Here is a 72,089-nt window from a genome sequence, read left to right on the forward strand (position 1 = left end):
AAAATGCAGCACCTTGCGTTTGTCTGGATTAAATTCCATCTGCCATTTCCCTTCCAAAATCTGCAATCTATCCATATCCTCCTGTATCCATTGACAATCCACCTCACTACCTGCAACTTCATCAATTTTGGTGTCATTCACAAACTTACAGGCTATCTACATTTTCCTCCAGATCATTTAAATATATTACACACAACAAAGCTCCCAGCAATGATTGCTGTGGAACACCATTAGTTACTGATCTCCATTCTGAAAAGCATCCTTCCGCCACTTCTCTCTCTTCTATGAACAAGCAAGCTCTATATCTATCTGGCCAGCACACCCTAGATCCCATGAGACTCTACATTTTATTGCAGCCTGCTATGAGGTACCTTATCAAATGCCTTATTAAAGTCCTTGCAGGCAACACCCACTGCCCTTCTCTCATCAATAATTCTTGTTACCTCCTCAAAAAACTCAATCAATTCAATGAGACATGACCTTCCCTGCACAAACCCATGCTGTCAATCACTAACAAGTCCACTCACTTTCAAATGTGAATAAATCTTGTCCCTCGGTATCTTCTCCAACAACTTCCCAACCATTGACATTAAGCTTACTGGCATGTAGTTACCTGGGCTATCTCTGTTTCCCTTCTTAAACAAAGAAACAACATAGGCTATTCTTCATTCGGCTGAAACCTTGCTTGAGGTCAAACAGGATGAAAAGGTATCTGCTAAGGTCCCAACTATTTCCTCCCTTGCATCCCACAATATCCTGGATGACATCTTGCCCTGGGAACTTGTCTCTCTTAATGTATTTCAAGGTATCCAACACTTCCTCCCTCATTGTATTATCTGGCCGAAAGTATTCACAAACCTCTCCCTAACCTTACCATCCCTGACGTCCTTCTCTTTGGTGACTATGAACGTAAAGTACTCATTAAGGGTCTCACCCATTTCCTCTGGCTCCACACACAATCTCCCTTGAGTGAGTCTATTCTTTCACCAGTTACCCCCTTGCTCCTAATATATGTATAAAATGCCTTGGAATTCTCCTTAACGCTACTGGAAAAACGCATTTCATGGCCCCTTTTAGTCTTTCTAACTCCCCATTAGAGCTCCTTCCTATTTCCTCTGTATTCTTCAAGGACTTCTTCCATTTTTAGTTGCCTAGACCTTGGGTATGTTTCCTTTATTTTTAGACTAAGCCTATAATTTCTACAGTCATCCAAAATTCCTGAATCCTGTCATTCCTGTCCTTCATTAATGTGATGTCTGAGCAGCTTGAAGGCTTTGTCACCTCAGTACCACAATGAGTTTCTCAACAGTGTGATGTAGTTGACAAACTGGCCTCACAACGCAACATAGTTAATGACAGTAATAACAAATTGGCTCCAGGGGACTGATATGGGCGGTCTCTGGAAGATAGGGGTAGTAGATAAGACCAGGGGCTACAGATATCCTGCAAACTAGGAATCTACAGTTGAAGTACTTTGATTAACACAAGCCTCAAAAGGTCATGTTGGATTTAATCTTTTTGAGGCAGAGATCTCCCATGATGTTGGCAAATGATTGTAACATGTACCTGATGCTCCTGAAATTAATTTGTACAATAATCTACTGCAGCAGCAGAAATCTTAATCTGTGTTGTAAATTCAAGTAGATAGGACTGGAAATAGCCCTGAGCTTTTCTTAGAATTCAGTGAGAAAGTCAGTGAGTAGATTTATGTATGTGTGCTTCGAGGGGAGGCGGATAGATTCATATCTGAGAGAGAATGTACAGAAGTTTTTTGAAAAGAAATGAATATGATCTCATCATTCGAATAAGAAATTAAAGAATGAAGATAAGAATAATACTTAATTGACGTTGAGAATCTGTAAAGGATATGGTTAGGAAAAAGGATTACATTTTCCTTTTACTGGTTATGATGAACTTTCCAAAAGCTTTGCATTGTTCTCTTTCCTTTTGTGTAATGGGCTTGCATTCTTTCCTCACAAGTCCATTAGCAGCCTCATGTGAATATGTTAATTGACTAACCATCATAATAACCAAATTGCAAAAATTTAAAAAAACTCATGGTCTTTGAAGGCGGGTTTGACTCTGGTCTTTGACTTGTCCAGTATTACCATTTGCTGGAATCATAACATATATTTGGAAATAATAAGCAGTTTATAGTGTCTATTCCCATTGAAGCTATTGGAACCCCTCCAAAATCAGAAATTGTTTGACACGTGTTGCTAACACATAATATTTCAAAAAGCTGAAACTCATGTAACTGTATGTGTTAAGACTCAATCATAAGAGTTTTACAAGTAAGGCTTTAGTGAATAAATAAATGCCATGTAACATTTGAACATATTTTCTTTTTCAGTTGTTTTGTCGAAGTCTTGTGGCTGGTGGTCACCTTGTTTCAGTACACTGCAAGGAAAATAATGACTTTGTCCTAAATTTAATATGAAATGCAAATATCACATTTCATAAGGTTTGGCTTGGTAGCTCCAATTTCTACAAAGTAAACAAAATTCATTCTTACTAAAATTTAAAATTACTTTAACAATTTCCAATTTTTAACTAATAATTTTAGGATCATTTCTTTGAACAAAATTTATTTTTCTCCCCTGCATTATCACAGAATGGTAGAGAGTTGTGGATGGATGGATCCCAATGGGATTATCATAACAGGCTTTTAAGAAAACCTGTAAATGGCTCACGCTGCCAAGCAATGAAGACGCATGAGGGTAAGATGTTTGCCATTAATGTCTAGATTGGTGACTTTCTGGTTCACGTTATGCATAGTTCCAACACCGGTATACAAATGGAATATTCAAATCTGTCCCTTTGATTACTCTCTGCATGTATGACAATTTGTTGCCAATTGGTATGGATAAATTCAGGGGGGCTAGAATTTCCATGAGGCTTCCCCAAATTCCCGTCTTAACTTTGGTCGAAGTACACAGGAACTTACGGAAAAGATTAACAGCCATTTACTCTGCTTCCAACAGGAAAAAAGGCTCAGTGAAATTATTGGCTCGTTTTTAACTGCTTACTCATTTTTACTGTTCTCTTTCAGAGGATACTGATTAATGCTGACATGTTACTGCATGAATATTTTTCATCTTTGTCCAAGTCTCAAACATCAATCCAGAAATGCCCTATACAGGCTCTGACATCTTCCCCAGACCTAGCAGAGTCGGGAAATTTGGGGCCCTACCTGGTGGGCAGGGACCTGAAGGCCCTGTTGGACAGCTGGTACACAAACCATAAGGTGTAGGTGCGTAAGTAGGCCATTCGGCCCAACATTCTGTCATTCAATGAGATCACGGCTATTCTGTTAATCCTCACCTTCACTTTCCTCCCTTTACCCCATAATCTTTGATTCTCTTACTGATCTACCTATCTCAGCTTTGAACATATTTAATGATTCAGCTTTAACATCCCATTGTATTGCTGAATTCCACCGACTGAACTATGGAAGAAATTCCTCCTCTTTTCTTTTATAACTGGGTGACCCTTTAGTCTGAGATGATGCCGTCTGGTTCTCGACTCTGCTACAAAGAAACAATCTATCTGCATCTTCCCTGTGAAACTCCCTTAGGATCTTAGATGTTTCAATATGGTGACCGTTCATTCTTCTAAACTTCAATGAATACAAGCCCACAATACTCAATATCTCCTCATAAGAAAATCTTTTTATAATTGATCAACCTGGTGAACATTCTCTGCACTGCCCCCAATGACAATGTATCTTTCCTTAGATAGGGGAACTCACTCATACTAGTCATAGTATTCCAATTGTGATCAAAATAGTGCCTTGGATAGTTTTAGCAGGACTTCTCTATTTTTATACTCCATTCCTTTCGAAGTAAAAGCCAACATTCCAGCTACCTTCCCTATTACGTGCTGAACTTGGTGCAAGCTATTTGTGAATTCTGTACAATATTCATCTCCTCCGTACAGTGCAGGTCTGAAAAGTTTCCAGTACCTTGGGGCTTGAACATAGTTTAAGGATCAGTACAAAAAAAATGAAGAAAATCATTACCAACTAAAAATCTCTCAAAAATTGATTTAGCTAAGTTATAGACTTAAGCTATGTCTTATTCATATAAATGCTAGAACCTTACATGAGCCACACTTTGTAAGGGTTACTGCTATATAAATGAAAAAAAAGGCTTTCCCTCTAAATTTTCCTGATCACCCCAACTCTAAGCCCATCACTTTGCCATTGAGAAAATTCTGTTCTGTACTTCTAACAATGAGACAAAGACAGTAACTATTGCAGACAAGTCAGCTAAAATTAAGATCAGATGGTACATGGAACATTCTTAACTCTAGTGACAGTAATGTTTTCTGACCAGCCGTATATGGAGTAAGAATGAGAAAGACCTTTAGTTTTATAGTTGTATGTAAACTCTCCCTGTAGTTTTAGCTTCCATTGTGAAGACATCTGAAGGAATTTAAATATATAGATCAATGACACAATTCCATTTCCAATGGGCTAAATGCATGCGACTAAAATTAAAGTAAATATATAGACGAAGCACAGGAAGATTACAATGAATATTCTCAATGTTTTAATTATTTATTTTTCGTTTTATATTACAGATCCTGGATTTTGGACTGATGACATTTGTGGCACTAACCAATATCCATTCGTCTGCATGTACCTCATTGAAAATGATTGGAAGTAACATGCATCAGCCCGGTTAAACATGCTGATCCTGATACTTCCAAAACGTAGTCAAAACCTCAGCAGAAAACATTTCTCATTTACTACTAGCTTATAAATCATCTTCTTTTGAAAAAAGCATGGGATAATTAATATTTTTGACCCATCCAATCCACTTCTCCCAATGTTCGCAGTTGGTTATATGTCACAATCCCTTCATTGCTCCCTCATTTCCTTGCTGTGTTTTCTTTTAAGTCACAATTCAAACTATTTAATCAGACCATAGTGTTTGGTCCAGTAGTTGATATGTTTAAGCAGTGAATAATGAAATTCAGAACTTCATTAGATCAAGATTATAGGATTAAAGAAAAGATGATTATAAGAATGAGTCAACTGGTAAGTGTTGGCCTCACATATTTGATCAATGCTCATTATCTACAAATGGACAGGAATGTGTAAGTAAAAACTTAAGTTCCCATCCTGTTCACCCATTGAGGGAAGTGATTATCCAAGAACATTGCTTTCTGGACACAAATCTGCAGTCTGGTAGGTCTCATTATTTACAGATGGAAGCTAAAAGAAAAAGCTTAAATTTACCTTGCCCTGTGTTTAAGTTTAAAAACAAAAGCAGTTTTTTTTTCCTGTAAAGATACTGAAAATGTTTGATGTTTATGTTCAAAAAAGTGTTAATAAATCACTGTTGAACCAGAAGACAATGATCTGAGGGCCAATTACTCAATGTCAATTTTAACATCAACCTATTCTATGAATGATGACATGGTTGAGGTACTGCATTTTCAAATAAATAGCATATACCCCTGAAAAATAGCAATTTCTTTAGACATAATCTTCAATGAATAATTTACATTGGTCTTCTCATTGGTAAAAAAAACATCATAGGTGTAGATCTTAGGGTGGAGGACTGTGTAAAATTAAAACAAATTAACATGAAGCGAGAGGGAGGTGGTACTGGCAGGTTTAGCAGCCTTAAAAGTGAATAAATATGCAGGACTCGATGAGCTTTGGAGAGAAGCAAGGGAGGAGACATCAAGGCCTCTGACAGTAATTTTAAAGTCCTCTCTGACCACATGTGAGGTGCTGAAGTGCTGCAAATATTGTTCCATTATTTAAAAAAAGCAAGGGAGGGATAGACCAAGGAATAACTGATCAATCACTGTAATCTCAATGGTAGGGAAGATATTAGGAGGAATTCTGAGAGATACACAGTATATCTGCACTTGGAGATACATAGATTGATCAGGATAATCAGCATGGATTTGTTAAGAATGGTTGCGTTTGACAAACTTAATCAATGATTTTAGGAGGTATTAAGAGGTAATTTGCATTTAATGTAGTTTACAGGACTTCAACAAGGCTGTTGGTTAAATCATTTGTGGCAAACTGCACAAAAATGTACCAGTCCATAAGATCCAAGGCAAAGTGATTTGTCAGACCTAAAATTGACTGAGAGGCAGGAAGCAAAGCGTGATGGCAGACAACTGTTTCTAATGACAAGATGTTTGTTTCTTTGGGGCTCAAGTCTTCCAGCAAGGGTTTGATACAAGTTTAGAAAACTTCCTTATTCTTCAAAATGGCATTCTTGCATTTGCCCTGATGAAAGAAAAATGAAACGCTTCAGCAACATATGTCTTTTTTAGAAATAATCAGAAGAGAATTATGTCCTTGCTATCTAGCATCAAACATAGTTACTGGCCACTCAAACCAGGTGCTTAATAAAACATTGAGTGGTACTGATGAGACTGTGCTAACAGCTATGTTTAAAAGCTAAATTTATACAACAGTTTTATTCGAAATGAATAGTTTTATTTCATCTTATTCCAGTAGGTGTCACTATGGTATCAGTTTGCTGACGGCTCTACAGTGCTGCCATTGGTTACTTGTGTAAACCTTTCCCAAAATCACTGTTCAGAAATTAGTGTTCAAAACCTTTTTGCAAGTTAAAAATTAATTTGCAACTTCAGTGGGAGGCACCTGCAATCAGTTATAATATAAATGCTGCAAGAATCTGCAGTTGTTAAACGCTCTCCATTTTAGGCCCATTTGAAACGTCTACCTTATTTTACATATGGTAGAGACTTTTCAGGGATATTTTTAATATTAAGTCATGGGATTGTTGGCAATGCCATAATTTATTACCTACTCCAATTGCCATTGGGAAGACAGTAGTGAGCCACCTTTGCAAATTGTTGATGTTCACATAACATAGGGGAATCCAAAGTCAGATGTTGAGGGATTTTCAGGAATTTGACCAACACAGTGAAGGAACTGCAATAGGATTGCAAACTGGAATGGGTATGTGACTTGGAGGGAACGTGCAGATAGTGGCATTCCCTAGTGTTCAACCAGTGGAGAGTTTTTCTCCCAGATTCTTACATACTGCAGCTTTGCTAGGGTGGCTCAATGCTCCACTCTGGCAAATGCTACTTTTATGTCAAGGATATTGACTTGCACCTCACTTTTACAATTCAATTTGTTTGCCATGTTTGGGCCAAGGCTGTAACAAGGACTGTGGTTAAGTGGCCCTGGCTCACCTTAAACTGAGCATCAGTGAGCGGGTTATTTCTGAGTGTTGCATGTAAGCACTGTTAATAACACTTTCCATTAAAAGATCAGAAATTGATGGAGAAACTCCTTAGTAGCATCTGTGCAGAGAAAGCAAAGATTATATTTTGTATCGAGTGTCCCTTCTTCAGCGCTTTCCATTAAATTTGCTGATGATTGACCACAGGCTGAAAGGGTGACAAATGGCCAGTTAGGATTTTTTGCCCTGCTTATTTTTTAAATAAACAGGATACAAGTGGGCTATATAGCACATTGTCAGGTAGACACCTGAACATCTTAAATAAGGGCCTGGCAATTTCAGGATTCATTTAAATTAACACATTAAACATAGCGCAGGCCATGCCAATCTCTGTGAGTGAATTCATTTCTTCTACTGTTGTTGTTGTAGTAATTTTGATCCACTTGAAAATAAGTGAATAGCAACAGCAGAGATTTCAAGACACTTTTGAATGGGTAAAGGATAGTTTATGCACATGGTGTCACAGTAAAGATTTGTAAACTGAACAATTAAGTATCAAATAAATAATATCACAGTACCTGTTTTGCCCGAGGTCTATACACTCCAAACTGCCTGTTTCTAATTTAAATCAGCAATGATATGCCTGCTTTGCAAATAAACCTTATCACACAAATAAAGGACAAGCCACAGAACAGCTATACAGTCACGGATGCCTGATAAACCAAAGAATGAGGTAATATTGAAATAAAACCTTCTTAATGTCACTGAAGTTTTCTTCCATGACTTTGTCACCTTCAAAGTCAACTTTTTCAATGCATTCTTCATCTCTTAAACTCAGTTTAAACAAATGACAACTCATGCATGATCTTTGCCGGGTAGATTTTCTCCTTTATCACATTCCACTCCATAAGTGCTCAATGACCGCCACTCATATCCTCCACCCTGCATAATCTTTACAAAATTCTTACCTACATTTACTATTCTGTTGAAATGAATTAAAAACTAACCTTAATATTTATCTAAATATGCATGCAATTTATGACTGATTTACAAACACATTAAACAGTTATAACAAACATGACTGTTCTATCACGCCACTGTACATAGCAGTAATCTTCCAGAAAGTTCTTCAGAACTCAACATCAGTTGCACAATCAATACTGCCTGATGGACTGGAATGTTAACTATTATATGTTAAAGTATCGCAGAGAGAAAGTGTCTCTAATGAAGAAGACATCTGCATACAAGAATAATAGGTTACACTTATTCTGTAAGATATGTTAATAGCTGCTCCTGAGAGATGTAGCTGTTGTTCTGGGGTTGAGAATTTGGCTTGCTGAAGTTTCGTGAGTACTGCTAATGCCTTCTCTTTATTTACCCATGGGTCATCAACATCGATGATGAGCAATTATTGTCCATCTCTAGTTAATTGCAGTGATCTCCCCTCTTGAACTGCTGCAGTCCATGTGCTGCAGAGAGACTCACAAAGCTATTAGGAAAGTTACTCCAGCATTTTGATCCAACAACACTGAAGAAATAGTGATGTATTTCCAAATCAGGATAGTGAGAGGCTTGGCACTCACTAGCCTGCATAGAAGAAGCAAGGGAATTAATTCGGAATATGGAGAAGAGCCTGTGCAGAACAAGGCTGTGTTAGCGATGGCGTTAATTGCAGACGAATGCAGCACAATGGAGATAGCTGGGTTGGCTGATGATTGACTCTCTAATGCCATATGAACATTCCTGTTCATCCCCAGCCAGCTGAGCTGTCTTCTGATCAAAGCAGCGAGGAGCCTGATCTCAGGTGCACCCTCCATTTGGCGTAGTTGCTGGTCAGCTTTTCTTGAAATGAACGAGTGGGAAGGATTGAATGTGATGGAAGAGAAGGCAGGAGCAGTTAGTATTTCATAAAAAAGAGGGGTTGGTGAGGTGTGTGCAGTGAGTAAATAGGAAGTGTAGAGCATGGCAATAGTTAGTAGTTATAGCTGGCCTTTAAATTTGGCACTAGCGTCTAGAAACCCAAGAACCACAGAAATGATGAAAACTTACCGCTGATTCACTGAGTGACCCGCACATTGTCTCACTGTGTAAATAACCAGCTGAGATGCAGGTGACCATACAAGGTAAATCAACCCTATCATAACAAATACAATGCCATACAACTCACTTGCTGTCATTATTTAACTTCAGTGGGAAAATCCTGTCATGAGCCTTCCTCCCTTATATCTTGAAATTCTTCCCTTACTACATGTTTCCCATCCAAATCTCTTAAATCTTTTATCCACAGCAGTTCAACTTCAGCCCTTACTGTGAAATATCTTGAGATGTTTAGTATCCTATAAAATTTGTTATTATAATGTTGATAGTTTTGGAAATGATGGCAAGAAATGGTTACCATTAAACTATTAATGAAAGCAAAATCAAATTACGTTTTGATATTAACTATTGATAATGTATCTATAAATCATGAAAATTAGCATGAAATCTACTCAAAATTCAGGGTGATTTATTGTGAACCTTATAACTGGAAATAATGGTGGAATTACAATTGGCTTCATAAAATATTCTGTTTACGATCATTGATTTATGACTTTCAGCATGATCTAGATTCATTTATTGGTATTCTTGCCTCTGAAGTAGAACCTTGTGGCTTAGGCTTTCACTCAAGTTTGATCTTCAGGTGTCAAAAGTGCACGCATATGCTTAAAACTGAAACTGAGATAAAACATCATGCTTTATCAGTGATGACATTCTGAAACTGAAATACTGCAAGCCAGAACAGGAAATAATGGGAAGATATTTGAATAAGTGAGAACTTGTCAATATCCTGCCATATGTTTACTTAACCACCACCACCTGAATGGATCACCTGGCTATTCATCTAATTTTGGCAAATTGGAGTCCCTTGTCATGTAGAGAATAGTTCACTCAAACCCAATTCGAAGGACAATGTTTGAATCATAAAACATAAAGAAATCTTTTCTTAAAACTGTAACAGAACCTTAGGTGACCAGAAATGGAATTTATTATTTAATAATCTCAACATCAAGTTTCATTCCTTCAATATCAGGAAATGAATTTATGTCCAAATTTAGGAAACATGCATCAGGTTGCGCTGAATAGAACTACTTTTCACTAAGGTAGCCCTCAAAACAACAGATTTTATTAATATCAATTCTGCTCATTGGCCCTTGTTAGCTGAAATGTTATGCAAGTAACACATGGTGGGGCAAGAAATATGTCATCTCTAAACATGCCTGAAAGCTAACGTTTAAAAATAATAGAATGATGGCAATATTCAGACACATCATTACTCCATTGTGAAATGCAACTCTTTAATTAGACACATTTTATTCAGTCACCTTAAATTCTAACTTTTTGAAATTGAACAGCTGGTGACAGCATGATGATTTCTTGTAAGAGCAAGGAGACCACATTGTGAATTGGGTGTGGCATAACAGATTATTTACTGAAATCTCAATGTTAATGAAAGCTAACTTCAATCTACTGAGATAACAAGGTGTAGAGCTGGATGAACACAGCAGGCGAAACAGCATCGGAGAAGCAGGAAGGCTGACCCTTTCAGGCCTAGATCCTTCTTCAGAAAATTCTGAAATTCAATCTACTAACTGCCTTGGTGGATAAATGTATTTTACAGTACACTCCCAAGATGTAAAAGAAATGAACTACACTATTCAGTACAGAGTTAATTCAGCTGGTTTTGGAATTGAGATGTCTCAATCTAAGATCAGCAGAAAGAGAAAGAAAACCCATTTGCCATTAATAGCTTTAAGTGGACAGTGTGATTATATGACCTGTGGAATTCCTTTGTCTCTCTAAAATGATCCTCTCCTTTAAATCACATGATATAACCTACATCTTTGACCACATATTTGGTCGACTCTTGTGAGTTCTTTTTAAAATGGCTCAGTGTCCTTTTTTTCTAAGAATGTTTCTTTAACATTATGCCTTGAGATATTTTATAGTGCTAAATAAATACATTTTATTGTTGTTGTGCAAATCCACACCTGAAGAGTCTGGGGAACATTCCACCATAAGGCAGGCTGTATGTCATCTAGAATACATTAATAAAATTGTATGGCCAAAGACTATCTCAAGACGAAGGAGGCTGGCCAATTTATCGTTCAGGATGGGGGGGGCGGGGTGGCGGTGGTGGGGTTGGTTTATTTATTTTGGGGTAAGTGGGGATGACAATTGTGAAATGGGATCTACTGTACCTGCAAGGGTGTTCAAATATGGTACAATGTGGATGGGAAGGGTGTGATGTGGGAGGGGAGTTCATCCACAGTCAGGAGTACCTTGTCTTCAAGGGAGTGCAGGGGACAGTGGCCACACCAGGCCTAGAAACATTGCAATAAAGAACAGGAATAGGCCATTCAACCAAACAAATCTTCTCTTCCAATAAACATGATCATGGCTGATCCTCTATCTCAATGCAATATTCCCATTTTCTATCCAAACCTCTTGATGCCTTTAAAATTTAAAACCTTACCTATCTCCTGCTGAAATACGATAACAAAGTGTGGAGTTGGATGAACACAGCAGGCCAAGCAGCATCTCAGGAGCACAAAAGCTGATGTTTTGGGCCTAGACCCTCCATCAGAGAGGGGGATGGGGGAAGGTTCTGGAATAAATAGGGAGAGAGGGGGAGGCGGACCGAAAATGGAGAGAACAGAAGATAGGGGGAGAGGAGAGTATAGGTGGGGAGGTAGGGAGGGGATAGGTCAGTCCAGGGAAGATGGACAGGTCAAGGAGGCGGGGTGAGGTAGTAGGTTCTCGCCTCCTTGACCTGTCCGTCTTCCCTGACTGACCTATCCTCTCCCTACCTCCCCACCTATACTCTCCTCTCCATTTTCGGTCCGCCTCCCCCTCTCTCCCTATTTATTCCAGTTCCCTCTCCCCATCCCCCTCTCTGATGATGGGTCTAGGCCCGAAACGTCAGCTTTTGTGCTCCTGAGTTGCTGCTTGATCTGCTGTGTTCATCCAGCTTCACACTTTGTTATCTTGGATTCTCCAGCATCTGCAGTTCCCATTATCACTGATATCACCTACTGAATATATTTTGTCATAATTAGCCTCCTTGGCCTTTATTGGTACTATTAATCACTATCTGAGTGAGGAAATCTTTCCATTTCTCAGACAGACCTCAAAGGGGTTCTAGGCCATTTCACTATGGCAGTGCCTGAGATGTTCGACCTGCAGGAATAAGACAGAAGTGGGTATCATGGTCAATAGTTCATAGCAGTGTGCAATGAATGAATCTAATGACAGAGTTACTGTGAGAGTTGTAGCGGAATTCAGAGTGGTACTTACTTGGTGAATGGGATATGGATATTTTTCAGCATTCCCTCAGGAATGGTCCTGGTCATTCTCCAAAGGGGACAGGTTCCTTTCCTTTTTTGAGATAAGGAGTCTAACGTCAGGCACTCCTCTACCTGCACAGTTCTGTCTGCTCCACTATGGCCTGTCTCATCATGGAAACAGAGAAAGGTAAAAATTGAGTGAAGTGAAAGTGGTTGACATGGCTGTTAGTGTTGATGCAGGTGGCCAAAAAGCAGTGAATTGTTCTGAGCGATTAAGTGAGGAATGAATGGTTACTGGTGTTGGAGATTGTGGGTTGAGGGTTGTGGCAGGCGAGGGAATATGTTGCCAATAGTAATGAGGTCAGCAGTGCATGAGGTATTTGTGAGATGTATGTAGAGCAGCAGTGATTGAGCCAGTGTTAGGCAACAGAGAGAAGATTGTGGCACTTAACCTGGCACAAAGCCATTGTGCCGTAGAAAGGCATTGATGGGTGGCAATACTGGCCACACCTCTGAACTGCGGAGGTTACACTGACCTGGGAGATGGCTTCTGTTCTTTTTGAGGATTGCGTCTTGCTTGGTATGATTTTTCTCACTGGTACTGAGGATTCCTCCTGGGAAGATAAGGAAATGAAATTGTCCGTTTAAACTGCTGCAATCTGAATCACCGTAGCATCTGACACAAACTCGAAAATTTCAAGTCTATTTGCTCACCAAGCTGTGTTGCACTCAACATTCCTTCTGATTCTTCTTTTCTGCCACTTGAAAATGTTGGAAGCACTCTGAATGATTTCAGTTAAAGGTTCATCATTGAGCTCAACTTAGCTATACTGCTCATTGTTGATCTGTTTGCTTCCATTTTCTTGAAATCCTTAATAATTCTTGCAATCTGAGCTCTCTTCAGCGTTAATAGTAGTGGAATATATTTCTGCCAATTCAGCATAGTTGCAGGTTTCCACCTTGCGTTAAAGATGACAAAAGGTCTGCGGCAACATAACTAATCTCAATGGATTTTGTCTTCTGTTTGTTTTCTACTGTAAGTCTTGACCATCCGATGAAGTCTTTGACAATTTTGTTCTTTGACCAGTTGCTCTGGGTCAGTTGTTTCTTGACTTTAACTAGTTTGACTCTTTCAATCATTCGAAGAAAATTAAGGGCAGGATATTCATTCATATTCTAGATTGTGAAGTATATATAAGTTTGCTACTACCTGATGCCACTTGTGCTGGTGAGTTGCTTGTTGCTTATGTTTAAATTTACTTGCTATACTTCCTTGATGCTGGTAGTTGCTCAGCTGTCAGTTGTAAACAGTGTTTAACCAACTTTGGTACAGATACTCATGTTTGTATATAATTTGAAATTAGTGAACTGTCCAGTGACATTAATATGCTTTTTTCAAAAAGCCAGGTCTGGATCAGCCAATTTATCCAAAGAGTAACCCTTTATTCTGTTGCAACCAGTTAAACCTCAATAACTTTTCTGTGTGAGTATCTGTTTGATGTCTTGCTGCTCTGTGACTGTTTTGTACTTTGACAGATGGTGGAGTTTGAATTCAATAAAATCTGAAATGTCTAATGCTAATTATTAAACCACTACAGTTTATCATTAAAAATGCATCTGATTTACCAATATTGTTAAGGAAAGAAATCTGCCATCCTTACCAAATCTGGCCAACATGTGACCCACAGATACACAGCAATGTAATTGCTCTGAAAGCCATTCAGTGGTATTAAAGCAGCTAAAATACCTCAAAAAGAGAATGAAATCTGACAACTCAGCTCCCAGGCATCTTTGCAGAAGTTCCTCAGGATATCTTCAGTTGCTTCATCGATGACTTTCCCTCCATTGTCAGGTCAGAAGTGGAAGTGTTTAATGATGACTGTACAATGTTCAGCACCGTTCACAACTCCTTGGATATTGTAGCAATCCATATCCAGATGCAGAAAGACCTGGACATCATCCAGGATTAGGTTGACAAGTAGCAAGCAACTTATGTGCCACACATGTCCAGTCAATGACCATCTCCAACAGAGAGAACCTAACCATTGTGCTTTGACATGCGAAGGTATTACCATTATTGAATTTTCCACAAGCAATGTTCTAGGTGGAGGTTACCATTGACTAAAAACTGAACTGGACTAGCCATATAAATACTGTGGCTACAAAAGCAGGTCATAGGCTAAGAATCCTACAGTGCTTAGCCCATATCCTTCTGCAGTAGCTCAAGATGACAGGTAAATACCACTTTCTCAAAGGCAGATAGAGATGGGCACTAAATGTTAACCAACTCAGTGATGCCCACATCCTATGAATCAAAAATTCATGGCTCTAATAAACAATTCCCATTTCCATAATGGCTTTCCTGAATGAATCCTGCTACCTGTGAATTAAATAAACAATTGTTGCTCCAGTCACATTTTCATTTAATTATTCTCATTATTCATATTTTTATAAAATTAACCTTGTTCTTTTATCTATTTTCCGAGATGATTTCTCCTGTCTGTGATTTGAATAACTGTTTTCTCCTTTACTGCAGCTTTGTAAATGATCTCCCATCTTTCCTGTGGCCTCAATAGTCTGTTTTCTGTAAGACGTTGTCTATGCAGACGTTTAAAATGCCATTTTCTCACTTTAATTCTAGCTTTGCAATATTCCTGGGTCTATGATTTAGCAGTAAATTGCTTTTGTGGCCCTTCATTTCACTTACAGTCGTCAACAATTGTTGTGCCCACTCGCTAGGTGGCAACGCTTATACATGTACATATGTACCAACCTACAAATAAGGAGCTGTGATAGGCCGCTTGGCCATTCAAGTCTGATCTGTCACTCAGTAGGTCATGGCTGATCTGTGTATTCCGCATTCCCACCAGTCTGCAATTTTTGCACCTCCTTATTTATCAAGAATCTATTTACTTCTGTTTTAAAAGTATCCAAAGAGTCAGTCCCACTGTCTTTTGAAGAAGACTTCAAAGGCTCACAATGTTCACAATGTTTCCAATAAGTGACTCCTTGTTTTGAAAGCATGACCGCTAATTGTAAACTCTCAATAAGAGTTATCACCTTTTCCACATGCAGGATGTTAAGACCTCTCAGGATGTTTCAATCAAATCACCCCTTACTCTTCTAAACTCCAGCAGATAAAACCATGGACTGTCCAACCTTTCCTCAGTCTTATTATTCCAGAAAGGCAGTGTACTTTTCAGAGAGTAATATGACTTTGTGACATGTGACATTCCAGTATAAAAGTCCTTGACTCACCTTCAGTTTTCACATTGAAATGGACTCAGGACAGCTTGTAATCATTGCAGGCAGCCATGTCAGACACAATAACATAACATGATCATAACATTAATTAGCATATAACCCAGACAATGTTTAAGTCTCATTCTCATAACAGTAAGTAGTTATATTGGTAAATGACAAGACATCTGTCTGAACAAGAACTGCATATATATTCTATGATGAACATGTAAGGAAGTTCTCAGAGCATCTCACAATGAACACAAAAACTCAGCAGGTCTGGCAGTATCTGTGAAGGAGAAAACAGAGTTAACGTTTTGGGTCCAGTGACTCTTCCTCAGAACTGTCCTCACTGTCTGTTGTGTTTGACCCAGAAGAAAAGCACATTGCAACTCATGAATTCCCAACGAAAGGGCCCTTGTGTCAATCTTGCAGTGATTGCCATTACTTAGGAACAGCTGAGCTAATGCTATTTCTGTAGCCTTCCTAATTACTGCCAAAACTGTGAAATGTGCGCCACAGTTTGGGAAAAGTTGATGAAAAATATTTTACATCTTTGCCATGCCATCATACCACCTTCTTATGGGCTCTTCTATCCTGTCTTCCACCATTTTTTTTCTTGTTGCTAAAATACATCAAAAATAATCAGTGCTTATTCCATGTTAAATTTTCTAATAAATTTATTTAAAAATTTCTTTTGATCTTAGAACATATTTTATTGTATCTCTACTAGGCTTTACACATTCCTTATCCTATGTTGTTAAATAGATTTGTCCTAACATGTTAACAGTACCAACTAACAATTATTAGTTATAATTTACTAATCTATGTAGCTTTGTACATTTGTGCACCCTATTTTTACCTTATCAGAATATATAATATATATATTATGTATACATTGCTCACTGCCTTTTAAACGCTAATTAAAGTCAATCCACTTCCATATTATTAATACTTTTTCAAACCAGCATCATTAACATTAACTCTAGCAGATGTGTTGGCTGTCATCTTGCAAAATTCTGTGGTTTCTGAAATAGTCCTGGCAAACTAGAGGGCGGCCAATGTAACCCAAATATTTGGGAGGGAGGGTGAAAACATGAAGTTCCAGGCCAATTAGCCTAATATCAGTAATAGGCAGAATGTTGGAGTCTGTTATAAAGAATGTGTTAACTGTGCATTTAACGAATACTAACTATGAATACAGTATTGGACAAATTTAACAACACTTTACAAAAGGCATAGCATGTTTGATAATTTTACTCAGTTTCTTTTGAAGGAGCAACAAGTAGAATCGTCAAGGTAGACCAGTAGATGTAAGGTATTTGGATTTTCAGGAAATTTTCAATAAAGTTCCACATTAAGTACAGAGTACAAAATTAAAGTGCGCAAAATTGGAGATAATAGACTGTCACAATTGAGATTGTTAGCAGATAGGCAGCAGAGTAGGAATAAATGAATCTTTTTCAGAGGGTAAGATGGTGACTTGTGGGCCATTATATGGATTAGTGCTTAGACCCCAGCTATTCAAAACATATGTTAATGATTTGGATAAACAAATTCAATACAATATTTCCCAGTCTGCTGATGACAATTAAAAAAAACTGAATGGAATTGTGAGTGGTGAGGAAGGTGTAAAGGGACTTCAAGGTGATTTAGATAAGTTGAACAGCTGAGTGAAAATATTACAGATGCAGCATAACATGGCTATGTGTGAAGGTGTCCACTTTACTAGGAAAAACTGAATTACAAGGTATTACTTCAGTTGTGACAGATTGGGAAATGTTGAGGTGCAAAGGGAGTATGGTGTTAAGATACAGGCTTAGCCATGATTGTATTGAATGGTGGAGCAGGACCAATAGACTAAATGGCTTGCTTTGCTCTTATTTTCTAAGTTGTCAGGTTTAAGACACAACTATGATGCATCAGAAAAGGAAAGCAACCTATCCCCCAACATCAATAAAAGTAATTGGTAGACATATACCACCCTGCCTCTTCACTCATTGGAAGATTATAAAATAGCCAATCAGCCATCTCCTTGGTCTCAGATAAAATTGATTAATGTTGTAATACATAGCTTGCTTTGCTGTATTTTCTCCAGTTTCTGTTGCTGTTGCAAATTTTAATTTGACATTTGTTTAAATTTGCAGTAAGATACTTATTTTGTTGTTTTCTTCCTGTTTCGTGCTTTCTACAAACACAGATTTTACACATTCTCTATATGACACAGTGTTGCATAGTTACGTGCAGTGAAGTGAAATGCCCTCTGCTAAGTAGTCATCTATTTTTATGGGAATTATAAATGTATTCAAAATTTCCAGCAAAGAGAATCTTCCCACTGCATTTAAACTGGCAGCATTATAGTTAACAGAGGAAATATCTTCAGCAAATTCAAATGGAATTCATTTCACATGAATTCCACATCAAGATTAATACCAGGTCACAATTAATGCAATGATTCATGATACTTTTTATCTTGAACTACTTAATCTGTATCCATTCCGAGAAAACCACAGAGCAATATTCAGAACATTCCATAATTTCCTTTTATGAGTAAATAATATAATTATCTGAACAGAAAAACTGCCAAGGAGGATGGTGAAAAGACAGTAAATTTTATCAGAGATACAACTAACTGTAGGCTTCCATAAAGTATTTCATGTTTGAATAATACTTTTCATCATAGAAATAGCTAAATTAAAATAGGTCATGTTTAGTTCGTATTATTAGGATCTACCATAAAATGGAAACTATTTGTAATCAAGGAACACTATTATGTAAAAAGGAGTGGAGTGAGAACACAATGTTCTGATTTGGATGAGCTTCAGTGATCTGGGAGAGAGGACAATATAGTTTTGCATATTGCTCATTTCCACAAATATCCCCTTTGTCTTTGTTATACAGTCTATGGATTGTTAATTCTCACACACATCATTTTCTTGCTAATACCTGAATGGAGGTGGTCAAGGAATAATTTGTGTAACGTGCTGATCGAAAACAGTTAAACATGTGGATGTTACGCTATCAATGTAATTGATACAGGAACGAAGGACAAAACTGTTCTCTACTGAAAATATGAACATTGGCAAGTTGAAGTAGCAGGCGATTTGTGACTTGTACACCCAGACCCCTTACAGTTTAGAGTAGGAAAAGAGTGATGACGAATAACAGTGAGTCAGGATTATGGAAATAATTGAAGTGCATCCACACTAAGGATATGAAGCAAGAAGAAAAAGATGTAGATGGGGCTGAAAACAACAAATGCTGGAGATCACAGCGGGTCAGACAGCATCCATGGAGAGAGAGCCATGCACTTGTTGTTTTCAGTACAAATTCCAGCATCTACAGTAATTGGCTCTGTCAATGAGGCTGTTAGGTTTGACTTAATCCTCATGACTTTGAAACAGCTTGGGTTTGTGATACCCATGAATGTGACAGGATTTGAAGTGGCACCTAAGTTATGACACTTGGTGTATTATGTGCCCTTGATCTATGTCTTAGCCAATTTGATTTAATCCTTTGGATAACAGTAAACAGTTGAATGTACTGAATACAGCAAAGGTTATGGGAAAACATTCTGGCAATACTCCAGAAAACAATATTGGTATCTACCCATCAATGTAGAAAAGGGTCCAAGTATGCCTTGTATACAAAAAGCAGGACACTTCTAATCTGGTCAGTTACTGTCCCATCAGTAAAGTTATGGAAGGTGTCATCAAAAGTGCTATCAAATAACAACTGTCAGAAGTAACCTGCTCATTAAAACTCAGCTTAACTTCTGCTGGGTCCACTGATTTGCTGATCTCATTACAGCCTTAATTCACACCAGGACAAAAAGACCTGAAATCCTGCAGTGAGAGGACAGTGACAGTCCTTGACATCAAGAATGTGTTTGACTGAATGTGGCATCAAGGAACCCTGCCAAAATTAGTTGGGAGTCCGGGAAATGACTGTATGCTGATTACAGTTACACCTAGCACAAAGAAAGATAATTATGGTGGTTGGAGGTCAGTCATCTCAGCTCCAGGAATTCATCAAACTAGTGTCCTAGGCCCAACCAGGTTCATTTAATTTGAATTGATATGATTTATTCTTGTCACATGTACTGAGATACAGTGAAAAATATTGTTTTGTGACTTCTAAAGGCAGATTGTACCATACAAGGTGCATCAGGTAGCAGACAGAGTGCAAAATAGTGTTACAACCTTAGAGAAGGTGCAGAGAAAGAGATCAACATTGGCATTTGAGAGGTCAGTTCAAAAGTCTGATAACAGCAGGGAAGAAGCTGTTCTTGAATCTGTTTGTACCTGTATTTAAACTTTTATGTATTCGGCCCGATGGAAGAGGGTGGAAGAGGTGGTTGAGTAGGAGTCGTCCTTTGTTATGTTGTTTGCTTTCCTGAAGCACTGGGGAATGTGGATGGATTCAACTGGTGGAAGCTACTTCATCAACCGCATTCCCTCCATCATAAGGTCAGAAGTGGCAACTTTTGACTGACAATTGCACAATGTTTATGATTCCTTGGATACTGAAGCAATCCATGTCCAAATGCTGCATACCTAAACAATAATCAGGCTTGAAATGGTAAATGGCAAGTAACATTCATGTCACACAAGTGCCAGAAAATGACCATCCCTAATAGGAGAGAAACAAACAATTGCTTCTTGACATTCAATGGTATTATCATCAATGATTCTTCTATTATCAATGTTGTAATGTAGGGTGTGAACTTTATATGTATTAATGTCATTTATTTTAGAGTTTGGAGTTTGAACTAATGGCATGTTAGATTTGATATATGTGTACGAATAGCTTGGGGCTAGTTTCCCTGGAGCATTGGATACTGAGAGGTGACCTTATAGAAATACATAAAATCAAGAGGGGCATAGATAGGATGAATAGACAAGGTCTTTTCCCCAGGGTCGTGAGTGCAAAACTAGATGGCACAGGTTTAAGGTGAGAGGGAAAAGATTTAAAAAGGACCTGAGGGACAACTTTTTCACACAAAGTGTGGTACATGTATGGAATGAGCTGGCAGAGAAAGTGGTGGAGCTTGGTATAAATACAACAATTATAAGGCATCTGGATGGTTACATGAATAGGATTGGATAAGAGGAATAAAGGCCAAATGCTGGCAAATGGGACCAAATTAATTTAGGATATCTAGTCGGCTCGGGCAGGTTGCACCAAAGAGTCTGCACTATGACTTATTGATTTTTCTTGAACTTTAATTATTTGTTTGCGTTATGACAGACATAACAAATGAAAATATTAAATTTTGCTCAGAGGTTTTAAGACATTATAATAATCGTAATTCCTTCTGAAACATCTCTCTGGATTTGAAAAAAAAGGGGAGAGTTTCATTCTTCTTTTTAACACTCCAAAGTTTAACTAACTTACAATTATAGTCTTAAAAATGCTTTGATTTGATATTTTCATGTGTGCCCCAATCTTTATCTCATCATGTATGGAATAATGTAACTGTAATCTGTATTTCCCCTGATTTGCTGATGTGAAAATTCTTCAGCTTGATCGGGGCTGATGAGCTTTCCTGGACACTGTAGACCATTAAAATTAGCTCAAAATTAAAACTGAAATCTGCATTTGGGGAGCAAATGTTTGTGAGCAGCTTTTTAAAGGCAATAGTGAATTTTGCCCCTTTCCCTCTGACTGCTAAATCCGTGCCAATGTGATTTTCTTTGACAGTTTTGTGTTTGTTCATATTCCTATTGGTAAAGAGCACTACCTTACTAAGAATAAAATACAAATGAATGTCGTTTTGAAATTGGAAATGCTGATAAAGCTATTTATTATACCAGTGTAAACAACCTTTATCTACAGATTACTTTAAAATATTAACTTTAATATAGCTATAAAGTACATGAGTTTGAAGAACTTTTCATGTATTATTATACAGAATAAAGCAATGTTATGTAGGTCTTAGTAATGTCACAGCTGTACACTTCAAGGATATCTTAGATCTCCTACTTTAATCCATCCTGCAGTGTGTTACAAAAATTTCCCATGTGTGCCTTAAAATATTAACTTTTAATTTTTCTACTGTGTATCTTATGTAACTAATTCAAATGAGATGTCTACTGATTTTGTTAAACCAGTAACAGATCGCTGAATGAAACGTCCAAATCAATGTCCACCTAATACCATATTACACTGACACTCACAAGATGGAGCACCCAAAAGTCCAATTTGTCATTCTTTCAGGTGGTTAATTCAAGTAAACCATACTCAAACAGACTTACAGTAATAGCCAAGACAAGGATCTTAACTTTCACAAAGATATATAGGTTTTAATAATCACATTTAATGGCCAGTGGTGAACATAACCATTTAGGGCAATCCATTGATTAAACAAGTCAAGGATGAGAAAAGACTATTTGAAGCTATTATAATTTGAATCCTGGAGGCAATTAAAATATTGGAAAAAAAGTCAGACATGGCTACATTCCTCTAAGGATCCCACATATTTCATCACAAGATAGGCAAATCAAGCAAGCAAAACAAATTCACGTATGCATTACGTTCCAACAGTGATCTTTCGCAGGGCACAAAATTTATTTGACTTGATCTGCCCAAACCAGATTGGCAGTTTGCTTTGTTTTGTTTTTTTTTGAACAGGTTGATACTAATTCTTGTTACCATGGTAACTAATTAATAGAGATTATGTAATTTATTTATGTCAAGGTAAATGTCACTTTGACTGTGTGAATGCTTGCTTCTTTACCTTGTTTGGGAGAGCCACATCCCTTAACCTTTTGAACTTCAAATGTTCACAATGTGTAAGTCACTTCAGAATTTGAGGTTGCAGACGTGCTCACCGAGCCGGTGTGTTTGGAAATGTTTCGTCACCCTGCGAGGTAACTTCGTCAGTGTGCCTCAAGTGAAGCATCAGTGTTCTGTCCCGCTTGTTATTTATATGTCTCAGTTTACTGGGGTGTTTGGTACCACTTACGGCTCTGTTTCTCAGTGGTTTGTACACATAGTCTAATTCAACATGTTTGTTGATGAAGTTCCGGTTAGAACGCCAGGCCTCCAAGAATTCCCTGGCATGCCTCTGTTTGGCTTGTGTGATTATCGATTATTAGAGTTAACTAAGTGTGGAGCTGGATGAACACTGCAGGCCAAGCAGCATCTTAGGAGCACAAAAGCTGACGTTTCGGAAGGATCTAGGCCCAAAACGTCAGCTTTTGTGCTCCTAGGATGCTGCTTGGCCTGCTGTGTTCATCCAGCCTCACACTTTGTTATCGTGGATTCTCCAGCATCTGCAGTTCCCATTATCTTTCATCGATTATTGGAGTCCCTGGTTGTCCATGTATAGTGAGACAAGTGAGAATTGGTCATGCCTCTTGGTGGCTAGTTGGTATTCATGCACCCATGTTGTTAGTTTTCTTCCATACGTAATGTTTCTTACAGGCCTTGCATGATTTTCTGCATATTATACAGTTTTTCTGGATATGAGATCCTTAATGTTCACCAGTAGCAGTCATGGGATGGTTGTTGGTTTGTGGGCTCTCCTGATACCTGGGGGTCTGAATAGTCTTGTGGTCATCTCTAATATGTCCATGGTCTATGGTAGGGTGATTACTGAGTCTGGTCATGTCGTTTCTTCCTGTTGTGGTCTGTCTTGGAGGCAACAGCAGATGATGCATTTCGGGTATCCATTCCTTTTGAAGACTCTGTGTAGGTGCTCCTGTTCTGCTCTGTGTAGTTCTGGGTTGATGCAATGTGTCGGGGCTCATTCAAATAGTGTCCTTATGTATCTCCGTTTGTGGGCGTTAGGATGGCTGCTCGTGTAATTGAGCATCTGATCCATATGTGTGGTCTTTCTATATACGCTAGTCTGGAGTTCCTTGCTGTTTTTGTGTTCTACCATTATGTCCAGGAAGGTAGTCAGTTGTTGTTTCCTTCTGGTGTCCTGAGGTTCCTTCCTACTTGATTTGTTCAGTAGTGTGGCAATTGTCCCTTAGGCTAGGTCAATGTTTATGGATGTAAATAGTGCTGTTATGTCAAAAGATATCATCATCTCATCCTCTTCTATCCTGGTGTCCTTGATGATGTTGAGGAATTCTTGGGAAGAGTGAATGGAGCAGGTCGTGTTGTCAACTAAGTGTTTCAACTTCCGTCGTGGTTCTTTGGCAAGTCTATATCTTGGTGTACCTGGTAGTGAGACAGTTGGTCTGAGCGGGACCCTGGTTTGTAGATCTTAGGGAGCCCATTGAAGTGGGGTGTGTTGGATCCCTCTGGCTTCATTTTTTGTGAGTCTGCCTTGCTTACTGCAATATGGATACGTGAATACTAATTAGCCACCAAGAGACATGACCAATTCTCACTTGCCACACTACACATGGACAACAAGGGACACAATTTCGACTGGGACAACATATCCATAGTCGCACAAGCCAAACAGAGACACGCCAGGGAATTCCTGGAGGCCTGGTGTTCTAAGCAGAACTCCATTGACAAACACATTGAGTTAGGCCTGGCATATAAACCACTGAAAAACTGAACCGGAAGTGATACCAAACACCCCAGTAAACCAAGGCATATAAATAACAAGCAGGACAGATACTTTACCAAAGGCACACTGACGATGCTACCTAGCTGGATGACGAAACATTTGCAAGCAAATCCATCAGCTCGGCGAGCATGTCCACAACCTTATCCACAATCTGAGCTACAAATCTTGAAAACTGTAAACACTTTAGAATTTGCAAAATATTGATGGCATTGGTATCCAGCCTGAAAATTGTATTTTGGCCGTTTTCTCTTTCCATCATATTCTACCAGGTTGGGCGATCAAAAGGGTGGAACTCTTCTATTTATATAAACAAATTCTTCAGCACTGATCACCAAGTGAAATAGGGCCTTCCACTACACTATCATCTCCACAGTCTTCCCAATTCATTGAAATACAAGCGTGTGGAAAATGAAGAAATCTGCCCTTCAAATTCATACACAACCAATTAACAACATGGCAAAACATGCTCAATGTACTATCTTCAAATAAAACAATTTTGTATGGTACAAAGTGAAGTGATGGTGTGGTGTTATTATTGATGATATTTAGCTGAACCCAGAGAGATGTACACTGGTTAGCCACTGACTTCCATTTATACAATTGGCATTGATTAATGGTCTAATACTTTAACACCACCATTTGTATGACATTGAAAGTTTCTCTACTTTGTCTACGTTGAAAGATTTTCCTCTCTTTCTAAGATAGATTTACTAATAGTTTCAAAATATATCTATAACTTGAGGATTATTTCAACCTTGATGTTCAAGCACTAGGAATTTACATCTATTATTGTCTCTAAAACCAAAATCCTTCTGAGCTCAGCTAAGTAGAATCTAGAACACGATAATTAGATCTGTACTCCATAAGGATGGCCATTTGCTATTAACAATTATTTGTAGGTTGTTAAGTTTTAAATCTCACAGAGACTTGTCCTTATACAAAAGTTTGTAGGTTCAGTGGCATCTTGGGAAGATGACCAAGTAGTTAATCTTTTTAAGATCCATGTTACCTACTTAGGGTCAGACAGTTGTTGCAGAATGAGTACTATCCAGGGCTGTAACAGTTGAAACTGTAGAAGTAAACAGTAGAATGGTACCCCATTCCCTCAATATAATGAAAAAGTTACAAAGTTATTGGGAATATGTGAATTCTATCAAAAGGTTGTTCCAAACCTCAATACAGTAGCTGTGTTATTGATAGATCTATTATAAAAGAAAAAGCAGGTTGGACTGAGAATTGCTAAACTGGTTTTGAAAAGCTGAAGGCCATTTTAATATTTGAACCTAAACTTGCACCTCCAAATTTTAAACAAGCATTTAAAATAGCCATTAATGCAAGTGACATTGGGGCAGTGGCTGTTGTCCTTCAAGACGAATTTAGAATTGCGAAACAAATCAGGTACTTTGCAAAACAAAACTAAAGAAATATCAGAGATGATACTCCATAGTAAAAAAATGAAACCCTTGGTTTATCACAAGTTCTCGAACACTTTGAGATGTCTGTTTAAAATGGACAGAGAGATCACTGTCTAAATTGACCACAATTCATTCACTTTAATGAATGGTTTAAGAACCAGAGTGCCAAATTATTCTGTTGGGACTTATTCATTCAACCATATCACCTGAAAATTACCTACGCTGTCAGGAAAACAAATGTAATTGCTGATGCTCTATGCGGAACTTAGAATAGATCCCTTCACATTTGAAAACATGACTTTGATTAAGACTAAGAGAAAGGATATATTTATCAGTGTGTTGTTGTTTTATATGTTTAATTCTTTTTCAACATTTGTAATGGAGTGAGAATGAATCTCATTTCATTCATGATGAGGGGAACATTCCAGAACACCAAAGTATGACGGACATTTTAAACTTGTAATTCCAAAATGTATTTTTTAAAGAGGGCTGATATAGCCAAAAATGGTTGCAAATGTCAATTAGTGGCTGATTGGGAGATCAAAGGGACTTATCGAATCTTATAGCGAAAGATACAAATAGAACTGCACACAATAACCCTTTAAAAGAGGAAGAAGCATGTCAAAACAATCTGCACTGTAATCTCTTTTGAGTATAAAGATAACAAATGGTTGATGACCCACTGTTTAACACTAAGCCGCTGCCTGAAAACTATATCTCACATTGCAAACACATTTTGCGGTTTCATCTTTGAAGAATACACAAGGACAGGGGTTGTTATAGCTGTTTTAAATCCAATAGAGTGCACCAAGCGGACCAGGCTTCTTGTGTATGTCATTAGGTTAAGTTACCCATAGGTACGAGTCTGGGTTCAAGCACTAGCATTCTGTGAAGGGCAGGGCAAAGCAAAGCACTATGTCCTCATTCCCCCTACATTACAGGTAAAGCCACTCCTTCTCTATGAGTGCTAAGAGGCAGACAGCTAGCTAGTCAGACAGGAGGAAACAGGATTGTCTCTCACCCTAAATGCTGGAACTCAGTCATTGTCAAAAGCAATGAGAGCCATGAGATCTCAACCAACCCCGCAAAACCAAGAATTTCAAAGATCGACTGTTCAATCATCATCAAATCTGTTGTAACCATCATTACATTGGCTGCAATGTTCAAATATCTGTTCTTCACAAACACTTCAGAAATGCATATGATTTTTTTTCAACATTTATTTTGGACTCAGCTCGTTTCTAGTTCGTGTCTGTATATGTTGCATTATATAGGTTTGTGTTAAGTATTTTCGAAAGTGAAAGAGGGACTAAATGTACTCCGACTAACCTTGATCAGATTGCAGTCACCCTTTTCGACACAAGCACGTAATGCAGTGTGAGATAGTCAGAAGGTCCAACCCAACTTTACTGAATACTTTATGAAGAAAAATAGACTCTACAATTGTACTTTAATTAAAAGCTATCAAACTCTATCAATCACCTCAAAGCACTCTTCAGTAAACAGTCTCTGCATGAACAGTCTCAAACTTGTACTGGCTAACTACTTCTGACATGCACTTCAAAGCATTCGCTATACACTATCCACAGGTCCCTACTGCTGCTTTTGAGATGTCTGAAAAGATTGGTAATGCCCAGTCAATTAGGCTGGCAAAGGCTGTTCCTCGGTCTTTGAGGGCTGGCTGATGTTTCAGGCTCTGCAGTCATCGAATTGGATTTCCATTCTCATCTAGGGCTGGTTCTGGTCTTTGGGTCATCTTATCGAGGTGATCTCTCTGGGTCTGCTCAGTCTGATGGTGCTCTCCACGAGATACAAGGAGCTGGTAATGTTGGGTAGCTCATCTGCCAGTCAAAGGTGCTCTCCTGAAGAAGGTGCACTGGGGCTCCAGATGCCTCTTTTATTTACCTCTTAGGCCTCCTGAAAGATTCTGTGGCCTCTGTCCAATACTAACATTGGGTGGGCTTGAAACAATTCAATGTGGTGACTACTTTCTAATTTGGTGATTGCAGAATTTGGTTTTAAACCTTCAGCTGCCCTTGTCACATTATGCCTCTGGTCCCTTAAGGAGCTAAATGCCACCAAGTCTGCACAGCCTTCTTCTGACAAAGCAGGTTCACTGCAGGGTGGAAACATGAGCTCATTCTGAAACAATGTGGCAGTTAGTACCTGGCCAGGCAGTTTCAGGCCTGTCTGATTTCAACTGGACACTGAGCATCCAAGGACAGGCCGCAAGAATACTGTGTGTTCTCACTCGGCAGTTTGCAAATTACAGACTCAGGCTTGGTTTAAAACTTGGCTTCCACATTTCCAGTTTTTATCCTTGCTTGTGAAAAATACCAATGCTTCTGTGACGGTCCTGGTGGTCACGGGACACTGTAATCAGTAATTATCAAACTCTTTTTAATTCAAGCTCCTTTGAAAACGTAAGTTCTTTTGGGGTTGCGAGAAAAAATTGATATCCTCAAGGGAAGGGATTTGCTTTTAAATTTTCCATGTGAGCAACGAAAGTGGTGAGTCAATAAGAAGGGGAATGAGCCATTCCTCCTCATCCAGGAAATCAACTAATTCCCGGGATCGTGACCTAACAACTGTCACTCGATCAAGATTCTGGAACTATCCCCATAACAGCACTGTAATTGTTTCTATACCACAAGGACTATAATAGTCCAAGAAGGCAACTCACCACCAACTTCACAGGGGCAATTAGAGGTGAATGATAAGTACTGACCTATTCATGGATTCAGTGATAATGGGAACTGCAGATGCTGGAGAATCCAAGACAACAAAGTGTGAAGCTGGATGAGCACAGCAGGCCAAGCAGCATCTCAGGAGCACAAAAGCTGACGTTTTGGGCCTATGCCCTTCATCAGAGACTCCTCTCTGATGAAGGGTCAAGGCCCGAAACGTCAGCTTTTGTGCTCCTGAGATGCTGCTTGGCCTGCTGTGTTCATCCAGCTTCACACTTTGTAGTCAAGGATCCACACAGTTTACAAAAATACTTTTGAACAGCAGGTTTGCAAAGAAAATAGCAGAGATAACTAGAGAAGATTGAATTCAGTAGGTAGTCCTCAAGAAGAAATGACAGAACATTTCATTTTCTTTGCGATATTTACCAAAAAGAATCTCTAATCTGCAACCATATTCCAAGCTCCTTATCCTTGCTACTGCAGAATGCGAGTTTAAAGTGGCACTACATATCACAGAGAATAACAGTCTGTCTTCAGGTCATAACTATCTTCACAGAACCTACTCAGTCCTTTATATTAAAAGAGTGTTATGGACTGTAAGAATTCTTACTTAGTTATGAGTTGGGATACTGCAGAAGCCATGCTTATCCTGCTGGATGTGAATCCACGAATTAGAGCCAGACATGTAGTCAACAATCTCTTGGAATGTGTGAAGCAATGTTTGAGTGTGCACTATGTAGCTTAGAGATTACAATGCTATCATAAAGCCAAAAGGTCATTACTTTACTAAGTAGTAGATCATATTTACCCAATATATTAACTTTGGTTTCTTGGTCTGTAAAAAAATTGTCTTAATAATCAAAAGATGCCACTATTCAGCTCCAATGCTTTTCAGAGGATTGCATTAGAAATGCTGATGCTATATGGAAAGTTCCCGTTATGGTTTATGAAATCACTAACAACGATGGTCATAAAATTATATTTTGTGAAGTAACTTGATTCTAAACTATTAAACAGAAATATCCAAGGCTGTAAAGGATATACATCAATTAAATATATATGTTTGAATTGGCCACAAAAACATATGCTCAAGCTTGAAGGAGGTGAAGTGCACAGACAGTTTACAGTGAACCAATTTACAAGAGGGTGATGAATGCGTGGAATGTACAAAGCAGGAAACTAGATAGGGTAAAACATTTAAGGGAGAATTGTACAGACATTTGGCTGAATGTTTGTTCATTTGGCAATATCTGCAATGTTGCTAGGAATGTCAAAATAGTATTTTTACAAGCTGGATCATAAATCTGCTTCGGTATAATCAATGTAAAGATAAAAGCATCTTAACATCTCCACAATATTAGTTCTTAACCATGTGGGTTAAACTCAGATAAACGATCTCTGGGAACAGCATTCAGTGCAGGATCTAGTAATCAAAACATTAACATTGATTTGAACAACTTTGAGTCAGTTTTACTATTGTGTCACAATCTGCTTATCTGTTGCATTTAGGAGAATTACTTGGTTTATTGAAGGTACTTATTGTCAGAGCTAAATTCCATTTCTTAGAGTGCTGAGCATCAAGAAAATTCAGACCCTGATGTCACCTGCCACCACGGGTCCTGTAGAGAGCTCATCGCCCAGCCCTTAGCACACTGACCTTCCCTCAAAGGTTAATAACTACAGGCTATTTTTAATTCAGTTCTGACAGTCAGACAAGAACAGGGGATACTACCATCTGCAAGTTCTCCTCCAAGCCATTCACCATCCTGATCTAAAAATATAACACTATTCCTTCAGTGTTGCTGTGTGAAAATCGTGAAATTCTCTCCCTAATGGTATTGTGGGTCAATATACAGATTGCTGCAGTTTCAGAAGTGGAGATGCTGGTGTTGGACTGGGGAGGCAAGATCAGAAGCCACATGACGCCAAGTTATATTCCAACAGGTTTATTTGCAATCACAAGTTCTCGAAGTGCTGCTCCTTTGCCAGATGAAATGAAGAGAAGCCCACAGGCACAAAATTTATAGGCAGAGAGATAAAAAAACATACAAATGGTGTGAGTGGAATGTCGGCAGGATGAATAATAAGTCTCTGCATGTGATGAAAAGTATCAGATATTATGAGCAAAGTATCAATAGCTGAAAAGCATGTGAAGGGCTAAACTATAATCTGAATAATTGAGGTAGACAGAATATTAAAAAATTAAAAATAAGGTGGCGCTCGAGACAAACTAAATGGCTGGAATAACATAATAGATATAATAGTCACATGCCAAGAGTCTAACCACTATGACAATAGATGAACGGACACTGTGCAACAATCGGCAGACAGGAATGTTCCCTCCCAGTGTGGGAACACATCAGCATCAAGGACATTCAGCCTCTGATTGTCGGGTAAGCATCCTTTAAAGCAGCCTTCGATATACACAACAACACAGAATCGCCAAGCAGAAGCTGGTAGCCAAGTTCTGCACTCTTGAAGGTGGCTTCAACTGTGATCTTGGGTTCATGTTGCGCTACATATAACCCCACTATGCTGCTCTGTATCTGTAAAATCTTTGCTACTCTTCTGTTCTAGTGCCTTCACCTTGATAGCTTGTTATGATCCCTCTACCTTAATTAGTTTGTACAGATTTGGGTTACTTATTATATTGGTTAGACCCTCGGCATGCAACTGTTACATATATCATGTTATTCCAGTCATTTGGTTTGTCTCCAGTACCTGCTTATTTTTTATTTTTTGTAATTATCTCTCTGTCTCATTTAATCAGATTATAGGTCATCCCTTCACTTGCTATTCACCTGTTGATACTTTACTCAACCGCCTGACACTTTTCAATACCTGCAGAGACTTGTTATTCAGCCTGTTGACACTCCACTCACACCATTCGTATGACATTTTGATCTCTCTGCCTACAAATTCTGTGCCTGTGTGCTTCTCCTCATCTCACCTGATGAAGGAGGTATACTCCGACAGCTGGAGATTTCAAATAACCTTGTTGGACTATAACCTGGTGTTATCTGACTTATGACACAGTTCAAGAAGGCAGCTCACCATTACTTTCTCAAGGGCAACGAGGGACGAGCATTAAATGCTGGCCCAACCAATGATGCCCACTATCCATGAGTGAATAAAAAGACCATTAGACCACAAGATAGAGGACAGAATTAGGCCATTCAGCCTATCAAGTCTGCTCTGCTATTCAATCATAGCTAATGTGCTTCTCAACCCCATTCTCTTGCTTTCTCCCTGTAATCCTTGTCCCCTTACTAAACAAGAGCCTAACTATCGCTGTTAAATGTACTCAATGACTTGGTCTCCACAGCCCTCTACAGAAACAGGTTCCAGACATTAACTGAGAAATTCCTCCTCATTTCAGTTTTAAAGTCTTAGCCCTTCAGTCAAGGACCATGCCCTCGGGCGCTAGACTCGCCTACTAGTGACAACGCCTTGTCCACATCAACTTTATAAAGGCCTCTCAGTATTCTGTAAGATTCAATCAGATCTCCCTCTCATCCTCCTAACTCCATCAACTACAAAGTCAGTCATCAACTGCTCTTTCTTTGACAAAACCTTCATCCCCGAGGTTATTCTTGTAAACCTCCTCCAAAACCCCCTCCTTGGCCAACACATCCTTCCTTTGATACTGGGCCCAATACTGCTCATATTATTCCAAATGTGGCCTGAGCAGAGCCTTATACAGTCACAGCAGTATATCTCTGCTTTTGCATTCTTGTCCACTTGAAATGTATGCTAATATTGTATTTGCCTTCCTAATTGCCATCTGAAACTAAAGGTCAACCTTAAGAGAATCCTGAACTATGACTCCCAAATCACTTTGTGCTTCAGATTTCTGAAATCATTGCCCTTTTAGAAAAGAATGTATGCCTCAATTCCTACCAAAATGCATAAATTCACACTTTCCCACACTGTCTTCCATCCGCCATGTTTTTGCCCATTCTCCTAGCCTGTTCAAGTCTTTCTGCATCCTCCCTGCCTCCTCAACACTATGTGTCCCTCCTCTATCATTGTGTCATGTGAAAACTTAGCAACAGTGCCCTCAGTTCCTTCGTCAGGATTGTTAATGCATACATGAATAGTTGTGGTCCCAACATTGACGTTTATGGAACTCCACTAGTGACTGGCTGCCATCCTGAAAAAAAGATTCCTTTTATCCCCACTCACTTTTTTCTGTCAGTCAGCCAATCCTCCATTCATGCCTGTACCTTGCCCTGAACATCATGAGCCCTTACCTTATTGAGCAGTCAACACCTTGTCAAAGACTTTCTGAAAACCTAAATAGATTACATCAACTGGCTTTCATTTTGTCTAACTTGCTTGTTACTTCCACAAAGAATTCCAAAAGATTTGTCAGCATGATCTCTCCTTGGCAAAGCCATGACATTTTACAAGACATCTGAATTCCAAGCTGGGCCAATCTACAATGATATAAAACTCCCATTCATATATAGTTATCGAAGTTGCTAGTTTTCAGAGTTAGATGGAGTGAATGTTAAACTATTATCCAAAACAGACACAGAGAGTGGAATCGGACAGGGGTTTGAGCCATGTGAGCCATAGGAACATAAAACAGAAGTGAGCCATTCAGCTCCTTCAGCCTGCTCTGCAGTTCAATGAGATCATGGCTGATCTGTGGCCTACCTCCATATACATGCCTTTGGCTCATAATTCCTAATCCTTTCCTTTTTACCAAAAATACATCCATCTCAGATTTAAAATTAACAGCTGATCTAGTGTCCACTGGCATGTGTGGAACTAACTTTAAAACCATCTACTACCCTTTGTGTGGAGAAGTGCTTCCGAACATCCCTCCCAAATGGTTTAGCCCTATTCTTCAAACTATGCCTCCTAGTTTGAGAATCTCTGATCAGTGGACATTGTTTATCTGTCTTTTCCTAATAATTTCTTGAAGACTTCAATCAGATCACCCATAACCTTCTAAATTTGAGAGTCTTAAATTTGTATGGTCTCTTTTCATAAACCCTGAAGCCCAGGTATCATTCTTGTAAACCTACATTGTACTCCCTCCAAGGCTAATATATTTGTCCTAAGATCTGTGTCCAGATCTGCTGACAGTGGGGTCTAACCAGGGTTTTGTTTAACAGTAATGTAATGTCTTCATCCATGTACTCCAGCTCTCGCGATATGAAGGCCAGCATTCCATTAGCTTTCTTGATAATGGTGAGATGTATGGCAGAATTGAATGACAGGTATGACAAGGCCCATCTCAACATTGAGATCATCTCATACCAGATTTTACTCTTTTCATAAGCATCATGCTCAAATTCTCAGCACATATCGGTAAGATGCCAATTGGCGGGATTAACATTTATTAAACACCTAGTGAATGCCACAGCTCACTTTGTTGTATTCAGCATCCCATTTTACCAGATGCACCAAACAAACACATCATTAGGAAAACCCGACAAGGAAACTAGAATCAGCAGCTGGCGGACTCAGCTTGTTGCTCTCCCTAGACAACATCCGTGTTGGAAACTTGACAACAGAATCTCAGCATGCGCTACATAGGCACTGGCCATCTGTTCCCTACATCGAAGCATATTGGCATCCGACATGTGCCAGCCTCATTGTACACCTCCCACACACTTACAGGATGCTTTTTTACTTCAAAGCTGCAACCCAGGCTGCACCAGCAACTATCCATGGAATGTCGCAGCTAGACAAACCTGCATCCCTGCCTTACACTGCATTGCCAAATTCCTGAGCCAGTGATGGGAGGCTTATATTACTGCTGTTTTGCCATTCTGTTTAGTGCATTCATGAAGCCAGAAAACTTACCTTGGTTACCAGGAAGCCTAAATCAAGTTGAAGAGGAAAAATCTTTGCTCAGAGGCTAATGGCACAGTAAGTCAAGGCAGACTTTGATACCAGTCCAGGGGTGTGGACACAGCCAGCCAGCCATTTGGGTCGGTCAAAGTCGGGACCATCTCATCATAAAGGATCAGGATCCAAATAATGGTCAGCTCCCACCACCTAGTGTGGTTTATTCTGCTCTGTGATGGGCTGGTCTCCTCATGAAATGTTACAAGGCAAGTATTATGGGTGAAAAGAGTGGATGGCATAGCTCTTACTATTGGTGCAGGAGGTGCAAGAGAAAGAGTTGACAGTACAGATGGTATGCAGGGCTAGTGGTGTCACGGGGTCGGGGTGGGTGAAAAGTGATGTTGCAGAGTGGTAGATCATGTTCCTTGGTAGGGGTGTGTTTAGTAGTAGAGATGGAGTGAGTGTGAGGTATAAGACAGTAAATGATTGTTCTTACACTGAGATAAATTGGAGAAGGAAATTGACTTTCTTTCTACATTGTAGCACATTCCTCCGTATGGCTAAAAGTGCTTTAACCTGGGTGGAACCTCAGACCAGGTTGGCATGGTCTGGTGTCATGGCCTTCATTGCTGAACCTGGGAAAGTCCCAATATGAACTCCACCCCATCTGTAGGACATCCAGGGCCCTACTGCAAAGCAATGTGTCATTATCCCCCGGTCTTAGATGTCTGAGGTAAATGTCAGGAACTATGCAGGGAAGCTCTGGACTGACAATGGTTGTTTGGGTGAGAAATTGCTAGGTTTTGCAAACGCTCCTGAAATCTCAATGCAACTCGGATTTAGCCAAAAAATCTAAGCTTCAGCTGAGAATTAGCAACATCTGTTTTTTTTTGCCTTAGAGATTCAGTGTGTGACTGTAACAATTACAAATCAATTGTCAAGTGCCGATCTTGGAGTTTAATATTTTGCAGTTCCATGAATGATCTGAGCCTTAAGTTGGTAGTAGAGGATTTGACTCATAGGGTTGCTAGATGGATTGCAGAGATAAAAATAAGATCTTATCCATTGGCCTGGAGCAGCTATGCTGGTGATCTGGGCTCCAAACACAAACCCAGAAAATTTCCAGCAATGTTTGGAGCAGCTTTTTGTTGAAAATTGTAAATGATGCGCTACATCTGGTAGACAGTACATTTTGCTAATGTAAACCTTTCATGATTAACTGCCAAATCTTGACTGGGCGCAACAGGGGCAGCTAAAATTCATTCCCAATTCCTTTTACTTTTTCAGTGTTCAAAATCAAGCTGTCCATCAATGCAACATCAGTTACTCACTGTAACCTATTGTATCCCAATGGGACAAATTATGAAACTGAGCTCAGATTTTTTCCAGACTTGGTCACCTATGTTTGCAAGTGCAGTGACTTCATGTTTTCAGATTTTAGCTATTCGTGGATCGCTTATTTAAAATATTACTTTTTGCCACTTTCCTTTTTGTCTTTCACTCACTCCCCAGCTTTCTTTTGTGTCTCTTTATTCCACTTTCTGTGAATGTTTGCATTAAATTAACTATTCTCACTTAAACTTCCTGGTTCAAGCTCTCTGTTGCTCCGTACAACTCTTCAATCTAATCGGCTAAGGAACTACAGAGTTTGCCTGGCGTTCTCAAGTCCTACGTTCACTTAAAAAAGGATTATTGAAATAGCTTTGAATTACCATGAGTTCCACTGCAAAAGCCCATAATAATTCCATAGGTAGGGGTGAGTGAAATGAATGGCTGCTGCCATTTGCTCACTGCTGACAGCAAGTTTTGATCCAAAATTTCACTCACATGCTTCTGTAATACTGTGCCAAGCTGGTACGGCACTGAGCTCATGGACATACAGATTGCTTCTGATGGATGCCATATGACTGTACAGATATGAGGGCGTATAATTCTGTTTGTGAAAGAAAGATATGAAAATAAACACACTAAAGCTGAAGGGAAACTTTCTGACGTCGAAGGCAATCACTAAACAAGTTTAAATTTTCTAGATAACTGAAATATTTCCTTCAAGTGTACATATGCTATTAATTTTGTAACATGTATAAACTGTGGGATTACTTGCTTTGTTTGGAAGAGATAATTGTAAACAATTGTGTTATAATGTAAATCTCTAATTTTCACTGGACATTTTATTAAAAGTAAATGAATAATTTGTTTTCATTCTGCAGATGTAGAATGTGTAAAATAAAGATGGATACTATACTTAGCAGAATAAATTACATAAACTGATTTATTGTACTATATGTATAAACTTAACTTCCAGCAAACTATTTTCTATTGTTTACTTCCCTTTCTCTTTCTGGGCAGATCTTGACCTTGTGGGTATAATGTATGAAAAGAAAACAAGTTTTACATGGCTGTAAGATCCTGTTAAACTAGGACAGTGCTGCATCAAAGCTACAGATATCTTGTAGCAATAAAAGTTGTGAGAAATGTATTGCCAACATGCTATCTCTGGCATTTATAAATTATCCCATTTGCACTTTCAGAAGAATAGGAAGGTTCCATACAAATACTGGTACTATTTTATTCATTCCAGGAATATGAATGGCCGTTGAAAACAGTAATTATTGCCCATTCCCAGTTGTCTTCAAGGAAGCGTTGGTATGTTGGCTCAATTTCAACATTCCCACTTCCGCAAAGGTTTTTCCATTAACTGAATTGGTGAATTTTTAACCTAATTGTCAATCGGCTTCAGGTGAAAGAATGAAATGTCTAGCAATAACTAGTCGGTGCAATTGAACTAAGCACAAAATATTAGTTCCAACAATGATTCATAAAAAGACGTGAAGGTTAAATTCTAGTGTTCTTTAAGACTGATATAAAAGTGCAAGTAGGATCTTTCCTCTGCATTTAATCTCTGTATCATGATGAAGGATTGGTACATACAAAACAAATGTAAATATTGCTGCATTACTGGTTAACGACATAATTGCCAACCATTGTCACTGCATTGCCTTCAATACATCTTTTCTACAAGTGTATAATGGTGGCCCACCTAGACCAGTGCATTCAACATGGCAACATAGAAAATAGGAGCATTTGGCCCTTCAAGCCTACTTCACCAATCAATATGATCCTGGCTGATTATCCAACTTGTTTCCACTTTCTCTCCATATCCTTTGATCCCTTTGACCCTAAAATCTATGTTTAATTTCTTATTGAAAACTTGCAATGATTTGGCCTCAACCACTTTCTGTGGCAAAGAATTCAGGGCTCACAAACCTCTGGGTGAAGAAATTTCTCCTCATTTCCACCTGAAATGGCCTGCCTTGGATCCTTAGACTGTGAGCCTCGGTTCTGGACTCTCTGGTCATCAGCAGCACCTTTCCTCCATTAACCTGACTAGGCCTGTTAGAATTTTCTAGGTTACTATAAGTTCCCTTCTCATTCTTCTAAACTGCAGTTAATGTTGTCCTAACCAATCCAGTCTCTTTTCATACATCAGTACTAACCATCACAGAAATCAGACGAGTAAACCTCTGTTGCACTTTCTCTAGCCAGAATATCCTTCCTCAGATAGGGAGATAAAGACTGCACGCAAGATTCCTGGTGTGGTCTCACCAAGACACTGTATAGCAAGGCATCCTTCCTTCTGTCTTCAAATCCTCTCATTTGGAAGGCCAACATATCATTTGCTTTTGGAATCATCTGCTGCCCTTGCAGATTTACTTTCAGTGTCTGGTACACAGGGAAACCTAGGTCTCATTGCATTTCCCCCTTTCTCAATCTATCACCAGAAAATAGTCTGCCTTCCTGTTTTTGTTACAAATGTGGCTAACTTCAACACTTATTCACATTATACTTTATCTGCCGTTTTCTCACTCAGTCAACTTGACCAAATCACACTGAAACATTTCCTGAATTCTTCCCACAGCTCTCTACCCCACTTATCTTCATCATTGATCTTTGATCAGATGCACTGATGGTTAATCTACTGACTGTCATTAGCTTAGCACCAGAGCAGGAAACTTCACAGAAGCAGGGCCAGTATTGTAATTTGGTTTCGGATCAACATTGCATACTCTGAAGATGAGTCCATTATTTTGGTTTTCCAATCAGTGCCAAAGATGCAGACAAAGATTTCTGTGACCCCAACTTCATGCAATCTTCCAGCTAAGATCTCTGATTGGTGCTTTAGTATAGCTTTTCAATGGGAAAGACAACAAGTGCAAATTAAAGACAGAGTAAGTGAGGATACCTTCACCCCCTGCCCTCTACAATATTCACTGCTATATTTGGGTAAGTTCCTAAAAGTCTGAAGTTGATAAGTGAGTGAGTTGATAAAGGGGCAGGGGACAGTTACAGTGAGCCTAAAGGGGTTGTCTGGTGGAAGGTGCATTTGGATTGGGGGATGTGTCAGGTCTGGTGATCTGGAATGCCAGTTCTTGTGCTCAGTTCATTTGCACTAACTATATTTGGAGTTTAACTAACTAATAAGCAGTATAACATGCCTGGCATTAGTTTGTAGATAAATCCTATGTACTGGCCAAAGTTACTAATGGCCTGCATTGGAGAATTTTTTGTAAGTTCCTAAGTAGCAGAAATCAATCCATCAATTTCAGTACAAGCAACTGCATCCTGACTTGTGAACTCCTGAAATGAAACTCTCAACATATATTCAATCTGTTTCGATACAGATACTAAAGGATATGAGTCATTGAGCCATGTCTCGTTCTCACTCCTACATCAAAGCAGCTATTTTATAGGTCTCAGCACAACAGCAGCAGCTGAAATCTACATACCAACATTTGATAAAGTGACTTGAAGGGGCTCTTGTGGCACAGCAGTAGCATACCTACCTCTGAGAAGGAGGACTGGGTTCAAGTCCCAACTGTTCCAGAGGCATACAAGAATCTCTCTCCACGGGTTGATTACAAAATATCTAAAATGATATAAAAAGGGCTCTTGTAGTGCAGATACAGTGACCCCACCTCTGAACCAGGAAGTCTGGGTTCAAGTCCCACCTCCTCCAGAGATATGTCATAACATCTCCAAGCAGGTTGATTAGCAAATATTGAAAATGACATCAAAAACTTGGTTCCTACAGCCTGTTCCAACCGGACACAGTGCCAAGGACGCATAACTTATGGCACATAATTTTCTGCTACAGACGGAAATGAACAGGTTAGGTGGAATCTTTTCAATCAATGAATAATGTGGGCAAAGGTGAATCAGTTGGAAAAATTTGGCAAATTCAGACAAATGAGATTCTTGATATTGAAAAAATTTTGTCACGTTCTGCAAGTATGTTTCGAATAGCAAGAGTTTGTCACTAGAGAGCAATGAGGGGCCTATTTGCATGATTTTACATATCATCAGACTACCCCAGTGACCATCAAGTTGAAAACGGCCCTAATTTTTCACATAATTGTTGATTCTGAGAATCCACTTAGAACTCATGTGAGATCTCTTAATCCTTAGCACACTATCCATCAACGCTACATCACTACAATTTGTGACAGATCATGCTGCTTCATCTCAATTACCTTTTAAGAGGTCATGCTGCAGCCTGGGCTGTATCCTTTGCTAATATCACTGACTTCCCCTGGGTGCAGGCTACTATAGACTGTGCACACATTACATTGAGAGCACCATGCCTTAACACAGCTGACTTTATGGTCAGAAAACGGTTCATTTCCATTAATGTACAAAGTTATCTGTAATCATCAGTACCATATTTTAAAAGACTGTGCAGGTACCCTAGGAGCTGCTATGCTCCTAATCCTTCTTCATTTCACAATGTGCCAGAGCCAACAGAGAGAAACTCACCATGGAAGTCCCCATAATTGATACTTTGTAATTTTTTGGTGAAATGCAACCCGAGTACATTCAGGACAGAATCTCTCCATAAACTAGCTCTAAACTCAAAGGTAATGAAGCAAGGTCAATTTGAGTTGAACCAACATAGATTTTGTGCTGAGAGCCCATTTATACTTGTGAAGGATTGATTCTGCTCAAACTTTTATATTGAGACTTGCATAATTGACACATTCAGAAGTCCTTCATTGCATTATCCTTGTGGAATTCAAAAACTTGGAACTGATTTTCATTTGTATTGTTATTTAAGTCTGTGTTGTACTGAGTTTTTGGGATGGTTCTTCACCAGTTAGCAAGTTTTCGTGCCCTATCTTACCAAACTTGCTTTGTTAATTACCTACCATACCACTATGGGCATCTCTCATGTCTGCTTCTACTCACTTTACTATTATTGTTCCTGGAACAACTCACCATTGAGGGGATAACTGCCCAAAGACCAATGTCCCTTGCATTACAACATCTCTAAAACTCTGCTACGTACCCAGATAAGCACTAGCATTCCCAGCTGCTCTGCTCATTGATGGATGGAATCGGAACATGTCAGAGAAGAGGGAGATGACACTCTTTTTCTCAGACAGAGACCTGGAGATCCGGCTGGATGGGGTGGTGCAAGGGAGAAGACCCCTCTTCAGAACCTGCCAACTAGGTTTGAGGTTGCCATTTGTGTCAGTGCAGTTGCCACGGTGAAGAGGAATGGTCAGCAATGCAGAAACCAGGTCAACAAGTTTCTCCACTCCCCTAAGGTAAGAGCCACACTCATCTCCCTGCCACCTTATAGTCACTCTGATAGTGCACCTGCACACCCCTCCCACCAAGGCTCATGCCACACTGTCCTGGCTGTTGTCTGCAACATGTTCCCTCATATCCCTACAAAAATCCTACATGCCATCCACGCTGCCTCATCAGCCTTTTGAAACACTTCCTGACATCTATGTACCCCCCCACCTTATGAATAGAAAATGCTGTCCCTCACAGAAGACGACCAAGACTGCTCCTATGGGAATGCTGAGATATCCATCTCCTGCCAAATGGGTTTGTACCACTCTGTGCACCATTACTCTCCCATGCTTCCTGCTGTCACTATTAACCATTGAACACCATTTACAACCATTGGCTGTGATGCCTTCTCTCTTTTTGGTGTTGCAAGTTCTGCCAACATCCCGACTACTTCAGTGGAGAAGCAGCCTGCTGCAGAACACCCAGCCTCCTAGTTCTCTGAGGCTTAGGCTTACCAAAGGGATGTTCAAGGTCAAGTGAGATCAATGCATACATATGGGATTAGGTGCTGCTGACACTACGGCTTTCCTGGTTCAACATCACCAATATTTAGATCCTTTCATAGACAGGTGTGTTCCTCTGAGAGTTTTGTCCATTAGTAGTTGTGTCAGGGAGGAGTTAGGTATGTGGAGGGTCAATGCAGTAGGATGGCCGGAGAGTAGGCAGCCCCCGTGCCTGCATGCTACTCTTTTCATGGACCTGTCACCTGTGTTGTTCCCCATTAAAAGCCTTCTGTGTGTTCACAGCCATAACCCCCTCTTTCACAGGTTTAACCACACACTCCACCCACTCCAAGGGTGGCTGCAGCAACTTTCTTTCCTATTGCACACTTGAAATTCCAGCAATAATGGAAGGCAACAATAAGCACTCCTCTGGAAACCGCCTCCAGCTTCATATTGGACTGATTTAGTGAGCCCCCAAACATCCACATTCCTTTCCAGCAGCCTATTCCATCAAGCCCATAGGATTCACACTTCTCAACGCCACCATCCAAAAGACCATCTTTCACTTACAGTTGCCTACTCTTCCCACCCAGGCCCTGTCATATCAAATGACCTTGCCTGGTGTGGTTATTCACTGCCAATCCGCATGACTGATCAATAGATGTCGGATCAGTGGACAAAGGTTGCAGTTGCCTGGCGCCCATGGATCGTAGACTGTGATGTTGCTACCCAGCATGAAGGTTGAGTTTTTCTGTTGAGTTTTCTCCAGCTTGTTTGGTAAGTTTACTAAGATGGGATTCTGAATATTACTGAGCTGAGCTGTGACATTAACAAGACGTTTAACAATCAATAATGAGAGTCAATTAGCAACTTACCAATATCTCGTAAGAGGTACGCTTTGAAAGCATGAAAGATGGGGCAAGATAATCTTGATGTCGAGCTGGGCCTCGCTAGACCTAGAGTCTGATTCTGCCCCAAATCTCACCACAGCCCACATTTCTCCCTTGCCAACATGATTCTACCCCGGAATCTGAAAATATTCAGCTTAACAAGTGGCGCTGATAATGTAAGAGCTGGCCACCTAACACCTAGTCACGGATTCCAAAGTAAGAAATAGTCTATCGAATTGATGAAATATTGACAGCCCTGTGTGAAATAAGCACCTATTTTGGTAAAACAGGAATCTGCCTAACAATAGGCTCAGTCTAATGTGACCAAATTATGTGACTTGCAGTTCCGTAAGCTCTTTGCACATTCTTTTCTCTATCTGTAGGAGCTGCTATGTCATTCGGGCAATGTGCTAGGGTGTGAGGGAGAGAGGAGTGTATGGGATTGCTGTTCACTGAAGGAGTGCTACTTTTCTTTCAATGAAGGTTGACAGCTTAAGAGCGGAAGATCACTAGTGTATCGCATAAAGAGCCATCTAGACTCAAAACATTAGCTGGTGTCTCTCCATGGATGCTGTCTGACCCACTGTGATCTCCAACATTTATCGTTTTCAGCACAGATTCCAGCATCTGCTGTAATGTGCTCCTACTAGTTTATATGAAATTGCTTCCTTTGCAGTCAGGAAAGCTTAGAAGTATTGGTGGTGAAAGTGTTGCTTCATGAACCTTTGGGACGGAGAAACCACCTATCAGCTACTACATGACTAATTCATTAAGTGGTGGTTAATTGACTAAATAACATTCTTCGTTTCTCTCATGAGAGAAAATGAGGAAAATGTTCTCTGTACTGAGAAAGAGTACCATGGTTTAGAAAATTAGCATTTGTGTGACAGTATCATACATGCCCTGGAGCACAGAATGCTATCAATTATTCCTGCAGCCTGCAAAATATTGATTCCACCTCCGACTGCTTAAACTTCTGAACTTGTATTTTCAAAATGTTTTCAATCTTACTGCATGCGCTTTGACTAATTGCACATTTTCTGCTGCTCATGGGTAAACTATTGATGGTTTGTCCTGTTACTTCCTGATACCCTACATATTCTCTTTTCCAAGAAAAGAGTTGTGTATAAACCTCTTTACAGATCTTGAGTATTTCCATTGCAATGAGAACCAAGATTTCCAAATATTAAAGCAGAAGGCCACCAGGGTATGGGAAGAGGAGTCTTTGATGCATTTCTGTCAATCAGGTAAGGTAGCGGTTCACTTTTGCTTCGATCATTATATGGGAGTAAGACACCAATCAATGACTTACATGCAGTCACACCTACTCATTTGCTGCAAACATTGTGGCAGCTTTAATTGCTACTTTGTGCACAGCCACAGTCTGTATAAAACATAAAATGACAGAAGAAGAACTTTCATTTTAACAGCATATTTTATGGCCACGGAACTACTCAAAGCATTTTACAGCTAATAAAATACTTTTGCAGTGTAGTCAATGTTATAATGCAGGAAATATGGTACTGACTTTGTTCACAGAAAACGTCCACAATAGCAATGCGATAACCAGATAATCTATTTCATTGATGTTTCAACAGTGGATAAATATTGGCCAGGACATCAAAGATAACTCCCATGAACTTTTTACATGCACTTGAGAGGGCACACATGATCTCTAGTTAATATCTCATCTGAAACATGGCATCTCTGATGGTGGAATATTCTGTCCGTACCGGACGATGATGCCAGCCTTGAGTTTTGCACTCAGTTCCTAGAGCTGGATTGTAAACCAACAACATCCAATTCAAATTTAAAGGTGCCACCAATGGAATCTCAGCTGATGCGGAGATAACCTGCTCTAATATCTTTGCATCCTAAAATGAGAATATGGAGATCAGGGAGAAGTACAATCGCACCATGACCTGCCAAGCACCCCAGCACAAGCTGAGATGCAACTACTTTTTGGAAGGGATTAGAGGTGGTCAGAAGAAAGTACTGACTGAAGTACCTGGCTTCAGTCAGTGAAAAGGAGGGGTCACATTATGTAGGCAGCTGCCAGGGCATCTACAGATTTGTACGTAATATACTGAGCTGCACTTACCAATCGGTAGTAATTTTTCTTACAATTATCTTAGAATATTGAGAAATCTTAGAATTGGTTCGTAGAACTACACTTTTCCCTTGTTTTAGTTTGCATGCAGATGCAACTAAAAACATGAAGAGATGGAATTCTCACCAATTTTCTTGCTCAAGTCTACACAGGCACAGCCACCTAACAGTATGGACAGTGCTGCTCAGGTCTTGATCTGTAGTTAATACCATGTCAGTGTGAGAATTTAAGCATACAATACAGTTGAAATGACTGGCCAGACAAAACAACAAAGCACTGCAAAGAATATTTCTGTCAACCTCCCATTTTTCATTATTACACAAATTCAAAAACCAACCTCAACCTGAGCAACAGTTTTAAATCTTGATTAATTTTAATTTTAGTAGAGAGGTAATGTTAAAAGTGGAGCTTGAGAACCATTCCACCACACCCCACCACCTCCCCGTGCGCGCACCCCCCCCCCCCCCCCCACCCACAACCCCTGACCCAGACTTTTAATGGTTATCTGAGAATTTTTTTAAAGTTAGCTTCACGGCAACTGCGGTTAACCTCTGCAATCTCTGAGAAACTGTACAAGTGTGAGACTATTTCCATAAGGTGTACACCCTCTCTAAGTGTGCTGCAGGTGACTTTGTAGTTGATTTATAGCATACATTGCTCCAAACAGTTCGGCATAATTCTTTACTTACTACTCACAGAACAGCGCTGTACAACTCGCAAACAAAATCTAGTAAAGAACTAGTTAGAACACAACTGCTTTTAAATAACTGCATACAGACATGGCATTTAAAGAGAATAAAATGTGCTAGTCGGCAAGGTTGCAGTGTGACATCAGTGCGTTCAGCAGATTTTGTGGCAGCACACACACCAATTAGAGTCAAAGCAATTATCTTCAGTCACTTTAATAGTGTTTGCGTGCCATAGTATGTGTAACTATATTTGCTCCAGGCAATAGATTCATTTACTCTTCTTGTCAAGGCACGTTTACTATGATTTTGGTCCCACGTCCTCAACAGACACACCCCTTGAAAAAATGTGCTAAATATGGAAAAAAAGTAGAGGCCCACTGAAAAACCAAATCAGATCTCTTGAACGGTTAATTGACTGCACACATTTTAATTGAACACTGTCTGATGTCTTTTTCCATGTTCAGTGTTTTTGCATTTTGGCACATTAGTATTAATCATTCATTTACACTTCTATATAATTATCGGAATGATAAGCTGTCAACAGCAAACTCCAGCTCAAGAGAATTTCATATGAAAATAAGATAACAAAGTGTGGAGTTGGATGAACACAGCAGGCCAAGCAGCATTTTAGGAGCACAAAAGCTGACGTTTCAGGCCTAGACCCTTCATCAGAGGAGGGGGGGCATGGGGAGAGGGTTCTGAAATAAATAGGCAGAGAGGGGGAGGCGGGCTGAAGGTGGATACAGGAGAAAATAGGTGCAGAGGGGAGTATGGGTGGGGAGGTAGGGAGGGGATAGGTCAGTCCAGGGAGGACAGACAGGTCAAGGGAGCGGGATGAGGTTAGTAGGTAGGAAATGGAGGTGCGGCTTGAGGTGGGAGGAGGGGATAGGTGAGAGGAAGAACAGGTTAGGGGGGCAGGGATGAGCTGGGCTGGTTTTGGGATGCAGTGGGGGGAGGGGAGATTTTGAAGCTGGTGAAATCCACATTGATACCTTTGGGCTGCAGGATTCCTAAGCGGAATATGAGTTCCTGCTCCTGCAACCTATGGTTGGCATCATTATGGCACTGCAGGAGGCCCAGGATGGACACGTCGTCTAAGGAATGGGAGGGCGAGTTGAAATGGTTCGCGACTGGGAGGTTGTTTACTGCGAACTGAGCGTAGGTGTTCTGCAAAGCGTTCCCCAAGCCTCTGCCTGGTTTCCCCAATGTAGAGGAAGCCACACCGGCTACAGTGGATGCAGTATACCACATTGGCAGATGTGCAGGTGAACCTCTGCTTAATGTGGAATGTCATCTTGGGGCGTGGGATGGGGGTGAGGGAGGAGGTGTGGGGACAAGTGTAGCATTTCCTGCGGTTGCAGGGGAAAGGGCCAGGTGTGGTGGGGTTGGAGGGCAGTGTGGAGCGAACAAGGGAGTCACGGAGAGAGTGGTCTCTCCGGAAAGCAGACAGGGGTGGGGATGGAAAAATGTCTTTGGTGGTGGTGTCCTCTCTGCCTATTTTTTTCAAAATCCTCTCCCCAGCCCCCTTTCTGAGTAAGGGTCTAGGACGAAACATCAGCTTTTGTGCTCCTAAGATGCTGTTTGGCCTGCTGTGTTCACCCAGCCCCACACTTTGTGGGAGCTATGGAAGATGGAAGAATGCATCGTATTTTTCAATCGAATTTTTACAATACAGTTTCTATCACACATTTCCATCAAGATGTAAACATCATAAGGTGTTTGTTTGTGAAATATTATAAACCATTGAAAGAAAGCTCATAACTTTTTGCGGTGTAAAGTTGTTTTCCATCGTCATTTGTGTAACTTTGAAACTGCGACTGCTAGCTTTCTTAATTTTGGAAGGTATATTGCTTATGTTGAGATGACAGATCACAGAGTTGGCTGACAAGTACAACAGTACTATTCATTTCTATGTCTCCTGCATTAAGCTGAGACAGATTATGAAATTGAAAGTCTTCTTTCTGTCCCGATGAAATGAGCTCTTACTGAAAAGGAATCCACCACATAAAGTTGATTTTTATTTTTACAGTGGAGTCACATGCACTAGGACATTTAAAATGGGAAGATAGGTCAGGACAGATTGCGTTCTAAGGTAGGACTTAAACATATTTGGATAAAAGCAATTCTGTGAGCGTTCATTTATTCAGACAACAGCTGGGACTTTCCTTTATAGTTAAAGTGTGAGGATGGGTGTTTTTATGAATGAGACACCCCCCCCCATGACCAATGAAGAAGTGTGCCTGATCAAATGTTAATCAAGCACCTAAATGATCACCAAGTTGGCTTTCCAGTTGAATAATACCTGACACAGCAATCTCCTACCCTACGTGTAGCTGCCGGCCAATCAGAGGCCTATCTCAGAGAAATAATGGTGACCACGGAAACATTGCTGATTGTTATGAAACCCCTGAAGCCCTTTCAGGAAGGAAATCTGCCATCCCCACTTGGTCTGGTCTACATGTGACTCCAGGCCCACTACCTATCAACTCTTAACTGGCCTCTAGAAGTTAGGGAAGGGCAATACATGCTAGTCAGCAATGCCCACATCTCATGAACAAATATTTCAAAAAATGGCCAGCACCCTTTGTGCAGAGCAGCATCATTCCAGAGACCAGGTCTGCTGGTGCCAGAGCAACCCAGAAGACCAGGAACAGCAGCAGAGTTAGTGGATTCTTGGAAGAGAATATTGCAGGATGTAGTTTGCAGGGAGACGGAGGGTTCAGAAGCAAGAAAAGGAGGGTGCTTTAATTGGCCACGTTCATCTGCTACCCTCTCATGCCCAGGATCAACCACAGATTGTAGAAGATAAATCAGGAGGCAGACCACCCATTTTACCAGTCAGCAAGGCTGCCACTACTCTTGTCTGCTTAAAACACAGTTAATTGGGACAGTGACAGGAAGAGCCACTCAACTGGTTGTTAATGTATCTTTTTGAGGACTTTAATTGTCAGCAGATCAGGAAAGTTCACCCAAAAGAATCATGAAGATAAATGTTTTCTTTGAAAAAATCATCAAGAAGCCCAAAACTCCATAATCCCCAACTGGAAAGTTAGTTGAAATTATTTTGCAATCAAATCTCAAACAAGTAGGGAATAATCATTTCCTCTTTCACACTAGTTGTGACATTCAACCTTCTATGCATCACTGATGTTGTATTATTTATTTTAGTGAACTATTGCATGCAACTGAAAGATGTAATCCTTGGAAGCAAACCAACAACAATGTCAACAAAAGAAAGCCAACACCTGCCCAATCACCTCAAGTTCAACAGATTAACAAGAGTTGCAGCATTTTACAAAATATCTGGAGTAAAGAGAAAGCGCAGAAACGGCTGAAATATACTATTAAATAAACAGCTAAAAAAATTCCTTTAGAACTGGAAAAATTAGTGAAAATGTACAGTGATAATGGGAACTGCAGATGCTGGAGAATCCAAGACAATAAAATGTGAGGCTGGATGAACACAGCAGGCCCAGCAGCATCTCAGGAGCACAAAAGCTGACGTTTCGGGCCTAGGCCCTTCATCAGAGAGGGGGATGGGGTGAGGGTTCTGGAATAAATAGGGAGAGAGGGGGAGGCGACCGAAGATGGAGAGAAAAGAAGATAGGTGGAGAGAGTATAGGTGGGGAGGTAGGGAGGGGAGAAGTCAGTCCAGGGAAGATGGACAGGTCAACGAGGTGGGATGAGGTTAGTAGGTAGGAGATGGAGGTGCGGCTTGGGGTGGGAGGACTCTGCTTCCCTAACTCGTTCTTCCTCCCACTCATCCCTTCCTTCCACCCCAAGCCGCACCTCCATCTCCTACCTACTAACCTCATCCCACCTCCTTGACCTGTCCGTCTTCCCTGGACTGACCTACCCCCTCCCCACCTCCCCACCTATACTCTCCTCTCCACCTATCTTCTTTTCTCTCCATCTTCGGTCCGCCTCCCCCTCTCTCCCTATTTATTCCAGAACCCTCACCCCATCCCCATCTCTGATGAAGGGTCTAGGCCCGAAACGTCAGCTTTTGTACTCATGAGATGCTGCTGGGCCTGCTGTGTTCATCCAGCCTCACATTTTATTGTCTTAGTGAAAATGTATTGCATGCAATACATTTTTTGGAAGGGAATCAGAGTATTCTTTGACTTTTGGCCATCATAAGTAATAGTACTAGTTATCTGAGAATCTCCCTGGAGCAACATTGCTGCTTTTCAGTCATAATGTCATCAGCTGGACCTACTGGCTGTACTGAGGGAAAGATAATGCTTGTCTTCCATGTAATGTTGATTGCTCAATAAGTATATCAATGTACACACATGAAAATGTATCTAATTTCTTCAGCAATACCACAGAATTAAGAAAAAAGTTAAATTTATAGAGTCTTTTAAACTTGTGATTTCTCAAAATGATTTTCAGTCATTGAAGGGAGTATTTAGAATTGAAACGTAGTCTGTACAAATGTGCCCCTTGGACGGCCATAGTCACATAGAACATAGAACGTAGTACAGCACAGTACAGGCCCTTTGGCCCACAATGTTATGCTGAATTTTTACCTGAAACCTAAGGGCTATCTAACCTCCACCACTACCTGACAATTATGCCTATCTAATAGCCACTTAAATGCCCCTAATGAGGCCGACTCCACTGCCCTCTCCAGCAATACATCCCAAGCCCCTACCACTCTCTGAGTAAAGAACCTACCTCCAACGTCCCCACAATATCTACCTCCACTCACTTGAAAACTATGTTCCTTTGTAAAAGCTACCTCCACCCTAGGAGAAAGTCTCTGGCTGTCTACTCTATCTATGACTCTGATCATTTTGTACACCTCTATCAAGTCACCTCTCATCCTTTGCCGTTCTGAAGAGAAAAGCCCTAGCTCACTCAACATTTCCTCGTAAGACCTTCCCTCCATTCCAGGCAACATCCTGGTAAATCTCCTCTGCACCTTTTCCAATGCTTCCACATCTTTCCTGTGATGAGGTGACCAGAACTGGACACAATACTCTAGATTTGGCTGAACCAGGGTTCTGTATAGCTGGAGCAGAACGTCACATCTCTTGAACTCAATCCCTCTGTTAATGAAAGCTAACACACCATATGCCTTCTTAACAATTTTATCCACCTGGGTAGCAGCTCTCAGGGATCTGTGAACATGAACCCCAAGATCCCTCTGCTCATCCACACTGCCAAGAATCTTTCCATTAACCCTGTATTTTGCTTTCAAGTTTGTCCTTCTGAAATGAATCACCTCACACTTTTCAGGGTTAAACTCCATCTGCCACTGTTCAGCCCAGCTCTGCATTCTACCAATGTCCCTTTGTAACCTAGAACACCCCTCCATACCATCCACATGACCCACCTCATATCATCCGCGAACCTTCTAATCCACCCTTTCACTCCTTCATCCAAATCATGTACAAAAATCACAAATAGAAGAGGATCCAGAAATTATCCTTGTGGTACACCACTCGTAACTGAGCACCATGTTGAATATTTTCTGTCCGCTACCACCCTTTGTCTTCTAAAGGTCAGCCAATTCTGAATCCAATCTGCCACATTTCTCTCTATCCCAAGCCTCCTTACCTTCTGCATGAGCCTACCTTGGGGAAACTTATCTACCCCCCACAAATCCATGCTGGCTATCATGAATCAAACTGGGCCTTTCCAAGTGATCATAAATCCTGTCACTCAGAGCCCTTTCCAATAATTTGCCCACAACTGACGTAAGACTACTTGGTCTGTAATTTTCAGGGTTATCCCTGTTCCCTTCTTTGAACAAGGGAATGACGTTTGCCTCTATCTAATCTTCCAGCGCTATACCCGTGGACAGTGTGGTAAAAAGATCACCAAAGGCTCTAGGATCTTGTCCCTGGCTTCTCATTGAATCCTTGGATAAATCCCATCAGGCCAGGGGGACTTATCTATCTTCAACTTCCTCAGAATTCCTAGCACATATTCTTTACTAGCATCACCCAATTCTAGCCTACCTGCCTGTTTCACAACGTCCTCCTCTACAACTAGGTCCCTCTCAGTTGTGAATACTGAAGAAAAGTATTCATTAAGGACCTCTCCTATCTTTTTAGGCTCCGTGCACAAATTCCCTTCACAATCCATGACCAGCCCTACCCTTTCTCTGGTCATTCTCTTGTTCTGCACATACGTGTAAAAAGCCTTGGAGTTTTCCATGATCCTATCCGCCAAGGTTTTCTCATGCCCCCTTATAGCTCTCCTAAGCCCTTTCTTCATCCCCTTCCTGGGTAACTTGTATCCCTCTAGAGCCTTTTCCATTCCTCTTTTCCAAAACCTTACATTAGCCTCCTTCTTCCTCTTAAAGGTAAATATATAGAAGTATATCTCACAAGCACGTTGTTAAAGATGCCATGAAAGACCAGATCATTGCATTGTACACAAGGGGATATGGTGTTAGAAGTAGAGTGGAGTTTCTGTGCTGATGAGCTATGAAACTGCATCGTTACTGGCAGGGAGACACAGACTTGTTGAAAGTTGTTGTTGACTTGCTCGCCGAACTGGCAAGTTTGTTTGCAGATGTTTCATCACCATACTAGGCAACATTATCAGTGGACCTCTGGTAAACCGCCAGTGTTCTGTCCCGCTTGCTATTTATGCACACTCAAGAATTCCTGGAGGCTGGCGCTCAAACCCGAACTCCATTAACAAAGATGTAGAGCTAGACTCCATAAACCAACCACTCAGAAACAAATCCCCAGTGTTGTCACCCACCCCAGAAACAAATAAAACCGAGACACATAAATAGCAAGTGGGACAGGACACAAATTTTTCAAAGGAGGCACAATGATGATGGTACATAGCATGGTGATGAAATATCTGCAAATAAACTTACCAGCTTGACAAGCAAATCAACAACTGCATCAACAGCCCGAGCCACAAATCTTCCCCAAAACCTTGAATGTTCAAAGCTGTAAGAGCTGCTATACATAACTGAAAGAAAACAGAAAAATAACAAAGAACCAGGTTACAGTTGAAATATTAGGTAAGAAGCAAGACTGGAACTTTCCCTCAGCTTGGGACCGTGTGAGCGAAAGTTGCAGTCTTTCTATGCACAATAGCAAATGTGTAAGATAACAAGCCTGAACAGCTGCATGCAGTTGCACGCTTTCTGCTGTTGAAAAGTGGTAGATTCAAACTATATTTCACCCTAAATCTCTTTGATACCCAAAACAAGCAAATTGCAGAAATGAAAGCATATGCTGAATCTCAAGTAAATGTAAGTCATGAATGGTATATGTTAACTATTATGCATCTAGATGAAAATGAGTTCAAGGATCAATATATGACTTAATTAATTCAGATAACAGAACCCTGTAAATGTGCACAATTATCAGATAATTTAAATAAAGACAGGATTGTATTAAGCATAAAAGATCCAATTTGCAACAGCATCAGCTGCTTTTGATGGTACAAAAGAGATTTGCAACAGGCCCCACCAAACTAAATCATTAATCGTCAAACAGATTCTAGAGAAGTACAATAAGAAGCTGTTATCTCCAATAGTGCAACAGCTTCTCAGTACCACAGTGAAATGTTACCAGAAAGTATTTTTGGTGTGGAACTTGAATCAACAGATGTCTTACAGAGGTGAGAGAACTGCCAATGAGCAATCGCCGATACTGAATTCATTACCATCCCACAGACAAGGCAACAACTGAACAGATTTAGAAGATAAGGTCGAAATCTGATGGGTAAAATTTGGTTTACAGACTTGGGAGATTCCAATATTGTGAAAGAAAGCCATTCTTCTGAATAAGATAATAAAATGTGAGGCTGGATGAACACAGCAGGCCAAGCAGCATCCCAGGAGCACAAAAGCTGATGTTTTGGGCCTAGACCATTCTTCTGAATGTTGTGAAATTCACCAAATTGTCAGTTCTGGTTCCCGTTTAAGCATCAATTCAAATTTCATCTTTTTAAAAAACAGGTGAAAGGTACAGATTTACATGAACGGACTCCAAAGAAAAAATGTGCATTACTAAAGAAATAGTCAAAATTTCCATGACACACCTTAGCTCAGGGCAACGATTCATTCATTATGACGGATGAGGTAGGGTGAAATTTACTGATAACATGAGAGGCTTGTTGCTAGGAGAACTCAAATGAATTGAGCTTTTTTTTTATTTAAAGCAACATCCTGTAACTGTTTTCTGCAGCTTTTTTGGGTGTGTGTGAAGTGCAGTATTCCTGTACTAGAAACATTCTTGCAGAGTTTAGAAACAATTGTATCTCTTTGAGAAGATAGAATAGTGTACAGTTCTGGTCACCGCATTATAAGAAAGATGTGGAAGCTTTGGAAAGGGTGCAGAGGAGATTTACTAGGATGTTGCCTGGTATGGAGGGAAGGTCTTACGAGGAAAGGCTGAGGGACTTGAGGCTGTATGACAGGTCGGCACAATATCGAGGGCCGAAGGGCCTGTACTGTGCTGTAATGTTCTATGTTCTATGTTCTATGAAGCAACTTCCACTTTAACCAACCTGTAAGCTGACTATTTTGCTACAAGGAAGTTAATGACATTAAAGAGCACAACATGTCTTAGTCACTTTCAAGATGCACTCCTCACAAATCGTATTTGCATAGGAATGGAAACAATGTTCTCTCTTTACATGTGGGAAAACTGTTACATGTGCGTTAGGGTAGAGGCAAATCTGAAAACATGCTTCAAACATTTCTATACATGATCCAGAACAGAAAATATATCTCAAACCTAACTATAAAATAATTGTAAAATAAAAGCAACATACGGTGAATTCTGGAAATCTGAAATAAAAACAGAAAATGCTAAAAATACACAGAAGATTAACATTTTAGATCTGTATTCTTCTGTCAAATTATATCATAGATAAAATAATTGAGCATTCTGGACACTGTCACATTGAGATCTTGTCTAGTTATTTTCTCCAATTCACCATCACTGGGCTAGTGATGCAGATTACTGTTCCTTATGATCAGCCGAATAACTTTAATCAAGTTGATCAGGAATGATCTCCCAGCCAAAAGGAGAGGACATTCAATCTGTGGTCCCATATATATCCATGCATACCTGCCTTATCTACTGAAAGTTAGGATCCATAAACATCGATTTATAATTGGCCTTGTCTCCTTAGTGAGTTTATTTTCAATGAAATCAATGATGGAACAAAGGTCAATACTCAGTGAAATTCAATCTACTACCAATCTTTCTTCATAACATCAAAATTGTGCAAACCGAACTTTTACTGTGTGCTCTATTTCATGCTTCAAATCAGTATTTACTGAAGGAACCAATGCCAACATTTTGATAGTTTCAAGCTTTAGCTTGTAAAGATCATGCTTTTCAGAGAGACACAAAGCTAGATTTTAATTGCCCTACACAGACAGGCTAGGAGTTAGGGATCCTGTAACATGATGAGGGACAATGGGATAAATGCCTGCTGGCCTCCCATTGCCATGGTAATCACTACAGTGGAGAAGGTGGATGATGCTGTCTGATCCAAAGGCCCACTACCACTGGCACTTTATGAGAATAGTTTGTCAGCAGTATTGGGAGATTATCTATTATATTATGGCAGTCTGTCTTTGGGCTCAGAGGGCCCTCCTTCTCAGAGTTGCAATATGCCCGATTTTTCCCAGCTGGCCTGCAGAAACACCCTCATGCCCTCACCCAATAGCATTCTGGCCTGGCGTTGCCTCCACCTGTTCCGCTAATTTGCAGCAATGCCCTCCTGCTCACACCTAATAATCCCACTCTCTTATCAATACCTGCCTGACTGGCCCTGGCTCCCCGAGACCTGACTAGAAGTATGTAAAGTACAATGTTTATAACAAATCCCTGAACGTTGTGCATTTTAGAATTATTCTCTGTAGTAATCAGCTGGTACAGCTGGAAAATGAGCTGGGAAATTTCTCCTTTCTGTTGACTGTAACAATTCCAATTAAATGAATGTCGGCAGCGTTACTCGCGTTTCCCATGAGTCTGGATCCAAATGCAAAATGGACACCAGGTTATCAGATACATTAAGAACTGATGTGATAAATGAAAAAAGATTTTATTCACGTAGTGGAAAAACATTTCACACTGATGCTCTAATAGTCTGATTTTTGAGGTTGTGTTAGGTAGTTTTTTGTGCATTTTTTTAAGCCAAGAGGTAATGGCTAGAAACGTTAATGGGCAAACATATCACTGACATCCATGGTATTTCACAGCATGCTATTGAAACTCATTTATGAATTCATTTATTTTATATTAGCTGATATTTTTAAACAGCGAGAGGCTTGATACACAAACATGACCATACCATTTAGACCTAATAGAAAAAAACTTGCTTTTACACAGCACCTGTAACACATAAAAATGTCCCAGATGGTCCCAAGTCCCCATAGAATTGTTATCATACAATCTCTAACAGGAAATAGGGCAGGTGACACAAAAGCTTTGTCAAAGAGACGGCTTAAAGCAATATCAGAAAAGGCAAAAAAATTAGAGGAGTGGAAAATGTTTGGAGGCAATTCCTGAACTCATGGCCTTAGAAATCACATCTGCCAGTGGCAAAACTATTAAAATCGAAGGTGGGCAAAAGACCAGAATTATATAAGGTGATGGTTTTGAAAGGGTGAATGCTGAAGATTGTATCAAGTCCGATGATGTCGTAAGGACTTGGGTGGGGAAAGGCAGAACTGTCCTAGATCTCAAAGAAGACAAACCTATCATCTTGATCTCCTCACGGTCTTTGTAACATTACTTGTCATAACAATGTAACTTGATTGTCATCATGCAATGATTACACCTAATTCAAGACAACGGCCTCTTTAGACTAGTTTGTGGTTCTCCTTTATTACACTAAGCAAGGCTGTGCCTTTCTCTCCCTAAAAGAAGAATGGCAGCAGCAAATGGTGACTAAGAGTCCAGCAAGCTCATATTAAATTGTGACCATGATGGTGGTTCTCTGAGGATTTACTTTGGCCACATTGTTACAAACAGCAGAGTAGCTAGAAGGGAAGTGAACATTAATTGAGGGATTTGAAAGCGAGAATAGGAATTTAAGAGTGTGGTGATGGTTAGCCTGGAATGATCTCGGGTAAAATGGATGAATGTCGCTATGGAGTTAGGATTCAGGCAGCTGAGCTTTGGATGAGCTTAATTTCATAAAGAAGCAAGTTGAGAGACTGACTCAGGAGAATATAAAAAACTGATCAGCGAGGTTACAAAGACAGAAATAATGACTTCAGCAGTGGGTGAGTAGAAGCAATGCCAGAATTGCTAAGATGACAATAAAAGATTTCGATTCACGAGAATTAGTTGATCGACTTTCGGTTTTACAATTGTTTCAGGTTAGCAAAATATTGATTGTACTTTTAACCCACGCCACTATTTCACAATATACAAAAAGTAAAAAATGTAAACCAACCCATTCTGACACACACACACACACACACACACACACACACACACAAACAGTAGTAATACCAATTGTTTTACAACTTTAAATGACTGAGACATAAAGGTTAGCTGATGCTAAGTGCTGTACCGATGTATTCCTCCTCATTGAAACTGCAAGTGACAATTTTTGAAAAAGGATCAAAAATTTTGATGAACATTTTGTCATAGATAATTTGTACTACACCTTTGTGTGCGTGCAATGAAATTATACCTGCTCCCTGGTGTGGTATAAATTTTAATTTTAAAGCATAACTTGTCACTCACAATGGAAATTATATTGTGGGCCTGAAGGTGTAGACTCTGATGACTTGTAAAACTTGAATTCTGTACTTTGTATTTTTAAGGGTATGATGTGGTGCGATTCCTCACAATCAAGGAGTTCACAACTGGTTCAGCACCTTGTAATGAGGGATGTGGCTCCAGAAGCCACTGGGTGGGTTTCTTGGGAAGATCCATCACACAGACTTCTCAAAAGAGCTGCAGATTTTCCCCTGGGCTTCTGTGTTTTTTTGACTGAAGTCAAGACCAGATAAAAATACAGCCTTGAGAATTTACCTTGCCTATATCACAGACAAGGATGCTACATTTCTACAATGGGGAGGGTGAAGTGGTATTATCACTGGGCCAGTAATCCAGAAAGCCTAACTAATAATGTTCTGGGGACCCAGGTTCAAAATTTCACCATGGCAGACTTTGAAATTTGAATTGAAAGAACAAACAAACTCTGGAATTAAAAGTCTAATAAAACCATGAGATAATGGGAACTGCAGATGCTGGAGAATCCAAGGTAACAAAGTGTGGAACTGGACGAACACAGCAGGCCAAGCAGCATCTCAGGAGCAGAAAAGCTGACAATTCGGGCCTAGACCCTTCATCAGATGGACCCCCACTAGGCACCTATTCTTAGATACAGGACCCAAAACTGCTCACAATATCCCAAATGTGGTCTGACTGGAGCCTTATATAGCTTTAGCAGGACATCCCTGCTCTTGTATTCTAGACATCTTGAAATGAATGGTAACATTGAAACAGACTTCCTAACTGGCAACTGTACCTACAAGTTAACCTTAAGACAATCCTGAACTAGGACTCCAAGGTCCCTTTGTTCTTCAGATTTCCGAAACCTTTCCCCATTTAGAAAATAACGAAGGCATCTATTCTCACCAATGCGCATAATGTCACACTTTCCCACATTGTATACATCTGGCACTATTTTTTGCCCACTGCCAGTCTGTCGAAGTCTTTCTGTAGCCTCTCCACTTACTCAGCATGACCTGTCTCTCCAACTATCTTTGTGCCATCTGCAAACTTAGCAACAATGCCCTCAGTTCCTCTGCCTAGATCATTAAAGTATATGTGGCACTAAGAGAACTGGCAGCTGCTCAGGCCCAGGCAGGAGAGTTATCTTGTGGTGTCAGTAGTCAGTGCTTTCGTCCACTTACACAGTGAGGAACAGGAGAGGCAAACAAGGATGTGGGATACTGGGGCCCTCATTGCCCAGAAGCTACAGTAGTGCAACAAATCCTGCAACTCTCTGGCTGCTTCTATGGAGAGGTTGGGATGTACCATGGAGAGCCAGGTCCAGCACCCTTAGGAACTGCTGGTGAGGTGCACCCACCTGCAAGTTGATCGCACCAGCCACTGATCCTCAGAACTGAAGGTATGATGATAGGGGGCTGAGGAACCTTGACACCTGTCCGGCTGCCTGCCCTCACAAAGGAGACAGAGCAGTGTCAGGATGCACCCAGTCAGAAGTGGAACCGTACAGAGACCTTTTTACACTTTTCACTCAGAAAGCCGCAGATATGACCAAACCTTCCACCTTCACTTCCAACCTGACTGCTCCACATGCCCCAACTTACCTCTGGTAAGAGGACCCTTGGCACGTCTGGATTGTCCAGACACAAGCGCCTGAGGATTTCCCCTCCAAAGCTCCAGGACCATTGGGCTCTACTTCTGAGCAGACTAGATCCACTCCAGTAAACTAGAGATGATAGTCATATATACTGGGAGGAAAAGAAAGAAGAACACCTATTGAGGGCATTTTAATGGCACAGGTAGAAAAAGGCTGGAGTCTGACTGTCAATTTCTGTGTAAGTGTTCCTGATGTTATTTGCCATGTGTTTGAGAGTCTCTCTGGGTAAATGCTACACATATCTCAACACTATCTGGCACTGCTTCATGACCACAGCCAAGACTCTATGGATGGAGATTTTCCCTGTGAGCCTATTGCACCATTTGGAAGCGGAGAGAGTAATGTATATATCATTGGGTCATGATGACACCTTTGATCCTACTTGTTCAACATCTCTAACGTTTGGCTCCTTCTAAGCACAAAGATGTAACTGTCAAAGAGTTGTCCAGCTTTGCCTGTGTCAGAGAAATTGAATATACAGAGAATATCGACGTTTAGGATAGACAGGGAATAGGAGCCTGTGTGACTGTGCGCTGTATGTTGTATGTGCTTGTGACCTATATTCCTTTCGTTCAAATGCCCTATGATGATGTTTGCTGCAACCCCGTCTCTCATCAGTCAAGTCACTTACTTCACCAATTTCAAGGGTGGATGCAGCTATTTTCTTCGCTGTGGTGCACATTTAATTTCCAGTGCAATTGAAGGTGATAGCAAGTGCACCTCTGCCAGTCGATTCCAACTTCAGCCTGAAATTGTCAGTGAGCCCTCAAACATCTGCATTCCCTTCCTAGCTGCCTCGGAGGTTTCATCCTTCCCTAAGTCCCCTCTCTGCATTTTCCACCCAGCAGCTGACACAAAAGATGTGGTAATTTACTGCTACTCCCTCCCCACTTAAAGCCAAGGTCTCCTGACCATTGATGAATGCTCCATCCTGCATTACTGCCTACACAGCTATGCTTTACCACATCCCCTTCGTCAATCCAACAGCTCCCTTCACAATAGTACTCCACCCATAACCAGAGCTTACAGCCCCCCAGTCCCAAATACTAAACTCCCCTGTTAAGCATCAGTCCCATGGCAACAGCTCCAATTGCTGCCACCCTGCTACATTTCTAATCCGATCACCCTAACCGGCTTGACCACAGAGAGCTGGCCAAACCATGCCCAGACTCTTGCCTGATACCTGTATATCCCTCAGACTCTGATACCCTTTCGCCCTCTGCAGACCTGCTGCTCTGCAAACTGTGGGGTAATAATGATCTAATCCTTGGACATGCAGAGGGCCAGTTCCACGATTTACTGTGCCGGGGCCCCCAAGTAATGGATGCCTTCACAGACTGCCCTATGATTCTGAGGTAGGATGCTTTCCTGTAGCATGTGTAGTGTGTTTACCATGTAAGCTGCTGGTACATGGAGCAACTGTGAAATTGGCGTAGCACGCTGCCATCCAGCAAAATGTAATTGCCCTAGGCTGAAGCCTCTTCAGCAACAAGGCATGGCAAACCAGAGAAGATGTGAGTATGCAGTTGGGCATTAAGTTCACTGTAGATTTGGCTGTAGAGCTGGCTTGTCATACAGTGTGATGCCAACTGACTGAATGAACTGCCCGAAGTTACCACGTAGGACCCTCTCTCTCAATCTCCTCCCTGGTCTGAGGCGTGGTGATTCTTTGGTGAAACCACTGCCAGTTGCATCTCTTTAAGGAGAGTGCAGCCTATGATGAGCCAGGGCTACGGAGACTTTGACAAATCAGCAAGCAATTTCAGCAGGGGTTAGAGATATACTGTGAGTTTCATATCTCCACAACGTGCTCATCAACTTATTTAGTCTATGTTTTCTTTCCAAAAGCTGTATCTTGCCTTTAATTGAAACGTGCTGGCATTCACATTAATTTCCCATTATGTTCACCACAGAAAGTTAGTGCTGGTAACTAACAGTGTAAGGACGTTTTAATGAAATGATCATTTTTCGAGACACAAATCAATGTCTGACTCAAAAATAAACATTGAAATTATTCATGAGATAATGGGAACTTCAGATGCTGGAGAATCCAAGATAACAAAGTATGAAGCTGGATGAACACAGCAGGCCAAGCAGCATCTCAGGAGCACAAAAGCTGACGTTTCTGATGAAGGGTCTAGGCCCGAAACGTCAACTTTTGTACTCCTGAGATGCTCATTGAAATTATTCATTCTCATTTCAACATGTAATATAGTCTTCACTGAGATTTTTAAAATGTAAGCATTCCAATGCTTTCTTTTAACTTTTCTTTTGCTTTTGCTGACTGTCTTTATCAATTGTTTCTTTCCCCATCTTTCTTTATTTGTCTGTAGCTGATTTGACTTAAATTCATCCGTTTGTTCTGGACATGGCTAGGAAAATGCATTGTTGATCTTGCCATTTATTAAGCCCCACTGCCTTGTTGCCCTTATCGCAGACAGCCAGTTACAGTGCATACTTTTCACAAGTTATGGAGCAAAAACATTTCAAGCTAAAAGACGCAGAAGACTACAAGGTGTCATGCTTTTGCAAGTTCCAGACTATTTAGTTATTTATCACATTGCTGTTTGTGGGAACTTACTGGGTGAAAATTGGTAAGTGTTTTTTTTTCCCATTATAACAATTAGACGTAAAAAGCTCCTCATCAACTGTAAAGTATACAACGGCTGAGGTTCTGCAAAAGGCTACTGAAGCACATATTCTTATTTTTCTTCTATAGCCTAATTGGTTTAATTGTTCATGACCTCCTGACTTAGTTGTGAGTTTGTGTATCTGTGAGTAATCAGTTTCTCTAGCCATAAAGTTATTTGTTTCGGCATACACATCTCTGAGGAAATTTGCTTTACCTGTAAGGAAATTTGTTGGGATACCTTATGGACATTATTAGCAGTTGTCCACTCCTGTCACAAGTAAATATAACTACAATTTTGTTATTCCACAAATATTTCAGTGATTCATATCTGAGTGCCTCTGTTACGTTTAGTTGTTATGCTTGCCTTTTCTACGAGAGAAGGCTTGGTAGTTATAAATCATTTTTGCTGATCATAGAATAGCAGGTAAACTGTTTTGACAGCAGCCTTATTAACTTATGTTAGGACACAGCAGTACAGCAAGTTCTTAACAGTCTAAGGTGTCCAGTGATGGATTTTCACTTTAGGATCTGGAGTGCTTCTGACATTCATAATACCGTGATCTCCAATTACATTGATATTTGGCTGGTGGCTTGAAGCTATTTCTCACAGCAAAGGACATCGCAAGAGTCAAATTCTGGAATGTATGACCTCTATAGCAACTGTCAAAGGGCATATAGTTAACTGAGATAGATTTCTACAACAGTCTTATTCACATTCATGAAACATGGGTGTCCTTGGCTGGGCCAGCTTTTATTGCCTGTCCTTAGTGCCCTTCAGAAAGTGGTGGTGAGATGCCTTTTTGAACTGCTGGTGTCCATATTCTATAGGTTGATCCACAATGCCGCCAGGGCAGAAAAAGTGAATGGATAAATCCAGCAAGAGTAACATAGGAAACTATAATGTGGAAAAAAAGAGTTTGATCATAAATTGAAGAGTTAACATGTTTATTAACCTGTCACAGTCGGTAAAGAAAATTTACACACTGTTTTTGTGATAATACATGGTTGTATATTACTGGGTTACTTTTGCCCTTCTAACGCTAAACATTTCAACTTACTTGTATCAGAGATAATAGGATCTGCAGATACTGGAGAGTCCGAGATAACAAGGTGTAGAGCTGGATGAACACAGTAGGGCAAGTAGCATCTTTGGAGCAGAAAAGCTGACATTTCGGGATGAAGGGTCCGAAGCTTTTCTGCTCCTAAGATGCTGCTTGGCCTGCTGTGTTCATCCAGCTCTACACCTTGCTATTTCTACTGTCTTGTCAGATCGTCAGACAGTCCCCGTTATCTTTAGATTATCTTCCGTTTCAAAGCCTTTTAAATTCTGCTTGCTTCTGTCTGCACTACATGCTGGATTTTCCACTTTTTCACTGACAAAAATCACAGCTCCCCACCTTTTTCAGGGATTTCCCACGTTCTACAGCTAAAATGGAGTTTTCCCACTTCACAGGTAAAATTAACACATTCCCACTTTTAACAGTCCAAAGTTCAGGACACATACACTGCAAAAATCTTTAATTAAAGCTCTTCAATTAAACTTTATAGATCTACCTCATAAAATTATGGTTTAATTACTGAATTCCCTTTAAATGTTAAGGCTCTTCCAACTGTTATAGAACATAGAACATAGAACATAACAGCACAGTACAGGCCCTTCGGCCCTCAATGTTGTGCCGACCTGTCATACCGATCTCAAGCCCATCTAACCTACACTATTCCATGTACGTCCATACGCTTGCCCAATGATGACTTAAATGTACCTAAAGTTGGCGAATCTACGACCATTGCAGGCAAAGCGTTCCATTCCCTTACTACTCTCTGAGTAAAGAAACTACCTCTGACACCTGTCCTATATCTTTCACCCCTCAATTTAAAGCTATGCCCCCTCGTGCTCGCCGTCACCATCCTAGGAAAAAGGCTCTCCCTAACCACCCTATCTAACCCTCTGATTATTTTATATGTTTCAATTAAGTCACCTCTCAACCTTCTTCTCTCTAACGAAAACAGCATCAAGTCCCTCGGCCTTTCTTCGTAAGACCTTCCCTCCATACCAGGCAACATCCTAGTAAATCTCCTCTGCACCCTTTCCAAAGCTTCCACATCCTTCTTATAATGTGGTTACCAGAACTGTACACAATATTCCAAGTGCGGCCGCACCAAAGTTTTGTACAGCTGCAGCATAACCTCTTGGTTCCAGAACTCAATCCCTCTATTAATAAAAGCTAAAACACTGTATGCCTTCTTAACAGCCCTGTTAACCTGGGTGGCAACTTTCAAGGATCTGTGTACATGGACACCGAGGCCTCTCTGCTCATCTACACTGCTAAGAATCTTACCATTAGCCCTGTACTGTTCTTCTTCTGCAAGACCCTTTGCCCTAATTTCTCTAAATTTACTCTATTCTGCTTGAAATAAATCCCAAGGCCTTCCCAATATGGTAGACCTGATATAAAGTATTTTTCTGGCACTTTCATTGTCCCTTGTAGTTGTGTCTTGTGGAGCTCAATCACAATGAAATTCACGCTTATTTTTGAGAGATGGGAACTTTCTGTTTTTCAATCTATTGCTGTCATAATTCAAGAAATCTGACTGGAAAAGAATATTATTTTGGTAATCAGCAATAAACAGAACTATTGCGCATGGCATACAAAGGCTAGTCCCAGCCTGGATCAGGCTATTCTGCTGACCCATCCCCGTGTCAGTATTATGAAGGGCTCAAGTGCTGAGTTCCAGCTGGGCAGGTCATTGCCTGCTTCTAAGGGAGATCCACAGGGAGATTAATTAGTGATTCCCCACATCACTCCCCTTCCAGGTCTGAGAATTGCCCCTCACTCCTGTGACATTGGAGCCCATGACCCCATTCCTGTTGCTTTCTAGGACTGATTGGGGACAGGGGTGTGTAAAGTAAGTAGGAGAACGTCTCTTCCATGAAGAGGCACTTCAGAGGTCTTGCCCTCAGTGGTGTGTGTGCTGGAACAACTGCCTCCATGGAGGGTACACCCCACAGATGGTCAACACATCTTTTTCTTTCTATTTCAATCTTCTCTCCAGTTTTAACCTTGTATGATACTGTTCCCATTTTCTTTATAAAACAAATACCTCCTGGGATCCCTGGAGAGCCATCACTGAAGTTCCTTACCCGGACTCTACCTCCCCCTCGTAATATTTGAGGTCAAGGAAAAACTTTGATACTACGGTATTCCTTGGAGTTAGAGCCCCTTTTTATGACTTTCACCTTTGCTTCGACAGGGAATAATCTGTCCCTGTCAGTTGTACCTATCTTGTTTACCTAGAAGACAAATCTTTCCCTTTTTAGCCAGATGCCAGCTCAGAAAAACAATGGAGGTTCGCCTCCAAACTTCCACATGTTCTTTTGCAGTCACTCCTGAGATGGCAATGTCATCCAGATTGCCACTCTGGGCACCCCTTTGAAGGATGTTCTCCACTACCCTTTGAAAAATGGGTGACCCGAAGATACCCCAATGGGCAAGTGAGAGTCCTTTTGAGAGTATTTTTAGTGGCTTACTTCCTAGATGATCCTCAAGCTCCAGTTGGAGGTAGGTGTGGCTCATATTCAATTTAGAAATAAGGTGGCCCACCCCACAGCCAGCTTTTCAAAGAAGCCTTCTATGCATGGGGCAGAATATATTTCTGAGGAACTCAGTTGATTGTCAACTCATAACCTTCAAAAAGAAGGACCAAGTTTTCAGATTTTACAACTGAGGCTACTGGCATTGTATGACACCCAGTTCCTCTAAACATTCCAATTCGCCTCAACTCAGGCGCATCAGATATCAGATATCGGGGACTGGTTGTACCCAGAAGGTCAGGCAGCATCAGTGGGCCAAGAAACTAAGTTAAGCCGTCCAAATTTAAGTTTGAGACAAATGAATGAAGTTTGAGCAAAAACAAAGTTTCTGGAAAAGCTCAGCAGGTCTGGCAGCATCTGTGGGAGAAAACAGAGTTAACATTTCATGCCCGGTGACACAGGTCAATGACCTGTGTGATGAAATGCTTCCTATTGAGTTTGTCCCTCATTTTCTATTTCTTTTTATTTCAATTTTCCAGTGTTGAGCCAAATAGTCTCACCAAGCAGAGCCACGATAGAGCATTCGGGGTCTCGCCTGCCATCTAAAAGATCCATGCTCAGAGATAATGGGAAATGCAGATGCTGGAGAATCCAAGATAACAAAGTGTGAAGCTGGATGAACACAGCAGGCCAAACAGCATCTTAGGAGCACAAAAGCTACAGCATCTTGATGCTGCTTGGCCTGCTGTGTTCATCCAGCTTCACACTTTGTTATCTTGAAGATCCATGCTGCCTGCTTCTGAGAAAACATACCAATCAGACAGCAGCAAGGGTAATGCAGGGCATGGATCAGGAATCAAGAATCTGGTAGGGGAAGTCACACCTAGTGAAGGCTGCCTGCCAATCAAGTTATACCTGTTCTTGTGCTTGGCATTACCACTGAGGTGGTTAAAACTGTTAGTAGAAACACATTCTGAATATGCTGACAGTTGATTTCTCAGATGGATGTTCAGTGACCAGGGATCTGATAGCTCCGGACACTTCTCAGAAGCATGTGCAATGAGGCCTAGGAGCAGTTCATAGAATCCTTACAGTATGGAAACAGGGCCTTCAGTCCAACAAGTCCACACCGACCCTTGGAGCATTCCCCCAGACCCATCACCCTATAACCAACCTAACCTACACACCCCTGAACACTATGGGCAATTTAGCAAGGCCAATCCACCTAACCTGCACATCTTTAGACTGTGGGAGGAAACCGGAGCACCCAGAGGAAACCCATGCAGACACGGAGAGAATGTACAAACTCCGCACAGACAGTCACCCGCAGTGGAATCGAACATGGGTCTCTGGCGCTGTGAGGCAGCAGTGCTAACCCCTGAGCCACTGTGCTGCCTTTTCATCAAAAAGAAAGCATCAGCATCCCATCCCCTTGGTGCTTCAACAGTTCTGAGGAAAGGTCACTGAATTAATTCTGCTTTCTCTCCACAGATGCTGCCAAACCTGCTGAGCTCTTACAGCAATTTATGTTTTTGTCTGTGCTTGCACAGATCTTCGTTTAGTTCACACTAGAAAGGGAGGTTTACTTTCTAAGTTCACACATGGGACATATGCATCATTGGATGTGGTAGCATTCATTGCCTGTCAGAAGTTGCCCTTGAGAAGTAGTGGTGAGCTGACTTCTTGAACTGCTTCAGTCCATTCACACAGATGACCATAGCTGGTATTTTGTGGTATATGCCACCTTTACTGTTATGAGCTGTATCTACCAGTTTGTATGTGAAATAGTTGCTTGAAGTAGTTTACCACCACTAATCCTCCTTTTCTTTTATTTTGTCCTGGCTGTCTGCCAATTTGTGCAGAGGATACAAGGCCATAAATTATCTACAGAAAAGGCACACTTAGATAAAAAGGTTTATTGCAGAAGAACAGTAATTGCTACTATATGTGATCAGGCATAATTTTTAGGGCCTTGAGTACAGATACGTCTGTTCCCTCTGACTGTATATGACATCAGTAGAATGGAGGAGCCAATGTAACATGAACATTCATTATTCAGAACTATTGCTTTCTGCAAAATCTCTCACAAACTTTCATTCTCACAGTTAATCCATTCTACAATCATCTATATAACGGTATTGCATTTGCCAGCACCTCATCTTCCTCCAACTTCACAAAGTGTAGACGGCCTGGATGTTTTACACTCTTCTCAGAATGCACTCCCTGTGGACTTGGAAGAATGGGGGGTGGGGGCGGGGAGGTGTGGGGGGAAGCCTCATACTTTAAACTGCTGTCCTTCATTCTATAGGCCATTTTGCCACTGGATGTTCTTTTATCTCTGGAATATCCTCCATGAAGAATGTCATTCCTTGTGGAGATTGTTGTTGGCCCATTACCTTATCTGAAGGATTCTGAATCTCCTGGTTTTGCTTCAAAGAGGAACCCTTCTCTTCTAACTCACCTAGTTGACTAATAACATAATCTGGGGGACTTTTCATCTTGTTACTGTCCAACAGGGAAGACAGCTGCCCTGTTGAAACAAATATTTTATTCTTTGTGTATCCTGGATTTGTGGATCAGGCAGTTGTTTTCTAATTGGAAGATGTGGATGCCTAGGCAAGATTGTTCTTTCTTCTTGACCAGTCTTGAATCAGTGGGCAGGGGTTTGGCTCCCATGGAGTGATATGCAGCTCATCTGCCTTGATTTGTCCACCAGACTGGATATCTGTAGTTTCCCACAGCAGTTGCCTTACTCCTTGTGATGGAGTTGAAATCCAGACTTGATAATTCTATATACTTGCAGATAACACAATAAGATCTTCTATCTCTGTTGCAATCACTATATACCACGTTGCTGACTGAGCCCTAAATGCCTAAATGTCCCCGGTTTTCTTTCCAATACATCTCCTCAAAGGGAAGCCAGAACGAGTAATTTTTAGTAACTCCTAATAAATCATCTATGATTGTGAAGTGCTATTAGTGCTCAAAATGAGTGTTCTTGGTCAACTCCCTGGAGTTTTGGTTTGACCATTCTTCAACATAATACTGCAAATGGTAGCACAGCCTTGGCAACTCTTTTGTTTCTGTCAAATTTGGTTAAGGCACTTTTGATTTGCTGATTACTGTTTCTTCTCAAAAATGTAAAACATTTCTTTCATGACAGGTAACTTCAGCAGATTCCTTATTCTTTTTGGGTTCTGGTTTGAGTTTGCGAGTTTAGTTTCCTTTTCTATATCTCTGTAACTGTGTGCTAATCTGCAATTAGCATTTAATTTTGAGGCAATGTTATAATTTAACTTTTGCCTCCATGAAGTCTTGGATTAGTTCCTTCACGGTGTATCACTGACCTTGAATTTTCGAGGAAGTATTAAATCTTTTTCCATTCTTTCTCAATGCGCTGATTAATCTTATTGCTGTAAACCTGTTTTAACCATATATCATTGCAAATTTTATACTCTGCTATTCCTTTAGCTTGTATTCCTGTGTTCACAAGTGCTGCTTAAACTGTAATTACTGTAAAGTTTGCAATAGTGCAGCACTAATCTCCATTTATTTTCTCACCTTTCCACTGCTCCTTTTAGGTGACCTCAAAAAAGCTAAATGTCAAAAGGTGGTGTTACGCAGTGAGACGTGAGAATTCTCATTTACCTTCTCTTGCTTACCCTTCTTGCATGTTTTTCATGAAGTAATGTCCTTTCCCTGAGAGATCTCTAACTTTACCTCCAAGATTTTTAAGTCACTCCGAACAGAACATTCGTTGTTAAGGCCTCTTTATTTTCTAAACATGGTTTTCTTTTTATTGTCCTCTATCCCTTGCCAACACTCTTGCTCCAGAGCTTCTTAATGAACTTCTGAATGAAGTTTTGACTTTGGTACACTGAGTTTGTCACACTTACTTTCAATGTTCTGAGACACTATCATCATGAATGTCAGCTCCTCAACATCCTTTAAATCTAACTCCTTGATTCAGGGAGTCTTTAAACTAACTTTCATTGTCTTGTTTTGCTATGGTCTTAAGAGCTCAACATGCTTGACATTGATAAAGAGGATGCTTCTTGAGCAGTAGCGCAGAGTGTATGATGAGCCAGGAGGTGATCAAAGTGTGTTGGGTATGATTTCAGAGTGAATTGGAAGAGTCTGTGTCAAATGAATGTGACACAATGCTCCAATGATATTTCTTTCAAATGGAAATTAAGCCCACTGCACACAACAGCAATCATGCAGATGTTCACAAAAGGCTTGTACATTCTGAATGACACCTGACATGGGATAGGTGTTTCTGTCTGATTGCACTGTTCCACTGACCAGCAGCAAAGTATTCTACAGCTCAGTTCCACAAGAATTGTGGTAAGACCATGACAGTGTTGGATTGTGAAAGTAAGTCTGGAAACGTGGACTGGGCTCAAAGTTTTATTCCCTCCAAAACACAGTGTGAGATTAGATTATTTTTGTCTGCAAAGAATAGAGTCCTATGTATTAATAGATGTAGCTTCCAAGGCATCTCAGTGCAACGAAATGCTGACAGTTCTCAGATGGTCAGGCAGCATTTGTGGACAGAGAAACAGAGTTAATTTTTCAGCTTGATGTCTTCTCAATGGAAAAGAGGATCGTGATAGTCTGAACAGAATAGACAAGGGGGATAAAAATGTTCCCAATGATGCAAAAGATTTAAGGAAATTGTTTTTTTTTAAAAAGTAATGATGACAAGAGAAGGAAACATTTCCATTCAACGAGTTGTTTGAATCTGCTTGACAGTATGGTCAGATGAAGTTTAATGATGATGGAATTGGATTATTGTCTGGAAGGGAAGACCACACAGGGTACTGAGAAAAAGTCAGAGGAATGGCACAAGCTGAATTTCTCCTCCAGAGAACTTTCACTGAGACAAAAGGCTAAACAGCTTCTTCTGGACTGCTAACATTCTATGGTTGTATGATTTTTGTATCTAGAAAATTAAGTGAAAGCCAAAAGAATCTCTGGTTCAGAATTGATTTGATTCGGAGCAACAAGATGGCTTTGAAGCTGCACTGAGTAGTACGGGTGGTAGTACATTCAGCTCTGTTTTTGCTGCTACAATTTTTACGTGGGTTTGAAATAAGCTTATGACAGGGGCTTCAAGTGAGAGATAGTGAGGTAGAATGAATTCAGAATTTACTTCAGCCAGTGGTGTTGTAGAGTTAAAAAGGAATGCCTAATACTGAAGCAGCGAAAAGTGCCAGGAACCAGTCAGCAACTTGGTATAAATTGCACTTAATTCGAATACTTTATTCTTTCATTTTCATTTAAACTTATTTTACTACAAAAATTGCAAAATCTTTCATGGGTTATTGGGTACTATGTCAAGACACACATTTGCAAAAAAGAATGACCCCTAGTAATTGAGTCCCCCACTCTGAGAAAAAAAAAACTTCTTGCTATCCACCCTGTCTATACGACTCAATCAGGTCCCCCCTCAACCTCCATCTTTCTAATGTAAATAATACTAATCTACTCAACCTCTCTTCATAGCTAGCACCCTCCATACCAGGCAACATCCTGGTGAACCTCCTCTGCACCCTCTCCAAAGCATCCACATCCTTTTGGTAATGTGGCAACCAGAACTGTACGTAGTATTCCAAATGTGGTCAAACCAAAGTCCTATACAACCGTAAGGTGACCTGCCAACTTTTCTACTCAATACCCCGTCCAGTGAATGAAAGTATGCGGTATGCTTTCTTGACCACTCTATCGACCTGCATTGCCACCTTCAGTGTACAATGGACCTGTACACCCAGATCTCTCAGTGCAATTTTCCCCAGGGATTTTCTATTTACTGTATAGATTGCTCTTGAATTGGATCTTCCAAAATACATCGCCTCACGTTTGCCTGGAATGAACTCCATCTGCCATTTCTCGCCCAACTCTCCAATCTATCTATATTCTGCTACATTCTCTGACAGTCCCCTTCACTATCTGCTACTCCACCAATCTTAATGTCATCTGCAAACTTGCTAATCAAACCATCTGTACCTTCCTCCAGATCATTTCTTCTTGCTCCTGATCATGCTTCAAATAACCAGCAACTCAACTTGATTATGTGTCCAAATGGTGCTCACTACAGAGGCGAATAAAATTTAAAAAGCCTAAAAATAAGACAGAATAAATAAAAGTGATACAGCTGAAGACAAAGTCCGCAAAATGAAAGCATATTGTGACATTAGTACCAATATTTTCTGCATCGAGGTAATACTTGCTGGCAACTGATAGAAATTTTGTATTTTAACTGATGCTGTGTCAATGTATTTGAAATTGTAACTTATTCTTCAGTGATTAAACCTTCTCTTGTGTCTAGAGTAAGATTTTTCAGTATTTCCAACTGATGATGATATTTCTTATCTTCCACCCTCATGTGCACAGCCTACACTCTCACAGCCAGTATTCGATTGCAAAAGGGAACATGGCAATCAGTGTGACAGATATAAACAGGAGCATTAAGGGGCTCTTGTGGTGCAGTAGTAGGGTCCCTACCTCTGGACCAGGAGGCCTGGGTTCATGTCTCACTGGCTACAGAGGTCTGTAATAACATCTCTGAAAAGGTTGATCAGAAAAATAAATTTTTAAAAATCAAATAAACAGGAGTATCAGAGATTCTGTTCACTCAGAGCTGGCTCTGAGGAAGCCATACCAGCATCAAGTACTATGCACATGTAAATAAAGAGTGACTAAGTGATGGGATACGAGCCTCTGTGGATTTATTTCAGTGGTGATGAAAGAAAAGCACATTCCTGAAGAAATTCACTCTCAATAGTTGTCTTTGAGATGGAGTAAGCACTTCTGGCATCATGCTGTTATTCTGGAAGCTTGACCTGTTTGATCCTACAATCAAAAACTGGGCCAGTACGTGGAAAGAATGTGTTATTGGCACAGATGAAAAGCAATGATTAATTCTCCTGACAGCTTGTGGACCTGCAGCTTTTTTGGTTATTAGGAGCCCAACTTTCTCTAAGGCACTAGATACGAAAACTTTGCACGAGTTTATGGATTTAGATAAGGAATATTATGACCACAAGCCTCCTTTAATTCTGAGACAGTATCGGTTGTACTTAACAGTTCAAGAGACAGAGAAATATGTATCATGATTTTTGACAAGGTTAAGGCTAGAGGCAGAGGCTTATGATTTTGGTTTACCCCTTAACTGAGATGCTGAGACACTGTTTGGTGTGTGGAATTAATGATGTAGCCAGGAAAAAGTGACTTCTAGCTGAAGCTCAACTCATCTTCAAACAGGCACTACAAACTGGCTTAATTGTTGGAAAATGCGGCAAGTGGAGCTTGAAAGTTACAGGCTGACTAAGCTTTGGGGGCACCACTTGAGTGAAGGCAATTACATAGCCTCACTCAGGACATGTCCTGAACGGAGGGACTCTAGGTCAACCCACAATAAAACCCCAAAGCAAAGCCAAAGCTTCGCCAAACAGTTAACATTTTCTTCAGGATCTGGGAATGGCAAGTCATTGTAGTTGCTGATTACAGACTGCAAAAAGAGCCCCCCTAGGCCAAAGGTAAGTAAGAGAACTCATAGGCCAGATCCAGGAGAGTTCACATCCTGGAATGCCCACCTTACATCTGGCTTG

General features: G+C 40.4%; 1 protein-coding gene and 1 long non-coding RNA gene across 2 annotated transcripts; one reads left to right on the plus strand and one right to left on the minus strand.

Annotated features, from left to right (window-relative positions):
• The first annotated feature begins 2,379 nt into the window (after positions 1–2,379).
• LOC125459063 (uncharacterized) lies at positions 2,380–3,238 on the plus strand. Its single transcript, XR_007248948.1, has 3 exons — positions 2,380–2,494; positions 2,615–2,720; positions 3,053–3,238. It is a non-coding gene; the product is annotated as an uncharacterized LOC125459063 (long non-coding RNA).
• Positions 3,239–6,013: 2,775 nt separating this feature from the next.
• LOC125458990 (uncharacterized) lies at positions 6,014–58,341 on the minus strand. Its single transcript, XM_048544862.1, has 7 exons — positions 58,260–58,341; positions 51,810–51,907; positions 43,495–43,550; positions 39,039–39,172; positions 13,051–13,128; positions 12,525–12,675; positions 6,014–6,259 (listed from the first exon to the last, which is right to left on the minus strand). Exons 1-7 carry the CDS (start codon positions 58,339–58,341, stop codon positions 6,235–6,237), a joined length of 624 nt encoding a protein of 207 aa, XP_048400819.1. The 3' UTR covers positions 6,014–6,234.
• Between the last annotated feature and the right edge of the window lie 13,748 nt (positions 58,342–72,089).

Source organism: Stegostoma tigrinum, chromosome 15 (assembly GCF_030684315.1).
Source record: "Stegostoma tigrinum isolate sSteTig4 chromosome 15, sSteTig4.hap1, whole genome shotgun sequence".
Classification (NCBI taxonomy): domain Eukaryota; kingdom Metazoa; phylum Chordata; class Chondrichthyes; order Orectolobiformes; family Stegostomatidae; genus Stegostoma; species Stegostoma tigrinum.

What these genes read in the sequence shown, in the direction of transcription:
- LOC125458990 (XM_048544862.1), bottom strand. Translation starts at nt 58,341, where the DNA reads ATGGTCCTGGAGCTTTGGAGGGGAAATCCTCAGGCGCTTGTGTCTGGA. An exon ending in CAAGGGTCCTCTTACCAGAG is followed by an intron (nt 51,908 to 58,259) that starts GTAAGTTGGGGC and finishes GTTTTCTTTCAG; the next exon opens with TTATGTATAGCAGCTCTTAC. An exon ending in ATCCATATCCCATTCACCAA is followed by an intron (nt 6,260 to 12,524) that starts GTAAGTACCACT and finishes TTCTTTCATCAG; the next exon opens with GGCAAATGCAAGAATGCCAT.